This window comes from Delphinus delphis, chromosome 3 (genome assembly GCF_949987515.2).
Source record: "Delphinus delphis chromosome 3, mDelDel1.2, whole genome shotgun sequence".
Lineage (NCBI taxonomy): Eukaryota > Metazoa > Chordata > Mammalia > Artiodactyla > Delphinidae > Delphinus > Delphinus delphis.
The window spans coordinates 7415216-7467319 of NC_082685.1; the positions used below are offsets into that span (position 1 = coordinate 7415216).

Below are 52104 nucleotides of genomic sequence, written 5' to 3' on the forward strand. Positions count from 1 at the left end.
AAAGAAAGAAAGAAAGGAGGAGGGGGACTTCCCTGGCAATCTAGTGGTTAAGACTCCGTGCTTCCCATGCAGGGGGCGAGGGTTCGATCCCTGGTCAGGGAAGTAGATCCCACATGCCGCCTGCCCAGCACGGCCAAAAAAATAAAAGAAGAAGAAGGAAAAAAAAGAAAGGAGGAGGGAAAGAACTTTTATCGGGCATCTGTTTGGTGCCAAGAGACCCGACTTTTCTCATGACAGCCCTGTGCAGTGGGTTTGTATCATCGACGGGATGTTTGTGTCCCACTCGGCCACATTCCTATCTTGAAACCTAATCCCTAAGGGGATGATATTCTGAAGTGGGCATTTGGGAAGTGATTACCTCGTGAATGGCATTAGTGCTCTTATAAAAGAGACCCCAGAGACGTCTCTCACCCCTTCTGCCATGTGAAGACACAGCCAGAAGATGGTCTTCTGTGAATCAGGAGGCGGGTCCTCACCAGACACCAAATCTCCACACACGTTGATCTTAGACTTCCAGCCTCCAGAACTGTGAGAAATAAATGTTGGTTGTTTAAGCCCCCCTGTCTATGGCATTGCGTTATCGCAGCCTGAAAGGACTAAGACGCTCTGTGTCCCCATTTCACATATGGGGAAAACTGAGGCTCAGGGGTTGATGAGACACGCTCACGGCCTCACAACTGGAGGCAGATCTGGGGAGGTGGTGGCTTTCCCACCTCCAGAGACACATCAACAGAGCTGGAACACCAACCCCTCAGGAAGATGAAACAAGATACTTTCTCTTGGATGGGCTGTTCCTACTACTGTTCTTTATAAACCCCTCCGCCTGGTGTTCAATACTTCATGGTTGGATCCTGGACCGGCCATCCCATTTTTCCTCCTGGGGCTCTAAAGTCCTGCTGAAAAACTTTCAGTTCCTCTAGGAAGGAAGCCACATTCTCTTTCACTTCCTGACCTTTGCACGTGTGGATCACTTGAACTGAAAGCACCCTTTCTCCTACCACCCTGTTCCATCTCCTCTCAAACAACTCATCCTTCAGCACGTAACCTTTCCCCTAGAATGTGACCGTCAGAAAGCTCTGGAGTATTTTCCAACATCACCAAGCCACTCTCTCAGTCTCACCCGACTCTGACCGGATGTCCTACAGATTGAACGCAGTCCTGACACTATCCACCTGGAGACAGCATCAGATCTGTTAAAAAAAAAAAAAAAAAAAAAAAGCAACTGTGTACATGTTAAAGATCTTATTGGCTTTATTCAATGATTCAAGAATTGGGCAGCATCCAGTCTAGCAGATAGAAAGGAGCCCTGAAGAGCTGTACAAAGCTAGAGGTTTCTTGGTTTGGGGTTTTTTTGTTTTTTATTTTCTATCTTTTGGCCGCACCACACGGCATGCAGGATCTTAGTTCCCCAATCAGGGATCGAACCCATGCCCCCTGCAATGGAAGCGCATGCGGTCTCTTAACCACTGCACCGCCAGGGAAGTCCCAAGCTAGAGGTTTTATATAGGCAGAAGGGAGTAGGATCAAGGAAGTGGTACCGGCAAAAAAGTGGCTGGGTCATTGTAAGATTATTTTCCTGCAGGGGATGGCAGGGGTCTATCAGACGATTCCTTATTGGCTGGTTTAAGATTCCATTTCTGAGAGAGCTCTAACTGTCGTTAAGCCTGAGTTTGGTGATGTGAGACTCACTATAAGTGACTCCATTTTGGCTCTGTTTTCTTGCTTTTAACAGATCCCACAGGTTAAGGGGTCAGTCCCACAAAACTGTCCTCAACTTCAGACACCAAGTGTAGATCCAGGCCATGTGTACTTCTGACCCACCCACTACAAATCAGGGTTTCCCATGACTCCTTCCTCAAGTCTGATAATTTGTTAGAACTCACAAATCTTAGGGAAACATTTACTTACCAAAACATTTACTGGTTTGTTATAAAGGATATTATAAAGGAGACAGATGAGCAACCAGATGGAGTACATAAGGCAAGGTCCAGAAGAATCCTGCATGGAGGAGCTTCTGTCCCGGTGGAACTGGTGTGCGCCACCCTTACCAACCACGAAGCTCATCAGATCTCAACAAATGTCTGGTAAACAGATGAGATGAGTGAGGAAATACTGTCTCACTCCATTGCCTAGTTCATCTTCTGTACCACACAGACATATGTAGCTGCCCAGTCCTACATTCCCGCCTGGATTCTCATCTCTCTCTTCCACCGACAAATCGCATCATCTTTTAATACCACCTCCCCCAGGAAGTCTTCCTTGCCTACCCACGTGGAGCCCCCTCCCAAACGAGTTGAGCTGCACAGACTCTGTCTACCTTATAAACTTTGATCTGACAGCAGAAGGATTTCCCCAAAGATCTGCCCCAGGTTATACCCCACCTTCCTCCCTGATTCTCAGACAAGTGCCACCTGCTGCTTTAGAGGTGTCATTGAAATGGGACCCAGGCTGGGCTGGCCTCACAGAAACCTGCCAGCACCAGAATTCCAGAACCTCAGCTAACATACACAGACCAGGAGGAGACCACTGTGGGCTGTGGGCAGGAATCAGGCAATGGACAGCCTACTGTGTTTCTCACCAGGCTGGACAGCACCACCCAGTGGTCAAGGAGGCTTCAACACAGGTTTACAGAACAGATACCTTCCTGCCTCCTTGCCTTTGCATTAGCTGGTCCCTCTGCCTGGCATGCTGCCCTTCCTCCTTCTCTCAAGATTTTACCTATTCTTGAGAGTGACTTCACAGTCCTCTGGGTTTGCTCATTTCCTCACCTTGAGCCTTAGCCCCTCCTAGGCACTGCTGCCCTCCAGAGCCCCAGGAAGGAAGGTGTGCCCCATCACACATTCTGCCCTGCAGTAAAGGGTCCTGGGTCAGCTGTTGCTCCAGCCTCATAGACTCCATTCCTGGTGATGTGGATGAGTTGTGCCTCACGTCTTGGAGCAGGAAGACTTCCAGGAACAGAGGCATGCTTCATCCATCTTTGTGGAAAAACCTCTAGGTGTCACCACACTTCTTAGAAAAGGGCTGTTCTCACTCCTGCCTTCACCCCTCCCAAAACCACCAATGGCAGTATCTACTTTTCCTTTGAGAACAGCAGCAGACCCATTACTGTCTTGGCCTCACCCTTGATAAAGGTGGCCACTCCCCACTTCCTGCTTGAACCCCGCTTTCCTGGGACTCCCCTGATGGCTTCACCTGCTGGGTCTCCTCCTTCCTCCCAGCCCGCTATTGCTCCATCTCCTTCCTCTTCTTTTGCCTGACCTTGCAATTTGCCTGTCATTTATGAACCTTTGCAATCCAAATCCCCTTCTGCTGTTGGAAGGACAAGAAAGGAAGAGAACCAGGGATGGACTGATTGTCCAATTTCTCCAGGATTGCAGCCAGCCTGAGGTTGCAGAGGGCAGCAAAGTCAGAGGGAGACACCGAGACCAGAACTGAGTGAGAAACCACCCAAGATCCAACAGGTCAAAAGTGAAAGCCCAAAGTGGTTATAAATACCAAATGGCCACAAGCTAGGGTATAGGGAGACAAGGGTGAGGCTATAAAACAGTCTTGTTCTGATGTTGTTTTAGGTACTAGATCTTGAATTACTTTCCTTTCTAGTGTCTTGTATGATATTTAGTCTGCTCAGGTTTTTGTTTGTTTATTTAGTCTGCGCTGGGTCTTTTTTTTGATATAAATTTATTTATTTTATTTTTGACTCTGTTAGGTCTTCATTTCTGCGTACAGGCTTTCTCCAGTTGCGGTGAGCAGGGGCTACTCTTCATTGCGGTGTGCGGGCTTCTCATTTCGGTGGCTTCTCTTGTTGTGGAGCACGGGCTCTAGGCGTGCGGGTTTCAGTAGTTATGGCACGCAGGCTCAGTAGTTGTGGCGCATGGGCTTAGTTGCTCCGTGGCATGTGGGATCTTCCCGGATCAGGGCTCGAACCCGTGTCCCCTGCATTAGCAGGCATATTCTTAAACACTGCGCCACCAGGGAAGCCCCTGCGCTGGGTCTTAGTTGCAGCGTGCTGGATCTTTTAATTGCAGCATGCAGACTCTTAGTTGCAGCATGCATGCAGGATCTAGTTCCCCAACCAAGGACTGAACACGGGTCCCCTGCATTGGGAGCACGGAGTCTTACCCACTGGACTTCCATGGAAGCCCCAGTTGGCTCGGATTTCAAGCTTCTTCTTGGGTCCCTTTGGATATCTTGTATCGCTCTGTGATCTATCTCCAAATTGTTCACTGATTTGCTTGTTTCACCTCTGGCTCCCCTACATAGAAGTTATCTGTTTCTATATAACAAATTGCCACAAACTGAATGGATTAAAACAACACACATTTGTTATCCCAGGTTTTTGCAGGTCAGGAATCTAGCCATGACTTAGTGGATCGTTTGCCTGGGATCTCTCTTGAGGCTGCAATTAGGGGGATGGCCAGGAGGACTAGGGTTTCATCTGAAAGTTGGATAGGGGAAGGATTCACTTCTAACCTCACTCATGTGGGTTTGGGTCAGATTTGCTTCCTGTGGGATGTTGGACTGAGTCTCAGTTCCTAGCTATCTGTTGGTCAAAGGATGCCTTTAGTTATTTACCACATGAGTTTCTCCAACAAGGCAACTTCATCAAAGCCAGCAAGGAAGAGAGTGCCAGCAAGACAGGAGTCAGAATCTTTTGTAACCTAGTTTCCGAATTGGCATTTCTTCATGATGAGATATTCTACTGGAAGTAATTAGAAGCAAATTACTCTTTAGTAGAGGATTACACAAGGCCATGAATACCAAGAGGTAGGGACCATTTTAGAAACGGCTTACCATATCCCACCAGATTATAATTCTGTTAGTGCTGGGACCCTTTTGTTCACATTAACTATCATGTCTCCAGTGTTTTCGAGTGAATGGCATATAGTAGATGCTCAATTAATATCTGTAAAATGAGAGACTAAATGGAGTAAGCTGTATAGTCTAAGAGTAGAATAGCTAAGGAGTGCTTCAATATTTCTTTTATTATGTTCACGGGTTGTTGAAACTAATCAAGGAGCAGTGGGATGGGTGGAATTGTCATGGCAGGTAAAACCAAGGGCAGTGGACTGTAGGGTGAACACAGACAGGGAGAAGTCATTGCACTACAGAAGCCATGGGTCTTCTCATTTACATCACCTTGCAGGGCTCCAGGAAGTGATCAGCAGATATTAGGCTTGGTGAGTGCTATGTACCTGCCAAGATGTATCAGTTAGCATTTGCTGCATAACAAACTTCCCCTCTCCACAAATTAATGATTCAAAATAAAAACTAGGGCTTCCCTGGTGGTGCAGTGGTTGAGAGTCCGCCTGGTGATGCAGGGGACATGGGTTCATGCCCCGGTTAGGGAAGATCCCACATGCCGTGGAGCAGCTGGGCCCGTGAGCCATCGCCGCTGAGCCTGTGCGTCCGGAGCCTGTGCTCCGCAACAGGAGAGGCCACAACAGTAAGAGGCCCACGTACCACAAAATAAATAAATAAAAAGAAAAGCTATTTAGTTCATAATTGTGTGGTTCAGAAATTTGAGTCTGGCTCTGTTGTAAAGTTCTGCTGAGCACAGGTGAGCTCATTCACGAATCTGTGGTCAGCTGGTGGGTCGATTAAGTCTGGCTACTTAGCCAGTGCAGTTTTACAAGATAAGTGAAAATACTTTGACAATGCTCGCATCAAGAGAGGAGGTCTTGATCCCCCTGAATCTGGGTGGGCTTGGACTGCTTCAACGAACAGAGTATAGCAGAAACAATATTATATGAGCTCCAACACTAGATCATAAAAGACCATGCAAGCTGCTTCCTTGTTTGCTGGAAGACTCACTCCCAGAGACTTGAGACGTCATGTAAGGAGTCCAACTACCCTGAAGCTGCCATGCTAGAGATGCCATGTGGAGGGACTACATGGAGACACCCTGAGACTACAGAAAAAAAGAGGGATTTCCCCGCCCCCAAGAGACCCCAATCATTTGAGTGATCCAGCCCAGAAACCAGACATGTGAATAGAAATGCCAGCTCCCAGCCACTCTAGGCACCCCCCAGCCCTTCAAGTCTTCTCAGCTTAAGTCCTAGATGCCATGGAGCAGAACAAGCCATCCTGTTGTGCCCTGTCCAGGCTCCTGACCCACAGAACCCATGAATATATTTTAAATGGTTGCTATTTTATGTTACACAGCAATAGAAAATGGGAACAGATGGACTTACTCATGGCTGGAGGTTGATTGGTTGGTGATTGAGGCCGCAGGGGTGACTGAGTCACGTGCCTCTCATCACCCAGGTTACTGGGCTAAATGGCAGGGTAGGCAGCTCTCTCATCAACCCCCAACAGAAACATCAAAAAACAAGCAGAGGGGCTTCCCTGGTGGCTCAGTGGTTAAGAATCCGCCTGCCAATGCAGGGGACACGGGTTCGATCCCTGGTCCGGGAAGATCCCACATGGCATGGAGCAACTAAGCCCGTGCGCCACAACTACTGAGCCTGCGCTCTAGAGCCCATGAGCCACAACTACTAATGCCCACGTGCCACAACTACTGAAGCTGCGTGCCTAGAGCCCGTGCTCCGCAACAAGAGAAGCCACCACAATGAGAAGCCTGCGCACCGCGATGAAGAGTAGCCCCCGCTCGCCGCAACTAGAGAAAAGCCCACGCGTGGCAACAAAGACCGAATGCAGCCAAAAATAAAATAAATATTTAAAAAAAAAAAAAAAAAAAAACAAGCAGAAACTGTCATAACCAAATTTCTCAACAGTCAAAGGTTTATAGCAACCCTACCCAGTAAAGAGTTTAAGGTATGATCGCAATGGTGTTCAAAGAACTAAGGAGGAAAATGGATGAACAGAGTGAGAAGTTAGGCTTTTTTTTTTTTTTAAGCTGTGCCACACAGCTTACAGGATCTTAGTTCCCTGACCAGGGATTGAACCTGAGCCTTCAGCAGTGAAAGCGCAGAGTCCTAACCACTGGACTGCCAGGGAATTCCCAGAAGTTAGGTATTAAAAAAACAAAAGTTGGAAAATATAAAGAAAAAACAAAGAGAGCTGAAGAGTACAATAACTGAAATTAAAAATACACTTGAGGGGCCTTCCCTGGTGGCGCAGTGGTTGAGAGTCCGCCTGCCGATGCAGGGGACACGGGTTCGTGCCCCGGTCCAGGAAGATCCCACATGCCGCGGAGCGGCTGGGCCCGTGAGCCATGGCCACTGAGCCTGCGCGTCTGGAGCCTGTGCTCCGCAACGTGAGAGGCCACAACAGTGAGAGGCCCACGTACCGCAAAAAAAAAAAAAAAAAAAATACACTTGAGGGACTTCCCTGGTGGTCCAAGGGTTAAGACTCCGCACTCCTAATGCAGGGGGTCGGGGTTCGATCTCTGGTCATGGAACTAGATCCCATATGCCACAACCAAAAGATCCTGCACACCGCAACGAAGATCCTGCGTGCCGCAAATAAGACCCAGGGCAGCCAAATAAATAAATATTTTTTTAAATACACTTGAAGGAATCAACAGTAGATTAGACGATACAGAAGAATGGATCGGTGAACTGGAAGAAAGAATAGCGGAAATCACTCAAGCTGAACAGAAAAAAAGAAAAAAGAATTTTTAAAAATGAGGACAGTTTAAGAGACCTCTGGAACAACATCAAGCATGCTGACATTCACATTATAGGGGTCCCAGAAGGAGATGAGAGAGAGAGAAAGGGGCGGAGAACATATTCGAAGACATAATAGCTGAAAACTTCCCTAACCTGGGAAAGGAAACAAACATCCAGGTCCAGGAATCACAGAGAGTCCCAATCAGGATCAACCCAAAGAGGACCATAACAAGACATGTTGTAATTAAGATGGCAAAGATTAAAGATAAAGGGAGAATATTAAAAGCAGCAATAGAAAAGCAAGATGTTATGTACAAGAGAACTCCCATAAGGCTATCAGCTGACTCTTCAGCAGAAACTCTGCAGGTCAGAAGAGAGTGGCATGATATATTGTAAGCGATGAAATGGAAAAACCTACAACCAAGAATACTCTACCCGGCAAGGTTCTCATTCACATTTGAAGGACAGATCAAAAGTTTTACAGACAAGCAAAACTAAAAAGACTTCAGCACCACCAAACCAGCTTTACAAGAAATGTTAAAGGGACTTCTCTAAGCAGAAAAGACCATAACTAAAACTGTGAAATTATGAAAGGAAAAATCTCATTGTTAAAGGCAAATATACAGTAAAGGTAGTAGATCAACCATTTAGAAAGCTAGTAGGGGGTTTCCCTGGTGGCGCAGTGGTTAAGAATCCGCCTGCCAATGCAGGGGACACGGGTTCAAGCCCTGGCCCGGGAAGATCCCACATGCCGCGGAGAAACTAAGCTGGTGCACCGCAAAAAAAAAAAAAAAAAAGGCAAATGTTAGGTTCTATATATTTTACCACAATTAAAAATTCTCCAAAAAAAAAAAAAAAAAGAGCAGAAGCTGCTAAGCCTCTTAAGATCTGGGCTCAGAACTAGCCCAGCATCACTTCTGATGCATTTTGTTGGTCAGAATAAGTGATAAAGCCAGCTCAAATTCAAGTGATGGGGAAACAGACTCTACTTCTTTATAGGAGGAGCTACATATATTGTCCCCTTTTTCGCTCTTTATAAGACAGTATCAAGTCTGAGACCATATTAGTCAATATTCCCAACAAACAAATTTTGAGTCCAAAGCTTAGTCCAGAAAAAAAATTTTGATTGTGCGAAAACTTATCTGCTAAATACTGAGAAGAGTCTTTTAATAAATTTAAATATGCAAAATCTGACTCTGAAGAAATGACAACCACCCCCCCCAAAAAAAAATCACAGAGGTAGAATTGACAGCTGGTAAAAACTGGACAAAAGGAGTCCAATTAATGAATCAAATGTTTACTGCAAAAATCACATGGAAAAAAATGTTCCTGATAAAAATGATTTCAATCAAGTAAAAATGAACACTGAAAAAAAATTGGGAACGGTTTAAGTGCACTGAATAGCAAAGTGATCCAGCAATCTAATTGGCTAGATTCAGCTTAGGATTCAAAAGTCTTTTCCAACAGAAATGTGTTGGATTTTTTTTTCCCACTGTGCTTATAAAAATGGAATCAAAGCATCCCCAGAATAAAACCATCCTTTGTGTGAATACGGCAGAGTAAGGATGAGAGGGTCAGATGCCCTGTGCATCTTCCTAGTGTTTAACTTTATTCCCCAGACACCAGATGCCACTTATCTCCTAGGCAAGGTCCCAGAAACGATCTGGTCATGACCTCTATCTGGGTGGCCTTGGACCCCACCCAGGTTTGTGCCTCTGCAGACCCCTCTGTCCCCCACCTCCTGTACCAGTCCAGGTTCTCCTGTTCCTTGGAAATTGTGGGTCACACCAAACTGTTCTTTTCTGAAGGCAAACTCCAAGATTTGTCCTTTATGACGGCTCCTCACTCCTCCGCATGAGGGACCATGGGCAGCCAGCTCAGAGATTGTCCTTTGGTGACTACTTGACCCTCACCACATCCTGGTGTCACTCTTGCCCTCCTGACTTCCTGCATCCTATCTCTAACATGCCCATAGGGGTCCTCCCCCCGCCTCCCAAGTCCACCCAGGAATCAGAGGACAATGTCTAAGATTCTCTTCAGCTTCATACTCTGCAAATCCAAGGTCACCTTGGATTTGTCAAGGACTATGAAATGGCCAGTACATAAGCTTTAAAAGAAAGAAGGCAAATAGGGACTTCCCTGGTGGTCCAGTGGTTAAGACTCCACCCTTCCACTGCAATAGGGCATGGGTTCGATCCCTGGCCTGGGAACTAAGATCCCACCAAAAAAAAAAAAAGGGAGGGGGAGGCAAAGATATGCTTTTCTTTTCTTTATTTTTGGCCCTGCGGCACGTGGGATCTTAGTTCCCCAACCAGGAATGGAACCTGGGCCCTCGGCAGTGAAAGCATGGAGTCCTAACCACTGGACAGCCAGGGAATCAAAGTTATGTTCTTTTTTATATATATATAATTTCATTTTTTTATTTTTGGCTGCATTGGGTCTTTGTTGCTGTGCGTGGGCTTTCTCTAGTTGCGGCGAGCAGGGGCTACTCTTCCTTACGGTGCACGTGCTTCTCATTGCAGTGGCTTCTCTAGTTGCAGAGCATGGGCTTTAGGCACGTGGGCTTCAGCAGTTGTGGCACACAGGCTTAGTTGCTCCGCGGCATGTGGGATCTTCCCGGACCAGGGCTCAAACCCATGTCCCCTGCACTGACAGGCAGATTCTTAACCACTGCACCACCAGGAAAGTCACAAAGATACGTTCTTTTTTAAAGAATGGGGTATGGGGGTATATGGGCGTGTGGGGGAGAAGGAATTCATTATAACTATTTTTACCACAGAGTTTTTAGAAATACGCTTGGAAGCTTTTCTTAACAGTTCCAAAATTTTAATAGATGCAATGTACAATAGATAGTAAGAGAGAGGGAAGACACAGAGAAGGATTATAGACAGCGGCAGAGAGGGTGTAGACAGATTCAGAGTAGAGACAGAGACAAAGAGAGAACAGACAGAGGCAAAATGTAGATGGGACAGAGTGTAGACAGGCAGAGACGGATGGACAGGGGCAGAAAGCGTGGCTGTATGGCATTCACCACTCCCAAAACCAGAAGGAGCCCCCTACCTACTATTTAGAAGGTGGAGATCTCAAACCTCAGAAGGTCCTGACACTCCCCACTCTGGGTGCCAGCCTTCCCCGTTTCCATTTCTGTCTCTCCATTTTGAACTTACGATGTCACCCACTCTTCTGTGACAGGGTCCTTCCCTGCCCCACTCCCCTCCAGGGCCCACCCCTGCATCTTGGGGCGGAAACTTGTCCTTTTCTCTAAGTCTTGCCCCCTATCCATAACTGCCTCTACATCTCCCTCCCCAGCCTGAGCGATACCCCCACCCTTCCCTTCCCTGTTAATAACCTTGGGCCCGCCATTCATTCACTCATCAAACATTTATAAGCAGTTCCCATGTGCTGGGCCCCTGCTCAGCAATGCCGGGGAACCCTTGACCTAGGCCCTGCCTTCCCCCGCCCCCATCTATTTAGGAGGGGTGGGGGATGGGAGGGCCATGTAAGCAGTGATAACAGCGTGCTCTGAGTTTGATGGGGGAACATAAGACACTGTCAGCCTCAGACAAGATACCTAACCCGGCCTAGACTAGAGAATGCGACAGGCCTGAGTCTCCGGTGTGACACCCCGACCACCCAAAGCCCCGCCCTCAGCACAGAGCCGGGCTCAGAGAAGACGTGGTTCCGCAGCCTAAGGGATTTCTGGCAACGCCCCTTCTCAGACCCAACCCATTAGCCTCTACCTGATCTGCCCCCGCCCCATCACTGATCTAGGCCACGCCCTTCTCAGCCCCTCCCGTACTTCATTCACTCCACCAGGCCTCAAGCCCCACCGCCCGGGAGGCTAACCTCACATGATCTCGTTGGCCAGAGAGCGTCACTTCACCGCCCTCCTTCAGTGTCATTGGCTCTCTAGGTGTCAATCTTCTTTATAGAGGCCCAAGAGTTACCATGGCCGAGGTTTGAGGGGCAGATAATAATGGCCGTCCCAGGAAGTCTCGTTATTGGGCAAAAAGCCCGGCTCTGGGCGGGGCTTAGAGCCAAACGCTGGCCTGCCTCTGTCTGGGGTTCCTCAGGGACGCAGCCTTCCCTCAGAGACACACCCCCTCTCTCCTTCCTATTGGTCCTTCCAAGTGTTGATCAACAGGATTCCACATTCCGATAGGCAAAACACCCCGTCCTTCACTGCTTCCCTAATTTCAATTCGCTTCTCTCCTTAAAGGCGGCAACCTTCTGGCCGTAGCCAGGGCCCTCGCCCTCCTTACGGAGTGACCATGGATTGGCCAGACACCCCGTCACTCCTGGCCAGTGGGCGGAGCCATAGCGCCTGGGGGCGGTGAATTGGCTGACTGGGCCTCGGGGGCGGGGCAGCGGCTCCTGTCAGCGGGTGAAATGGCAGCGACAGAGCCGGCGGCGGCCGCGGTCCCGGGGGGCGGCTGAGGGGGCCGGGCCGGGCTGCGGGGCGAGCGACGCGGCGGGGCCCGGGACGGCGGCGCGGCCCGGGACGGCGAGGCTCGGCATGGCTATGGCAGCGCGCTCTTCGCAGGTAGGTAGGCGGTGCGGGCCGGGCCTCCCGGGCGCCTTCTCAGGCCCGCGACTCCGCGCTGCGGCCCACGGGGGCCGGGCAAGACTGGGACTCGGGCCCCCTCGCCCCGGACCCCGCGCCGGGAGCCCTCGGCACTCCCAGCACGGACCCTGGCCGTCAGCCTCGGGCCCTGGCCCCTGCCCATCCTCGTTCCGACGCTTCCCGACCCCTCAGGGCCCCTCCCACGACTCCTCCGGGCGCCCTCCGCCCCCACGCCGCCCCCTCCCCGGGAGGGCCCCTCAGGCCCGTGACCCCCGCTCACCCTCTTTACTGACCCTCAGGACCCCTTCCCGGACCCTTCAGGGCTCCCCCAGTCCCCACCCCGCAGACCCGGCCCCTACGAGCGCCCCCGCAAGCCCAGGACGTCCGCCCTCTCTCTGTCCCGATCCCTCAAGACCCCTTTCATCTGTAGACCCCTTGCCACACCATCCCTCCCCTCACTTCACATCCTATCTCTGGGCCCAGACCTGCCCCCGCCCCCAAGGATACCCGTCTTAGAGCCATACCCCTCCCTTCTGACCGCACAGGACCCCTCCCCAGCCTCTGTAAATCCGGATTCCTGCCCGCAGGCCTCACCTCGGCCTGCTGGGCCATCTCCCACCCCCAGCAGCCCCATGCCCAAGGGCACCCCTGAAAGCCACTCCTCAGGGTCATCATCGCACACACTCCCTGATCCTGACCCGTCTTGATCCCTACTTCCTGAAAATCCACCCTCACCTCATGCTCAGGACCTCCCAACAGATGTTCTGAACCCCACTCCTCACCTAAGGGACACCCACCTCTGTGAGGGCCCCACTCACATGCACACACACACACACATCCGGGAGGCAACAGAGCAAAACCCATGAACCCCCAACAACTCATACTGATAGACACCCTGGGCCCCTCACACACATTCAGGAGCCCTTCACACACGCACGGACAGACACTTGGATCCCCAGCACACGCAGAAAAACTTAAGACCTCCAACACAGGGCCAGGCAGTTGGGACCTGCCCCCGTCAACGCGCGCGCACGCGCGCACACACACACACACACACACACACACACACACACACATACAGGGCTCCTCAGCACTTTGGCACCCCTCCTTGGAATTCACCTGCCCAGGTCCTCCTGGAGGACCCTGCAGCTCCCAGCTCAGGCAGAGACTCAGAGACATGAGCTACCTGCCCGGCCCCAGGCAGCCAGCCTTCCCATCCACACCAGCCTCCCTGAGCCTGTGCCCCTATTGGGGCCCTGGAGGTGGCGGGGTGACCCAGAATCTCCCAGCACCCCTTGGACACCTGCCCCAGGCCTCTTCCCCTTTATTCATCTCCCTCGCTTTACCCTTCTTCAAAGGGAAGGATGCTCCCTCTCTCGCCTACACCAGTCTCCCCAAAAGAACCACTGGCTGCCCCCTGATTTCTGCCACCCCTGGCAGAGGGGTAGGGGTACCGCCTGCTCCTGGCCCTGGTCCTGAAGCCTGACCAGACTGGTAGGACCAGCATCCTGACCCCACCACGCCCGCTGGCCTCAGATGGCAGGAGCAGCCCCTGACAGCCCCGAGAACTCTTTCACCCACGACCGGCATGTCATGCCAAAATGAAACAGCTTCCTTCGATCCTGGCATTTGAGACCCAGTGGGGCTGGGTTTGGGCCTGCCAGAAGCAGACAGCTCTTTGTTAAGGAATATTTTCAGAAGGGAAAAATGTGCTGAAGAGGCTCGGGTGGAACACGAGTGAGGAGTCGGCTTGGTTTTTTTCCCCTCAGCCGGGCTGGGATGGATCTGGGGGACCCATGTCATCGTGTCTTTCCAGGTGTACTGGCTCTTCCCGCCCTACAGCCCACATCCTCGGGTCCAACCTGTGTGTTCCCTTGGGCTTCTGTGGTCGACTGCAGGTGGTTTGGTTTGACTGCAGGTTGGGATGAGGCAAGTCAAAGAGGAGGGCAGATCACAGAACTGGCGAGACAGGGCAGCCAGGACCGCAGGGACTGCGAAGGAGCCCCAGGTCCTGCCTGAGGGGAATCCAGATCAGGCCGGCGCTGCCTGTCTGACATAAGCACGCCTGGAAAGCCCCAGAGGAGCAAGCCCAGGCTTCCTTGTGGATATTTACCAGCGGATTCTGGATGGCTCTGGGGAAAAGCGCATCTAGCCTTGGGGCCTCGACTTACCCATCTAGAAAATGGGGAGAGAAATCCCGAAACCAGGACTTTGTACTGCAGGGGAGCCAGAGGGGTTAGGATGTGGCCCTGAATGTCCCCTGGGCACCAGGTGGAAGGGGTCAGTGGGGTCCAGGAGGGCAGTCACCCACCTGTGGGTGCTGGCAGAGTCACTGGGCATCCTGGGCCCCTGGTTGGAATTAGCTGATGCCTCAGTGGATAATGACTGTCTTTCCATGGCTGAGCCAGTTTACATCAGGGCTAAGAGACAGTTGGTTGTGGGATTTGTGGCCCCACAGGGACCTCCTGGGGGGCAGAGGGCAGTCGGGTGCCTGCTTGCTGGCAGTGCCCACACCCCACGTAGACCTCTGACGCAGGGCGGGGAGAGGTTTGTTCTGCCCACGTGCTGAAGGGAGGACTGAACGAGGAGACTTCTGAAGGTCACGAGGCACACAGGAAACAAACTCCACGGCCTCCCCAGGGGGGACTTTGTGCAGATGCAGTGGGCTCAGAAGCCTCCCCGGGATAGACTGTGGACTCCTTAGGAAAACACGGGAAGGTTCCCGGGAAGGGCTGGTGAAAGACATCAGTGCCCTTTACCCTAGACTGGGGGGCGGGGGCCGGGTCTTTGTGCATGTGCTTTTGATGGGTGCAGGGGGAACGGAGGATTGTGCTCTAGTTTCCTCTTGCAGAATATGGGTGCTGGTTGTTCCGGATGAGGCCTCCACCACGTACTGGGAATCGAGTCAGGGGCTGGGGTGTGAAGGAGCGTCAGGGGTGGCTCCTGCCCTGCATCTAAAGACCCTCTCCACGTCAGCAGGCAAGAGCTGAAACCAGGAACGCACACTGATCAGGCCGTGCTGCGCACCAGGCCCTGTATCAAGCCCCATTGATATACTATCTCATTTAATCCCCCCAAACCACCCGGAGGAACCAGCATTCCAGCCCGTGCCCGTACCATCCCATCCTGTGTGGAAGCAGGAGACAGATTAACGGACAGCATGCTGTGGAGCAGAGAAAAGGGCCCGGTGCATCCCCAGGGCATCAGGGAAGGTGGAGCAGAGATGATATACGAGTTGGGAGAGGAGCTCTCTGGGCAGGCATGGCACGGAGGGGTGTTCCAGGCAGCCTAAGTGCTTGGAAGAGGCCCAGGCGGCAGGAGCAAGCATGGTGCACGCAGGGGAGCGTGCCTTGTTTGGTGGGTTTCATCCTATAGGCCTTTGTGTCCCAAATGCCATCCAAGGGGCACACACCATGGGACACTCCCTGGTCAAAGGGACCAGTATTTGAGGGCTTCCCTGGTGGCGCAGTGGTTGAGAGTCTGCCTGCCGATGTAGGGGACACGGGTTCGTGCCCCGGTCCAGGAGGATCCCACATGCCACGGAGCGGCTGGGCCTGTGAGCCATGGCCGCTGAGCCTGCGCGTTTGGAGCCTGTGCTCCGCAACGGGAGAGGCCACGACAGTGAGAGGCCCGCGTACCGCAAAAAAAAAAGAGACCAGTATTTGGAATTGAACTTGGAAAGGCAGCAAACCACCCCACCCCACCCCTCCCCGCCCAGGGACGTCTGCTGCACACATGTTCTAGAAGCCAAACAGAGGGCAAGAGGGAGGTTACTTAGGAGAACTAACAACTCACCGGGGCTGGGGAAGAGATTGATCCCTTCCAGGGAAATTTCAAGAGCCCCACTGGCACTTTTCTTTGATTTCTCAGCGCACCGTGATGTGTTTGTGAGATTGTTCTTTGTTGTTGTTGTTGTTTTTTATCTTTTGGCCACGCCACGCGGCCTGTGGGATCTTAGTTCCCCAACCGAGGACGGAACCCGTGCCCCCTGCATTGGAAGCATGGAGTCTTAACCACTGGATCGCCAGGGAAGTCCCTGTGAGATTGTTTCATTGAGGGCTATCTCCCAGCCCAAGAGTCCCACGAGGGCAGGGCACGTCTCTGTCTATTCATGGTTGAGTCCTAGGCGAGAACAGGGCACATAGCAGATGCTCAGTAGACACTTGGTTGATTTTAGGAGCTGACAGCCCTCCCTACTCACCCACTTCTGAAAGAGGGCCTGGATCTCTTCTGTAGAAAGAGGTCAGATCCATCTGCTTGGAGAGCCCCCAAAGGCAGGGCCTACCCACCTCACCCTGGGCCCTGGCCCAGCCAGCCTTTGCAGCAGGAAAGATACCATCTTGGCTTTGAAGAGCCGAGATCCTTTACAAGATGCCACTTCTCTTATCCACCTGTCCCTGGAAGGCTTATGAGGGCTTTAAATTGTTTCCTTTGTCATTCTCAGGGATACTGAAATATAGAGAAATCAGGGATTTGCCAGGAAGGAACCTGTGATGGTGGCAGAAAGTAGCTGCTGACATGCAAGGTAGTAAACTTTTTTTTTAGGTCAGAAGGGATTCCACAGGTCCTAGGTCAGAAGGGATTCCACAGGTCCTAAGGGATTCCACAGGTCCTTCCACAGCTGATTTTAGCCTGAAGGTACTTGCTGCTGCTGCTGTTACTACCAATAACAATGATTTTAGTTTTATTGCGTTTAATATTTAAACAGGGCCGCCACATAAGGGGTGGGCCTGCTGAGGAGGGGAAGTTTGTTTATTCAGTCCACAAATACCAGATGCCTAATGGTACACTAGACTCTGGGGATCCACTAGTGGGCTAGCCAGCCCCTGCCCTCATGGAACTTTCTACCCAGGGGGAGATAATTATCATGGGCCAGCTCCTGAACTAAGTACTTGACAGGCTTTAGCTCATCTACTCCTCCCAACAAAACCTGTGAGGTCGGTACTATCATCAGCCCTGTTTTCAGATGAGGAAACTGAGACAAAGCACATTGTACCCAGATCAGAAAGATAGAAAAGTAGGTGAGGAGGGATTTGAACCCAGGCTGCTGGCCCTGAAGTCCTCCCGGGAGGCCAAGAGATCTGGGATCATTTATCCACACATACAGCCATGGAGGAAGGTACCTGGATGTGGAAACATCACAAGTGGCACGGAGGGGCGGCTAGAACTGGGGACAAGAGGAGGGCCGGCAGTGACTGCTGAATTCCAGCAGTCGTTCTTGTTACCTGAGGGGCAGCTCGCCCATCAAATGCCCACCCCATGGCCAAGGAAAAGACCCGGAGACGTCAGGCCGTCTCCCCAGGAGTCGGGGTGGTCTGAGTGGCCCAGCTGATAGTCTGTCTGGGCAGATGGGGTCACGTGGCATCTTTCAAGGCTTCAGATTTAGAAATGACTCTGGGTCCCCATAATCATTAGAGGTAGAGGATCAGAAGCTGGGCTGGTAGGGGGTGGGGTATGGAGGCGGGGTAGGTAGGAAAGCAAAATTAAAGGAGTCTTGGGGTCTTCTGCCTGCCTCTGAAAGATGGCACACACACACTCACTCACTCTCCCTGTTGAAAAAGAGTAAGTCATTTACTGAGCGCTCACTGCATTCGGTGTTTTACATAGGTTGTTTCTAAAGTCATTGAATGCAGAGTGACAGCTCAGCTGATCAACTTGGGGCAAAGGCTCTGGAGTCAGAAATCCAAGTGCAGGGAATTCCCTGATGGTCCAGTGATTAGGACTCTGCACTTTCACTGCTGAGGGCGCGGGTTCAGTCCCTGGTCGGGGAACTAAGATCCCGCAAGCCGCTCAGTGAAAATAAAATGAAATGATTTTTTTAAAATACTTTGGTCAGTACTTAAAGAAAAAAAGAAAGAGAAAAGAAATCCAAATGCAAACCTTTCTTCCTCTACGGCCTCGTCAGGAGACCCAGTGAGCAACTCTCTACTCGCTAGGGTACCTCTCACATGTTATAAAACTGTCCTTTACTTTTCTGTCTACCCTGGTACAGAATCTTTTTTTTTTTTAATTTTAAAAATAGACTTTAGTTTTCAAAACAGTTTTAGCTTTACAGAAAAATTGAGAAGATCAGGACTTCCCTGGTGGCGCAGTGGTTAAGAATCTGCCTGCCAGTGTAGGGGACACGGGTTCAAGCCTTGGTCCAGGAAGATCCCACATGCCACAGAGCAACTAAGCCTATGCTCCACAACTACTGAGCCTGCGCTCTAGAGCCTGCGAGCCACAACTACTGAGCCTGCATGCCAAGAACCTGGTCTCTGCAGCAAGAAAAGCCACCGCAATGAGAAGCCTGCACACCGCCATGAAGGGTAGCCCCCGCTCGCCGCAACTAAAGAAAGCCCACGCGCAGCAATGAAGACCCAATGCAGCCAAAAATAAATAAATAAATAGATGTAATCTCTCATCATTTCTTAAAAAAAAAAAAGAAAAATTGAGAAGATAGTACAAAGCATTCCCACAGACCCCACCCTCACAGACTAACAGCCAGTTTCCCCATATGTGTAACATCATCTGGTGAGTTTGTTATAATTAATGGACCAATATTGATACATTATTATTAACTAAAGTCCATACTTTATGCAGATCTCCTTAGTTTTTCCCTAATTTCCTTTTTCTTTCCCAGGGCCCCTTCCTGGATCCCGTAGGACATTTTGTCAAGTCTCCTGAGGCTCCTCTTATCTGGGACAGTTTTCTTAGGCTTTCCTTGTTTTTGATGACGTTGACAGTTTTGAGGAGGACTAGTCAGGGATTTTCTAAAGTGTCTCCTAATCTGGATTGGTCACATGTTTTTCTCATAGTCTTGGGGAGAAAGGCCCAGAGATGAAGTGCCCTTCTCATGTCAGCGTATCACGTGCACATGCTCTCAACATGACTTACCACTGATGGTGTTGACCTTGATCACCTGGCTGAGCAGCACAGGGGTTTTTCTCTTCCTTCATCCAGCAGACATTGATTGAGCACCTACTATTGGCCAGATGCTGCATTAGGGGCTTGGAGTAGAAAATTAAGAAGATAGGCCTTTGCCCCCAGAAGGTTCATGACCCAGTAGGGCAGGCAGGTGTGTATGGTAGGAATTGCCATAGAATGTGCCTTGGGCTGGGGTATAGGGGTAGGTATTTTTGGGGAGAGGGGAGAGAAGTGAGCCAGAACCCTGGAGGTGGTCGGGGGCAGGGTGGTTTGCCAGGAAAGAGTTCACTGAAAAAAATCATTTTCCTTCTTTTTGATGGTTGAATACCATTCCATTGTCTGGATGGACCACATTTCATTTATCCATTCATCCATCGACGTCTGGGTTGCTTCCACTTTCTGGCTATTGTGAATCGTGCTGCTGTGAACCATCATGTACAGGTGGGACTTCCCTGCAGGTCCAGTGGTTAAGACTCCATGCTTCCAATGCAGGGCGCGCTGGTTCTATCCCTGGTTGAGGAACTAAGATCCCATGTGCCGTGCAGCCCGGCCAGGAAAAGAATTTAAAAAAGAATTGTGTACAGGTTTTCCTGTGAATGTACGTTTTCCATTCTCTCAGGTAGATAACCTAGAAGCGGAATTGCTGGGTCATATTGGCAACTCTTTGTCTACCTTTTTGAGGAACTGCCAGACTGTTTTCCTCTCTACCTCATCTTTTATTCCATGTGTTTCTCTCAATCTGTAATAGAAATCACAGGTGATCATCTCTTGGTCTCTGCCCGCCCCCCACCCCTGTATGCTCTGGGTGTGCAGGGGCTGCTTCTGTCTTTGCCCAGCAGTGTTCAGCCCTCATCATGGTGCCCAGGACCTGACTGGCACTAAGGAAATACCGGTGGGTGGGCAGGCAGGTTCTATTCCTCCAATATTTCTCGACTCTCAGGTTGTACCAGGCTCAGTGCAGGTCGCAGAAGTAGCAGGGACCCAGACAGTCGTGATTCCTACCCCGGTGGTGGATCTGATTGAGCCATTCTGGAGCCAGCTGGCAATCTTGGCTGGTGCTCAGGAGAAAGGAAAAGCTGCGGACGAGGGTGTCACAATCACCGACGTGTATCTGGTCATTTAAGTCCTGAAAGTGAACTCACCGAGGGCATGAAGGGATAAGGACCAAAGCAGGGCCTGTGGAGGAAGGGGTGCCAGGCTGGGCCGAGGCAGGAGGAGCCTCAGGACCCTGGCCTCTTGGCAACTAGATGGGAGAGTACTTCAAGAAGGAGGAAGCATGACCGGCAGTGTCCAAACGCCCCTGCGAGGGAGAGGAAAAGGGAGGTGGAGGGTCCCCAGCATCTGGACCTTTCTGCCCCCCAACCCCACCCCCAGCTCACCGGCAGTCTTCTCCCACCCCTCTGGCTTGACTGGGCTTCCGAAGCCATGGGCCACCTTATAAGGGCGTGGCGGGCGGTGGTGCCAGCAGGGACGGCATTAGGTGACCCACTGCCCACTCCGCAGGAGCCAGGAACCCCCTTCGGGTGGCTGCAGTGAAGCAGAAACAAAGGGCATTCAAATGGGGCCGTTGAGAGGCTGGGACCCCAGACCTGGAGGGCCTGTGTGTGGATCTCAGAGGCCAGTGGCCCCTCAGCACTCGAGGGGACCTGGCTTGTCTCTGCGTCTCTGTGCCCATCCAGCAAGGGTAGGGCGGCCGCGTGCCCTGGGAGATGGGGGCTCATTCGCCTCGTTCCACTCCACATCCCTGTCCTTAGAACAGTACCCGGCCCTCAGATGACCCCCAGTAAGCGCCAGGGAAGGAGGGACTGAGGCAGTAAGAGTCCGGGCGCTCTGGAGAAGGGACAGGGCTGCTCACAGAGCTAGGAGGGCAGTGAGCCCATGTCCATCCGTATGTACTCGGTTCCAGGCGTGGCGAGACCTGGTCAGTGCAGGAAGCGTGCGTGTGTGTGTGTACATGTGCACGTATGGTCAAAGGGGTGTGTGGGTGTGAGATAGTGTGTGATTGTGTATCTGAGCGCGTAGGTCTGCGACTGTGTGTGAGTGTATGTCAGAGCGTGTGTGCATGTGCACGCAAGACTGTGTGAGGTGGTTTGTGAGTGTGAATGTATCTGAGTGTGTGGGGTGTAAGGTTGTGGGTAAGTGTGAGTGTGTGAGTGTGAATGTATCTGAGTGTGTGGGATGTGAGGTTGTGGGTAAGTGTGTGTGTGGATGTATCTGAGTGTGTGGGGTGTGAGGTTGTGGGTAAGTGTGAGTGTGTGAGTGTGAAGGAGTATGTGTCTCTGTGCGTGCACCAGGAGGATGGCTTCTGGGGCTGTGCAGCATTTAGAGAGTATGGGGATGAGTCAAGAGAAAGTTCCTGAGGGACCAGAAGGTTCTGCCTCTCAGACTGCAAATTTAAGCCCTGGGTATTGAATACATTTTATTTCTTGTATGAAATACACATTAATTTGTGATAAGTATCTGAGCAAACTCTGCTAGTGGATTGCCCTAGTAGTTTCTTTTAATCGGAAACCCAGAGCTGAACCATTCTCTTGGGCTCTTTGCAGGCCAGGGTTGGGGTTGGCGGGGGAAGGCAATGTGCTTCTGAGGCTGGGGTCCCCTGGGCTCAGCACAGAGACAGTGGACCCCAGCCCCAGCCCTGGCCACATGTGGTCTTTTTCTCTGAGGCCCCCACTACTCCCCAAATCCAGCTGTGCTTATGGGGCTCCAATCCTCGCCTCCACCACCTACTCCCCTCTCCCAGCTCTGAAGTTGGGAAACCTACGCAGCCTTCCCAGCCCCTCCCTGCCCAGAGAGATCCTTCCAAGTCAGCACTCCTTGTCCATGGCCCGTCTCCGCCCCAGGCCAGCCACAGACTTTACGGGACGCCCCAGAGTGGCCCCCACTGTCCCTCTCTCAGGAATGATTAACTCCTGGCTTGGTGGCGCACCGTGGCTTGGTCTTTGGGGCAGGTTGTCCCTGGCCAGCTGGGCAACAGGAGGAAAAGGTCTTCTGCTTCTGATGGGAGCCATCGTCTAGAGTTTGTACCACTCACCAAAAGCTAGAGCCCTCAGTGCCTGACAAACTCGGGGGCCCTCAGGGGCCAGAAGCAGAACCAGTAGCCTTGGGGAGCCACAGAGTCCTGGGGTGGGAGGGTTATGAGCCCCCCATGAGGTGAAAGAAAAATGGGGAGCACAAGGGAAGGAGACTAGAATCAAGTGCATGGCCAGGATCAAGTCCAGCTGACCTGTGGACCCTCAGGTGCTGGTTGGGGGCTGAGCTTGGGCTGTGGGAAGGTGCTCAGTGACCTGAGGGTGCCAGGCAGGTGCAAAATGGGCTGCTTTTGTCCTGTGACTGTCCTCCTGCTGCCTGGAGACCAGATGCCCCCTCTCCAGGAACTGGGCGAGGGCCCCTCTGTGGCTGAGCTGTCAGAGCCAGGTCAGGTGAGGTCCAAGGAGAGCCACACTTCAGACGCTGTTCCATTTGAGACCAGAGCCTTTGCTTTCGGCACAGTGCTGAGCTGGAGCCAGTGTCCCTGAGGCTCCCAGGAGGGTGGGCCTGGACCATCCCCAGGAGGAGTAGGAGAGATGGGCCGGCACCCACCTGGCACATGACAGGCCAAGAGCAGGATACTGATCAGAGCCTGTAGCTCTCACTCTGACGCCATCAGAGCACAGATTCCTAGCACTTTGACATGTCCCTGGCTTCCCAGCCCAAGGGGAGTTGACTCTTCTGGCCATTGGCAGCACCAGACAATTAACAGTAGAGAATAATTGCTTCTGGCTGTGCCAGCAGCCCACTTTGGTTGATGAGACAGGGAAGGTCAGATGCTGAGGCAGGACTCCCAGGACAGGCCACAGCTGGGGACAGGGACCAAAGCTGTCAGGAACAGCCACAAAAGCAGGGGCATCGGCACCCCCAGGGTTGCAGCAGGGACCCTGAGTGTGACGGGGAGCCTTGGCCCCTGGCCCTGCTGAAGACTCAAGGGTGTCAGCTGAGACTTGGTGTTCATGCGCAGGGACAGCAGGACAGCTCAGGCGCTGGCCGTTGCCCTCCTGATTCCATCCAGGCGCTGGACTACAAAGGCAGGGATCCCAGTAGCCAGCCCCCGGGGCAGAAGGAGCCGGCCAGGCTGTCAGCTAGACTGGGGTGCATGGGGATGAGGAGTGACCAAGTGGACAGACCAGAGATGGGAAGCCCGGGGCGAGGAACTGTCTCTGGGTGACCAGCAGGCTCACTGGTCCAGAGCCGGCAGGACAGGGTGGGCACCCTGCCCAAAGCTGACCACACGTTTCTGGTCCCCAGACAGAGCTGTGACCTGGCCCTGCTCGCAGCTGAGGAGCCTGCCCACCATGGCGAGCCCCACTCTGAGCCCCGACTCCTCGTCCCAGGAGGCCTTGTCGGCCCCCACCTGCTCCCCCACCTCTGACTCCGAGAACCTCAGCCCCGATGAGCTAGAGCTACTGGCCAAACTCGAAGAGCAGAACAGGTGAGTTGGGACCTGAGGGAAAGGGAGAGGCCCCAGGGGTATAGCCTGGGCCCCAAACAGAAGCTGCTGGTGCCACCTCACTCTCAGAGCTAGACCTGGCCCTGGGCCAAGTGACAGCTCCAACAGAGGCTTGACAAGGATGTTTGCCGTCACCTCCCACCAGACGGTTCTCCCATTCAGATGAGGAGGCCACAGTATCAGGGGGCCCAGTGGACCTGGCCTTCACTTCTCTAGCCTTTGTTGAAGGGAAGAGTAAATCCTCTGACTCTGGCGTTGGCCCTTCCCACTTCTCCTCTGGCCCACCCCCTGTTTTAAAGTGTAGGTTTTATTATTATGCCAGTATGGCGAGGCCAGCAGATCAGGAGATGACTGCCATTAAAAAGACAGTTTGGGGAATTCCCTGGTGGTCCAGTGGTTAAGACTCCATGCTTCCACTGCAGGGGGCACGGGTTCGATCCCTGGTCAGGGAACTAAGATCCCACATGGCGCGTGGCATGGCCAAAAAAAAAAAAAAACCCACAGTTTGTTACGCACAGATTCCAAGAGGAGGGGCACAACACACCATGCACCATGCAGGACCACCCGGGGAAGTACCAGGGTCAGTCAGGAGGCAGAGGGAATGAGAAAAATGTGGGCAAGAGCCTTTATTGTGGTTTCTGCCAGAAGGAATGGTGAGGCAATGTAATCAGGCTTAGGACTGGCTAGTCTGAATACCTTCAGCAAGCTGGGGGCATAGGGGCTGGGCCTATTTGTCTAGTACCCGGCCCTGGGGTGATTAGGGCAGAGGGATAGTGGCCCTGAGTGCAAGAGCCTAACAGAGGTGGGTGGTTTGTGGGTTCTGGGTTGGTTGGTTTGCATATGAAAAGTGCACTAGCAGGCAAGTCGTTAATTATCTCTAGGAATCTGCTAGGCCTGGGAGGGGCAGTCCCTCCTGCGTCAGGGAGGCCCCAGATGTCAAAGGCTCAGAAATAGGTGGTTCATGCAACCCCTTGCTAGTTGGGTGCCCCCAGCCAGCATCTCACCCTCTCTGTACCTCGTCTGTAAACAAATCTTTACAAAACCCGCCCCACAGGGTTGGTACGAGGCTAAATGAGCTACTCCCCATGCTTCTCAGCCCAGGGCCGGGCACAGAATGGGACACATGAATGGCAGCCTCTCCAGGGCTCCCGGGATCAGGACCAGGGCTCAGAGAGGTTAGGGCACTGGCGAAAGTCACTCAGCAAGTGCCGCTCAGGAAAAACAACTTAGACCCAATCCCTGGTATCCTCTGGGACCCCAGGGAGGGGGGGCCAGGCTCTTTGGGACCCAGGGGCCAGGGTGGGAAGCTCCTGCAGCCTCCACCCTCCCCCCCTGCCATACCCAGGCTCCTGGAAGCCGACTCCAAGTCCATGCGCTCCATGAATGGCTCCCGGCGGAACAGCGGCTCCTCGCTGGTGTCCAGCTCCTCAGCCTCCTCCAACCTGAGCCACCTGGAGGAGGACACATGGATCCTGTGGGGCCGGATCGCCAACGAGTGGGAGGAGTGGCGGCGCAGGAAGGAGAAGCTGCTCAAGGTGGCCCAGGCGGCGGGGCTGGCCAGGCGGCCGGGGGGTGGGGAACGTCTGCCAGGGGCCCCAGCACGAGCAAAGGGCAGGACTGGAGGTGTGTGGGCACTTTCGGGGTGCCTTGCCAGGGCCGGGGGGATGGGTGTGGAGATCAGGGCTGGCACCCCAGGCACCCTCCTGCTTCCCGCCTGTGAGTTCCGTGATGGGCTGGGGCAGCACATTCAGCCTCATGGACGCCGCGTGCCGTGCAGTGGCTCGGCCGAGCTCTGGGCCCCGGGTGAGGCGTGGGTGGACCCGATCTCAGAGGCCGGGCTGGGTGGCCATGGGGAGGCTGCTCTGGGATGGGGTCCAGCCCAGCCTCCCGATCCCACCCCCCAACCCCCCCACCCCCATTCTGACCCTGTCGCCAGGAGCTGATCCGCAAGGGCATCCCACACCATTTCCGGGCCATCGTGTGGCAGCTCCTGTGCAGCGCCACGGACATGCCAGTCAAGAACCAGTACTCGGAGCTGCTCAAGATGTCCTCACCTTGCGAGAAGCTGATCCGCAGGGACATTGCCCGCACCTACCCGGAGCACGAGTTCTTCAAGGGCCAGGACAGCCTGGGCCAGGAAGTGCTCTTCAACGTCATGAAGGTGAGGCCCCCTGGCCCCACGGAGAACCGCTGTGGTCATCAGGCCTGGCAGGACCCTGCCCTGACTCGCATGTGTTCCCTCGCAGGCCTACTCCCTGGTGGACCGGGAGGTGGGCTACTGCCAGGGCAGCGCCTTCATCGTGGGCCTGCTCCTCATGCAGGTAGGTGGCCTGGGCCCGGCCCATCCCGGCTCTGTCTGCCCCCAGGAGGTAGACAGAAGGAGAGTGTTCCCTCCATCAGGTGTCCTCCTAGGTCAGAACCTCCCTCTGTGTCCACCTGTGACCTCTGACAGTCTCCCAGCCAGGCCCCCAGGGGGTGAGCACAGAAGGCTGGCCACCTGTTCTGTCCCCTATCCCTTCCTAAGATTGGAGGGAGGGGTACGCCGTCCTACTCAGTCACCCCCCAGGGTTGGGTGGGACATTCAGGCTTAGGTCAGCCAGTGTGATGTTTATGGGGCTCGGGGTTTCCTCCAGAGAATCCAGCAGGCTTAGGAGGGGGAGAATGGAGATGGCTGGGAATGGACCAGAGGATGCCTCTACCGTGGGCTCTGGAGGTGGCCAGACCTGGGGTTCAAGTCCCAGCTCCACTGTTTCCTGCCAGGAGGCCTTGGGCAGGTGACTTCAGCCTCAGGAGGCTTCCTGTCATTGAAACAGGGTGATGATATTTACCAGAGAGGTTTGCTGTGTGGGTCCGGGCAGCCCGGCACTGTCCACGTTCAATAAAAGTAAATGGAGCAGAGACAAGCGAAGCCATAAGAAGAGCAGTGGGCGCCCCCGCCCCCCCACCCCCACTCACAGCCCCCTGCCCGCCCACCCCCAGATGCCCGAGGAGGAGGCCTTCTGTGTGTTCGTGCGGCTGATGCAGGAGTACCGCCTGCGGGAGCTCTTCAAGCCCAGCATGGCAGAGCTGGGGCTCTGCATCTACCAGTTCGAGTACATGCTACAGGTGAGTGGGCCCAGGGGCGGTCCCGCCTGCCCCCTCCTCTCCACCAGCCCACACCTACGGGTGCTAACGTCGGCCGTCCCGGCGAGTCTCTTTGACTGAAAATTCCACGCCTGAGAAATCACATCCAGACGTTCCAGCTCAGAGGGGGGCTCTACTCCCCAAGGGGCTGTAAAGCACTGCCCTGAAGTATGCTTTGAGGGACCAGGTAGGGGCCAGCCCTTTCCAGTGGGGGCTTCTCAGAGCTCGGGGCTCCCAGAGCCATTACGGCCAGGGTGGAGGGGTCAGCCTGGCTCAGACACACACACGGCGCCCTCCTGTCTGCTCCCTGGTGTGGCAGAAGGAGGGAAGGTGTCGTCTGCCTGCCTTTGCTGATTACTGGAGAACCGCAGCCGCCTTTGTTTATAAATAGCAGCCCCACAGGGCCCGCTCCTGGCTGGCAGAGAGAGCCGGTGTATGTGTGTACACACACACACACACACACACACACACACACGCACACGCACACGCACGCACGCCTGCCTGCTCTGCCACAGTGGGCAGGATGCACCCAGTAGTGAAAGCCCCCTTCCTCAGGCCCAGAGGATGGAGAGGTGCTGTCGGTCAAGGGGACCGGTAGTGCCAGCAAGCAGGTGTTCCAGGGCCACAGAGAAGGAGCAATCCCACCCCAGGCTGGGGAGCTGAGAGCTCCCGTGGTGAAGGAGCTGGCCGCCACCAAAGAGCTCCTGAGTCAGGAAGCCCAGGGCAGGCCGGGGGACAGCCCGAGGGTGTGTTCTCCCAGTGAAGGACCTCCAGGGGGTCCTACAACCTTCTCCAGCCTCAGTTCCCCCAGTTTCTGTCGCTTTCCAGCAGTCTGAAGTTCAGACCAGTCAGACAGGCATCCCTTGAGCGTTGCTGGGCGCAAAGCACAGAGCATTGTAGGAGGCGGTGGTGAGCGTCCCACAGGCAGCTGGGCCTCCTGCCATCCCTGTCCATGTCCCCACCTAGTGCTACTCAGAGCTCTGGGGTACTGCCGCCCCACCCAGAGACAGTGCGGGGTGCTGCCCAGGGCAGGTCAAGGAAGGCTCCCTGGAGGTGCAGGCACTGAGGCCTAGCACTTCCGGGTGGAGGGAGCCTGTGGTGCCGACAGCTGTGCCCAACACCCTCCTCATGGCGCCTGGCCTCCTCCCCCCACCCCAGGAGCAGCTCCCGGACCTGAACACCCACTTCCGCTCCCAGAGCTTCCACACGTCCATGTATGCCTCCTCCTGGTTCCTCACGCTCTTCCTGACCACCTTCCCACTGCCCGTTGCCACGCGTGTCTTTGACATCTTCATGTACGAGGTGAGGACCACATGCCCCTTCCTCTCCTGGCCACTCTGGATGGAGTGGAAACGATTGCAGGGCTCAGGGAGGGGTCGGAGGGCTCCCAGGAGAGCATGACCAGAGATGCACTACCCCCGCCTCCTTCGCAGGGCCTGGAGATCGTGTTCCGGGTGGGCCTTGCCCTGCTGCAGGTGAACCAGATGGAGCTGATGCAGCTGGACATGGAGGGGATGTCCCAGGTGGGCCAGGAGGGCCAGGGCGGGCAGGCTTGCCCCCCAGCAGGGGCACCTGGGCAGGTGGAGCCCTTCTGAGAGATGGGGAGGCCCTGGACTTCCCGAGCACCCTGATCCTTTCCCATCACCTCTGCGCCCCCCCAGGTCTCCATGGAGGACCGGGGTGGGGGGGTGCCTGAGGAGACCCAGGCTCTGCCAGACACATCCCAGGGCCAGCAGCCTGGCAGCAGGGAGAGAGGAAGGCCCAGGCCGAGCCCTGGGAGTCCCTCCGCTTCACCTGCCCCCAGCTCTGTGTCCCCAGAGCCTAACATGGCAAATAGTAATACTGGCCAAACCAGGAGGCCTTGGGTGTGGTTTTGGCCCCAGCAACCAGGCCGGGCGAGGGCACAGGAGGGAGTGAGGGGTCTGGGGCAGACTCTCGCCCTGCCTCACCACAGCCTACCCCAGCTGCCCTGCCTGCTGAGAAGAGGCCGGCCTGCATCTCACCGCCATGTCCGCATCATGCAGGCCCCCGCCCCCTCCCAGCGTCCTCCAGCTGGTGCTTCAGGGAAGAATGCACAAAGGCCACAGTTGTGTCCACGAACACGGGCATCCATTGTCCGCAGCTGCCAGAGGGGCCAGCTGGGCTAGGGCGCGGGAGCCAGCCTGGCCCCGAACTTCAGCAAGCTGTGTCCACCCGGCAGCTTGCACTTAACTCTTTGCGGAGGTTCCCGGGGCCCCAGGCGAGCAGGCAGACCACTGACGGGTCCTCCCTCTGGCTTCCTCCACACCACCCCAATCCTTCAGCCTCTTCCGTCTCCTCTCACTGCCCCTGGGGCAGCGGCATGTCTCCCCCTTCCTCCGTGAAGGTCCTCTGTGCTCGGACCCCACCCACACCCACACCTGGCCTTCGCCCTCAGGAGCTCCCGAAGCCGCTTTCCCTGCACACAGAGGTCCTGGCTGCAGGCAGCTCCTTCTCATGATTCCTGCTTCTCACACTCACTCACTCAACCCACACAACAGGCCAGGTGATGGCGAGGGCCCAGGCCGACCGGCTCTGGCCGTCCCTCCTGGTGTACCCAGGCCCTCCTCCAGGGGAGCAGGGTGCCGCAGGGGCTCAGGTGGCCCCAGGTGGTCAGGGCCCGTGTGTCCGTGACCGCCCGTGTCCCCACAGTACTTCCAGAGGGTAATCCCCCATCAGTTCGACAGCTGCCCAGACAAGCTGATCCTCAAGGCTTACCAGGTCAAGTACAACCCCAAGAAGATGAAGAGGTCAGTACCGGGAGGCCAGGGTGCTGGCAGAAGCGGGGTCCCCGAGGGTGGGACAGTGAGCATGTCGGCCCTCTCCTCTGCAGGCTGGAGAAGGAGTACGCAGCCATGAAAAGCAAGGAGATGGAGGAGCAGATCGAGATCAAAGTGAGTCCCTGGTTGGCCTGGGCAGTGTTGGCGGGAAAGGGGGGGATGGTGGTGGTGGTGGTGGATATGCCCTTGGGAGCCCCCTCGATGGCCGCTAGAGGGCAGCCCACCCAGCGCGGGCCACACAGCAGGGGGTCCTTAGGCTGTGAGAGGTGGTCCCTCGGCCTGCCTGTCCTTTCACTCACCACCAGGCCGGCATGGGAGCAAGGCCCGCACCCCCCCACCAGCAATGGGGACACGGTGGTGAACAGGGCCACTGAGATTCAACCTCCAGCCCTTTCCCCTCCCGGTGGTCTCAGGCTGGGACTGAAAGGTCCAACCCTCTCATCACAGGACTGGGTCCCCTGGCAAGCAGCACCATCCTTAGGGCGGGTGGGGGTGGGGCTTTCCAAAAGTCGTCTCATTAACATAACAAAGACACCTTTATTCCTCTCCTCACTTAGGAAATTCCCAGGGTTTTAGGAGCCTGTGCCAGGACCAGGGACAAAGACCAAGTATATATTCCTTGTAAATCACAATATCGTAGAGGGTTTTCTGGGTGTGCAGAGCCTCTGAACCCAGACGTCCCTCCATCTCTCCTTCCCTCTGCTGTCATCCCGCCAGACGTGATTTTGGTTATTCCCTCAAGAGGCGTTTAGTGAGAACTGTGTGTCAGAGTCACAGCAGGACTGAGGGCCCCCAGTCCAGTGGAGGTGGGGGACAGACACAAACACAAACACCAGCACAGCCTGGCTCTGTCCTCTTCAGGGGCAGAGTCCCACAGTGGCTGGGACTGGAGTTCCACAGACCAGAGTTCAAATCCCAGCTCTCCTACAGAGCAGCTGTGTGACCTGCAAGGAAGGTGAATTCACCTCTCTGAGCCTAAGTGTTCCCTTCTGCAAAATAGGGATGACGCTCTCCTGTTCAAATAATTATTATTATTAACCACCACCATCATCGTCATCCCTACCTCCTCTAGAAAGGCAGAGACAGAACCTAGGTTAGAATCCAGGTCACCTGCCACCCATACCTGAGTGGCGAAAGAGGGCATCATTGTCCTGGCCCCGTTTGTAAGTTTTTGAGAAATAGTCTTGTGTCCTGAATTTTTAAGCATCTCCCTTTCTCAGGAATGGCAGCTTTACTGATGCACCAGTCCAAACGTGTATGTGTGTTTTGCTCATGCACGGACAAGGGCCTGCTGCCATATGGTGACCATATGGCTCAGCAGTAGGGAGGGACACAGCGGATCCTTAAACCACATTCCCAGCCTGGAATATTATCACTAGAGGAGACTGCGTGCCCCAAGGGCAGGGCAGATGCCTTCTCCCCTGACCCTGCCCTGTGCCCTTTCACCTTTCGCCTGTTTAAAAATGTACCTGGGATTTGTTTTAATCAGGTATGGTGAGGTGACAGACACAGAGACAACTGCCTTCAAAAGAAGAGTTTATTACTCACAGGAGGGGGCACACTTCTGCATGCAGGGCCACATGAGGAAGCACCAGGGTGGGTCAGGAGGCAGAAGGAGAAAAGCATGGGCCAGAGCCCTTATTGTGGTTTTCACAGGAAGGGATGGGCGAGGCAGGGTAGGCAAGTTCAAGAGAGTTCAGGATTGGCTAGTTTGAATAATTTCCAGGCTCTGGGCTATAGGGGTGGTCCCTAGCTGTCCTGGAACAATTGAGAGCAGGGGAAATACTAGCTTGGTGTGCGAGAGTTAGATAAGGGAGGTGGGTGGGGGCATGGGCTCTGGATTGGCAGGTTTGCCTGTGGAAGGCAAGCTAGCAGGCAGGTTGTCTACTCTCCCTAGGAATTAGCTAGCCCTGGGAGGGGCAGTGCCTCCAGGATTAGCAAGGCCACAGGATGTCAAAACATCAAAAATACAGAAAAAAAGGGACTTCCCCGGCAGTCCAGTGGTTAAGACTCTGCGCCCCCACTGCAGGGGCCACAGGTTCAATCCCTGGTTGGGGAACTAAGATCCCGCATGCCGCATGGCAAAAAAAAGAAAAAATAAATTTAATAGTGTGATTAGTACATAGGCCCCCATAGTCCTTGTTCACTCCCTGTCTGGTTTTCCCTTGGGAGGAAGAGGAGAGAGGCGAGTTGTTGGTCGGTACATCCAGCTCTTCCAGGGATGGCTGAGCTTGTGGCATCAATGCATTGAGGCCAGAAAGGGGGCAGACATTCCAGGGGTCAGGGGTCAGGACTCTGGTTCTGGATCCCTATGAGCAACAGAGACCTGTGCCGGCAACAGCTCTGACCCCAGCGAGCCGGGAGGCTCGGGCAAGACACTGCCTGCCTCTGACTCAGTTTCCCCTCCCATGACATGAGTCAGTGCCTGCCCATCAGTCAAGTCTGCAATCCTCTCTGACCAGAGTTGCTTCCTGGGAGTGCTCTGGGTGTTTCCATCGCCTGTTTCTCCCCGGTAGAAACCAGGCAGTGTTCTGTGTGATCCACAGGGAAGCAGGACCCTCACTAATCCGCCGATCAAAACTATTTCTGTACCCACTGCTTAAGGGGTACGTAGTTAGAAACTAGGTGCAAGGCAGATGTGAACCTCCCCTGCTTCCCAAGAGGCTGTGAGGGAACCTAAAACCACAAATATGTAACCAAGACTACCAGCACAGGATGGAAGGCGGAAGCAAGGAGACCATCTCCAGAACCCCAGCCGGGGGAAACTGACCACTCTTGGGTACAGCTGGCTCTCAGTGGGTTGCGGAAATGTAGTTGTCAAACTGAAAGAAGCATGTGTTCAGCAAGACCTCTTCCCCTGGACCCAGACTCTGAGTTTGTCCTCTGAGAATTCAACCCTGGCGCTCCAAGTGAAGCAGTGAGGGAGTGGGGCCTGTCTGCGAGCAGCTTCCCCCAAAACACAGAGGCCTTTGCCCTGTGGGAGGCGTCACATTGGCCCTTGACAGGCTCAAGCGTTGGGTAGAAACAGACTCCGGAGGAGGGACCACCCCCCCCAACGCCCCCCACCCCCTGCACACACAGTGCATAGCCATCAAAGTGATCACATTATTTTTACTGAACCAGAGTTTGTTTTTAAAAATAACACCTGGTGGACCATTCCAAACGGGAATTGGCCTTGACTGGTTTCTGGAATCACTGACCCAGAGCGAGAGACACTGGCGCTGTCCTCCCGGGAGGTGGCCTAGCCCTGCAGGGACAGCTGTCTGTGTGTACAGAAGCAGGCGGCGGGCTCTGACGTGCTCTCCCCTCTCCCCGCATAGAGGCTTCGGACAGAAAACCGGCTCCTCAAGCAGCGGATTGAGACCCTGGAGAAGGTGAGGGGTGTGGCCACCAGCCTGTGGCACCGAACCCTCCCAGTCCCGAGCAGGACCCAGCAGCCAGAGGGCCAGCCAGCCTCCTGCCCCGGGCGCCGCGCCCCACCCCCCCCGAAGCCTGTGGCGTAAATCCCAGAGACCCCACCACAAGCCTCACTGAGATTTGGGCCGCTGTATAAATTTGGGACTGTGGCGAAACTTTGCTTGAGGAGGGATTGAGTTATAACCCTGCTAACTGCAAACACGGAAATCCATTTGTGCCCGGTGCCCTCCCGGGCTGCCTGGGTGCGGGCTGCTTGGACAAAAGAAAGGAGACAGGGTGGGGGAGAAGGGGGCGGCCTTGCACTGTTGAGGGGCTGCCATAGCCTTGACCCTGGCCCCCAACCTGTTTTTAAAGATGGGAGTAGAGACGGGGATCCTCTACTTCCAGCTCCCCACTCAGTCTTGCTTGACCCTCCACTGACCACACGGAGTAGGTGGAATTTGTTGCCCTTGCCCCAAAGCCTTGATTCTTGCTTTGCCTCCAAATTAAAATGCACCTACCGGGCCCAGTGCTTCCCTCCCCTGCCCCCTCCCCGGACGGCACCTCCTCACTCACGAGTGAGGCCCCCGCCTGGCGGCCCCCATGAGTGGCACCGCCCTCCCCACTCACACGCAGACCCCTCTCCAGGACGGAGCTGGCTCTGGCTTTGGTCTTCCTCTGGGTCCTCTCCTGCTGGTTCTCTGGTTCTCTGGTCTCACTCCTTTCTCCCTGCTTCTAGAGACAGTCCACTGCGTTAGTGACAAGTGGTTCTTGTCTGTCTCTCCCTCTCTCCTGTCCCCGCGCCTTCTGCTCTGCCTCTTCCCCCTGTCGCTCGGAACCCCTCCACCGGGTAGGAGAGCGCTGCTCTGGCTGATAGGCTAATCCAGGTACTGTAGCTTTTCGTCTCCCGTTCCCACTTCTTCCTGGTCCCCACACATGACCACCACACCACCTCTTCCCTGGCCGCTGCCATCCCCCGGGGGGTGACGGGGGCAGGCCTGGAGCTGCGCATGGGGGTGACTGGGGACCGCTTCTCCTGGGAGACAGAGGCTTCCCTCTGGGGGAGGGGGCGTGCGTGTGAACGCGTGGTGCGTGTGGGCGCATCTGTGAGTGTACCCACACGCACATGCACAGGCTTCCTCCCTCCAGGGGACACAGGTGGGGACCCAGGAGGGCTCGGGGACCCTGAGGCTGCATCAGCAACAGGCCCTGGTGTGTGCACGGCTGAGCCTCCCCAATACACACACACACACACACACACACACACACACACACACACACCTTCCGGCCCCTCACGCTCTTCTCTGCTCCCACCTGCAAGGCCTGCCATCTTCTTTCACTCACCTGCTTCTGCTGCTGCCTCATCTTGAATGGCTTTATCTGGAAGCTTCTGCCCACTACCTAGTGGCTCTGAGCCTGGAACGGGGGGCCTAAATTGGGTGGGCTGAAGGGATGAGGCTGGGGGGGGCCTTGGGCAGGTGGAAGTCCCGGGCTCCAGGACTGGAGAAGGCCCCGCGAGAGCTGTATCCCACCCCCCGACCTGGCCCTAAGGAGCCAGCCTCTGGGCCCTTGGCTACCCCCACATCCTCAGCGTCACCAGCAGAGCCCAGCCTCTGCTGTGCCATGTGCCCTGGATAAGGACTTCTTTCTCCTCACCTGGGACAGAGGCTGAGAGCCAGAGCCTGGGCCCCGGGCGGCTGTGTTCCTCCAGGTTCCTCCCAGAGTGTCCTGTTCCTGCCGGTCCCCCCATCCCCAGGCCCCGTGGGGCGCCCCATCCCAGGCTCTGAGTGTGGGAGGCCTCACCCCTCTCCCTTCCGCCTCACCTCCACCCTCTCTGGGCTTCGCCTGGGGTGTGAGCAGAGGGTCACGGCCCCCTGTCCTCGCTGTGCTCAGGGGCAGGTGACACGAGCGCAGGAGGCTGAGGAGAATTACGTCATCAAGCGGGAGCTGGCAGTGGTGCGGCAGCAGTGCAGCTCAGCGGCCCAGGACCTGCAGAAGGCACAGAGCACCATCAGGCAATTGCAGGAGCAGCAGGTAGCAGGCTGGGTGGGCGGGGCCACCAGGGCCAGGCCATGCCCCATGCCCAGCTGCCTGCGGGGCTCTTGAGCAAATGGCTCCAAATCAGCCCTGCCTCAGTCCCTGGCCCGCCTGTTCCTTGCTGGGGGGCAGGGGACCCACAGCAGAGTGCAGATTCTTCCCCATCCTCAGCAGCGAACAGCCCCACACCCAGGGGTATCCCGTGTTTTCCGTTTCCCAGCCCCCAATAGGGTGTCTGGCCTTCCACACTGAGAGCAAGGCAGTCACCCTCCCCGGGCCCCAGCCTCAGCACAAGAGCCCCTGGGAACCAGCTGTCCCTGCTGGGACCCCTCCTTCCACCGATGGGGCTGTGATTCCTTGGGGGAGCCCTGGTGTCTCCCCAGGGTCTGAAGGGCTGTTGGGCTGTCATCGAACTAAACCCGGGTCTGCTCACCTGACATGTAGCAAAGCCAATCTACCAACACTGGGTTGTGGCGAAGGAAAGTAAAGCATCTATTGCAAACAAGGAGAACAGGCAGCTCATGCTCAAAAGAACCCATAAAGTCCCCAGTGGCTTTTAGGCAGGGGTTTGTAAAGATGGTGTTAGGGGAGAGGGTCCTAGGATGCATGACCAGCTCATGGACCTCCTTCTGGCTGGTTGGTGGGGAGGTAACAGGATGATGTTTCAGGAATCTCCGTCACCAGCCTTCTGGTTCCAACCAGGCGGGGCTGTGCGTGCTTGTGTTCAGCATGTAGTCACCATCCTCCACCTGGCTGGGGGTCCCAGTTCCTGCAGAACAGCTCAGAGATCCATGTCAGATGGTTATATCTGTGTCCCTTCAGGAGGACCTAGGCGTCCTGTGACCTGCTGTCCTCATTAACTGCTTGCTGCGTTCTGGAACTCAGGGAAGGCCTAGGAGACTAAAGCCTTTTTCTACAAACAAGCAATGGGGACACCAAAGGGTTTTTGTACTTGGGAAGGCCCCACAGGGTCCTGCTCGGTTTCAATCCCCCCTTTTCTTCGAAACTTGCCAATCCTGATGGGGGGAGGGGTGGCACAGAAAGGCAGTAAAGTTTTGGATGGAGAGGTTAATCCTAAGCTTGGCAGGGGAACTCAGCTTTAGGGGGACTCAGTTTCAGGGCTTCCCCGGCAGGGCCAGCCATGCAGGGCAGGACCTGGGACAAGGGAGAGGGTAACTCCTTCCAGCGCCCAGCACTTTGCCCTCGGAAGAGGGTCTGGCCTGTGCCCACCAGTCTGAGCCGGTGAGATGGGGGTGAGGGGGCAGCCCAAGTCTGTTGTGGGGTCATGAACTTCGGATGGGTAGTGGGAGGACCCATGGGCTGGAGCACTGCAGAGAGTCTGCTTCTCCCAGAGAGGGCTTTCAGAACTTTCCTCCAGCCGTACCCAGCAGGCTTCCTGCCTCATGTGGCAACCCACCAGCAGCTGCAGCCTGCAAACTCAGCATGCGTGCCCCAGCGCAGGTCCCAGAGGGGCAGGGAAGGATGCTGTAGGCTCCCTGCGATCCAGGGCTGAACCCAGCAGGGCCTGGCAGTGAGCTGGGGGCAGGGGTGTTGGGGGGGGTCCCTGATTTGGAGAAACCACAGGGTGCTCAAGAAACAGTGGGTGGAGACAGAAGGGTCATTCGCTGAGGAGGGCCCCCTCACCCAGGCCTGGAGACCTGGCCTGAGGGGTGCAAGCTGATTCTTCACTCCCAGGTCCAGGGGGGTGGAACTTCACCTTTGTTGCTCACCTGCATCCACCTCCTGCCCCACAACTTCGAGTGCTGTAGCCCCACCTGGCTCTGAAGCAGCCAGGCCAGTGGGGAAACTGAGGCTGGGCTAACCCCACCCATGGCATGATGCCCCCTCTCAGGCCAGTCAGAGAGGCATTCACCTGCCACCTCTGAGCTCTGGCCTTTAGGGCCTGATCAGAGCTGGGTGAGGCAGGGAGGCCGCTGCAGGCAGAGGGAGGGAGTGCGGGAGGTGCCAGTGCAGCCCCTGAGCACCGTCTCCAGAGGCTCCTGGAGGAGGTGCAGCCTGGCAAGAGGTTGGCATGGGGCCCGGAGCCCATCTGAGCCAAGGGAGAGCCACTGGTACCCATGGGCCTCAGAGACCCCCAGTGGTCAAGGGCAGCGAGCAGACCTGAGCAGCTAGACAGGTGGGGGAAGAGGGTGGCAGCTGCCCTGCCAGGCTCCCCGGGCAGCAAGATGCAGGCCCCGCTCTGACCCCAGGGGCTGCCCTCCCCCACTGGCCAGGTTGGTTTTGTTTTGGCCATGCCACGCGGCATGCGGGATCCTATTTCCCCAACCAGGGATCGAACCTGTGCCCCCTGCAGTGGAAGTGCGGAGTCCTAACCACAGGACCGCCAGGGAAGTCCCACGGCCAGGTCTTCTTTATTGGGCCCACCCATCACCCCTGGGACTCCTAGGGTACCTTTGAGAAGCCCCTGGGCACTGACCAAGAAAGGAGTCTCAGCAAACTCTTTCCCCATCTGCCCCATGCCACCCTCACCCTGTGGTTAGGCCACGGGCCACACACAGGAAGGGGTCCCCGGAGAACTCACCCTCCGTCCTCATCCCAGTGATCCTGGGAACCAGTCACTGGTGTCCCTTTCCATGGCATCCTGAGGCCATGGAAAGTCCCCTCTGTTTCCAGGACCCCTAGACACAGAGCATCAGGGCCCCCATGGCATCCGGCCCCTCCGGCAGATCCGGAGTTTCTCCTCACCCCCCTCTCCACCCACAGCCCGGCCCTGGAGGTGGACGGGGTGGGGCCAGGCCTGGGCCCACAGCCGGCTGGCAGGAAGGCTGCCCCCCTCTGGCCACAGCCTGGGGCCCAACGCAGCCCTCTGCCCGCCCCCAGGATAACCCGCGCCTCACCGAGGACTTTGTGGCCCACCTGGAGACAGAGCTGGAGCAGTCACGGCTGCGGGAGACCGAGACCCTGGGGGCCCTGCGGGAGATGCAGGACAAGGTTCTAGACATGGAGAAGGTGCGACTGGGCAGGTGCTGGGGGAACCCTGGGGAAGGGGAGATGACAAGAGGCCCTAGCCAAGGAGAAGGGGCCGCCAGGGGGACCAGTGGGACAGGCCCTGGAGTCAGAGCCCCCTGCCCCAGCAGCCCCCAAGGAGCTCAGGGCACCTCCCTCGGCCCCTGCCTCCTTCTCCTTGGTCTCCACACCAGGGTCAGGGCAGATGGGAAGTTGGGCCCCTCACCCTCAGACCCTCTCAAGCCCTGGAGGTACATACGTGCGTGCACGCGCGCGCGCGCGCACACACACACACACACACACACACACACACACACACACACGAGCATACAAAAAGCAACACGACTCCACAAGGGGTGCGCCCACCCTCATGTGCCAGGCACCAGGCCACCAGTGTGGTGGCCTTCATGGGCTCCCTGGGCTGTATGTGTCCCCTTCAGGCCCTGGGTTCCAAGATGGAGAGGGGGAAGGGAAGGCCAAGGCCCAGGCCCATCAGGGCTGCTCCCCTCCGTGGAGACACCACCCAGGCGGCCATCCTCTCCCACCTGCAGCCCTGCAGGGGGCACCAGGCCTCTTGGTCCTTTCCCAGCTCCTTCCACACTGGTTGTCTCAATTCCCAAGGCGCTGCCAGAAGGGAGGTGCCCCGGCCACCAGAGGGCAGCACTCACCCACTGGCAGGAGCCATGCCCCCCACCTCCAAGCTGCGCTATTTTGGGTGCCCTCCCAGGTGGGAGGCCCCAGGTGGGAGGCTCCCAGGTGGGATGGCCCCATGCTACAGCCTTGCATGGGGCCATCGGCCTCTCGGTCCCCAACTTCCCGCCTGCCCAGAGCTGGGCTTTCCACCCCCTCCCTCCACATCAGAGGGAAATGTGGGCCCAGTAGGTCTGCCACCCCCCGCCACCCCAACTCCCAGACTCAAACGAGGGTCAGGGAGAACATCATGCAGCAAGTTGGCTTTTGGTCCAAGAGCCTGGAGCACGAATCTCTCATCACTGAGCCCTTGGGAGGCCAGGATAGGGCCTAAGCCGGCCCTCAGTCCATCCCCAGGGAGACGGTGCTGAAATCCACGGTCTTCTCTGCTCCAGCTGGGCCAGGTCCCGGGTCTGGGCCCGGAGGGTGTGGATCTCAGATTCCCAGGCAGGTAGCACCCGTCCTGTCCCAGCTAGTGTTACTAGCAGTCACATGTTGTAAGGGGGTTGCCCTAGGCCAGTTGTGCCAGAGAGCAGGTGCTGTTATTACACTGATTTTACAGACCACGATGTCCAGCTGGGGCGGCAAGGGCGGGGTCTCCCCGCCTCGGGCCTGGTCCTTGTTCCCCCGGCGCATCCTGGGGTCCAGGGTGCACCCTCTCGCAGCCGGGCCGCCCAAGGCGGAGCGCAGAGGAGAGGAGAGCGGGGGCGTGGGGCCTACGGGAAGGGCCGCGTGGCCGCGCAGCTCCCCTGGGCTCTGACTGCTCCTCTCCCGGCAGAGGAACAGCTCGCTGCCCGACGAGAACAACGTGGCGCAGCTGCAGGAGGAGCTGAAGGCGCTCAAAGTGCGGGAGGGTGAGGCCGTGGCCTCGGCGCGGGAACTGAAAATGCAGCTGCAGGAGCTCTCGGACACCTGGCAGGTGAGCGAGGGCCTCGCCCGACGCGCACGAAGCGGCTTCGGGGCTCCCAGGCGGAGGACGACCGCCGACCTCTCCCCGCAGGCCCATCTGTCCCGCGGCGGCCGCTGGAAGGAGTCCCCGCGGAAGCTGGTCCTGGGCGAGCTGCAGGACGAGCTGATGAGCGTGCGGCTGCGCGAGGCCCAGGCTGTGGCCGAGGGCCGCGAGCTGCGGCAGCGCGTGGTGGAGCTCGAGACGCAGGTGGGCCGCTGCCCGCCTGGGGAGGGGACCCGGAGCCCGGGGTCGGCCCCGCGACGAGGCCGTGACCCCCGCCTGTCCGCCCCCAGGACCACATCCACCGCAACCTGCTGAACCGCGTGGAGGCGGAGCGAGCGGCGCTGCAGGAGAAGCTGCAGTACCTGGCGGCGCAGAACAAGGGGCTGCAGACGCAGCTCAGCGAGAGCCGCCGCAAGCAGGCCGAGGCCGAGTGCAAGGTGCCGCACCCCCACACACACCGTGCCCGCGCCCCCGCCCGTCCCGCAGCGCCCCTTGACCGCTTGTTCCCCCGCCCCCAGAGCAAGGAGGAGGTGATGGCCGTGCGCCTGAGGGAGGCGGACAGCATGGCGGCGGTGGCCGAGATGCGGCAGCGCATCGCTGAGCTGGAAATCCAGGTAAGCGGCGGGGCCGGGGCTGGGGCCGGGCTGCGGGGCGGGACCCCGCGCTGAAGTCCGGCGACCTGGCCCGCCCGCAGAGGGAGGAGGGCCGCATCCAGGGCCAGCTGAACCACTCGGACTCGTCGCAGTACATCCGCGAGCTCAAGGACCAGATCGAGGAGCTGAAAGCCGAGGTGAGCGCGGGAGGGGCGTAAAAGCCCCGGTGTCCTCGGCCGGTGACGGGCCGGGAGTCGGCGCCTCGGGGAGCGGGAGAGGAGGGGGCCAGGCGGCCGGACTCCGTCCGTGGGTACGTCGGTCCACGCCTCCAGCGCGCGGGTCCCCCGCCCCAGGTGCGGCTTCTGAAGGGCCCGCCGCCCTTCGAGGACCCACTGGCCTTCGACGGGCTCGGCCTGGCACGGCACCTGGATGAAGACTCGCTGCCGTCGTCGGACGAGGAGCTGCTCAGCGTGGGCGTGGGCGCGGCGCTGCAGGACGCGCTCTACCCGCTGTCCCCGCGCGACGCGCGCTTCTTCCGCCGTCTGGAGCGGCCGGCCAAGGACAGTGAAGGCAGCTCAGACAGCGATGCCGACGAGCTGGCCGCGCCCTACAGCCAGGGCCTGGACAACTAAGGCAGTGCCCCGCGTGCTCGGAGCCCGGGGCCGCCGCCTGCCCTCTCCTTGGCCGCCGCCCGCACTTAACAAACTCCAGGCCCTCGGTGGTCCCGCCCAGCCCGAGGGCCAGGACCAGCGCGGCAGGGCGCGGAGGGTAGGACCGAAGTCTGGGGATCCTGAGTCCCCTGGCAGGCCCACTCTCCCCAGCAGTGTTTACCCATCTTGGTCCGTAGCGCTCTGGGCCCAGTAACCTGGAGGGTCTGTCCCTCTTAACAGCCAGGGCAGGGGCGGACCCAGGGGTCCCAGGACTGGAGGAGCAGGAACCTCCCCCCTCCTAGCTGGCCTCCTTCTGGGACAAGGGTGGCCCGGCTGGGAAGGACCCAGGAGCTAGAGGAGGCCTGAGGAAGAAGAGGCCGCTCTAGACCTGTCGTTACAACCCCGTGCCACCCTCGGGACCCTTGGCCTCTGGGGACAGATGGCCAGGCTGGGTTTTCCTGCCTGGGGCAGGCATTGTGGCCCCTGCGACAGAAACCAAAGCCCCCCCTACTGTGTGCAGGGCCGCGCAGGGTGTGGTGGCCAGCCGGAACCAGCCAGGGCCTGGGTAGTGTCTGTCCCTGCTTCTTGGGGGCCAGAGCAGCTGTAAGGAAGTGAAGAGACCCCTCTCTCCCCAGCACACCACGTCTCCCTCTGTGACAGTCCCATCACCCCAGCCTGGCCAGTGATGAAGGGGCTCCCCGACCCAGGCTAGCCTCCTCTCCAGGGGGTCCCCAGCCTCCACTTCCGTTCCTTCTCAGTATCCCCGGCCCCACTCTCTGGCCAGAGCCAGGCCCCAGGGGAGGAGGCCTCCCAGTTGAGTTGCCTCCCAGCGCCTGCTCATGGTGGTCCCGTGGTCTCTGCTGAGTCAGAACCAAGAACGGTGCCAAAATCCAACGATGCCCCCAGACCCCTGCCCCCTGGGGCCTCTCGACCCTCAGGCTGACCCTCTCGGTGCTCCTGGAGCCTAGAGCAGCATCACAAGCAGTCTCCCCGGCACTTCCTGGGGTGGGGATCCATGCTCAGTACCCCCTTCCCGGTCGCCCACTCCTCAGTGTTACAAAGCCTGGGGACCAGGGTGGGCATCCGAGGGGCTCTCCCACGTGCCCCCCACACTGCCCCCCACCATTTTGCACACTGCCTGTTCACACTCCACATGTCGCCCAGGCGGGAAAGATGGAAAATAAAGTGTATTTACACAGTAACGGACAAGGGATGCTGAGTGGGGCAGGCCTTGGGGTAGGGGAATCACCAGCAGCCATGGGTCCCTGGCCCCTTGTCCAGTGAAGCAGCGGGGAAGGGAGCAGGCTGTCCTTGCCCTTGGGAGCCTCCCACCATCTAAGAGAACCAGAGGTGGAGGTCATAGCACGCCAGTGCGGGCGGGGGTGGGGGGGCAAAGAGGCTGTCCAGGTCGGGTGCATCATGGAAGAGGAAAGGACATTCACATGTACAGTGTGAGCATAAGTGTGGGCATCAGAAGAGATGGTTAGTATTGTAGGAACGAGTCACCAAGGACCTGGGACGTCAGGCGTAGGGACAGACCCTTAGAGCAGGGCATTTTCAGGAGGGTGTCTCTGGAGATGGGGAGGGAGGATGGGCCATGATTTCCCATCATGGGTGACTGGGTGACTCAGCTGGGGCCTCCCCTGAGAGACACAGAGGAATGAAGGGTCTTAGGGCCTCAGGAAGATTCAGTATCTGGTTTATTCAGCACCCACTTCCCAAGGCCTTCCGGGTACTCCACTGTGCCTGGTTCTGAGGGGTCCCAAGTGTAGTGGAGCAGACAGACATTGGGGTGGGGGCGGGGACTTAGCCTGCACAGTAGTGTGGCAAGTGCCTAGACGAATGTGTAAGGAGATCAGGGAAGGCTTCCTGGAGTGGGGGGATCTGCAAGGGCATAAGCATAACGGTGAGACGTGGCAGGGACCAGCAGGAGGCACATGAGGTCTGTGAAGAAGGAACAGGAGAGAGTGGGCATGGCCAGAGCGGGAAGGGGTTTTTCTAGTCAGGAGAAAGAGTTTGCACTGTGAACTAAGGGCGCTGGGGAGCCATGGAGGGCTTAGGTGAGAGGGGCACCATCAGGTAGACTACAGTGTTGGGGGGCAGTGCAGAGGCAAAACAGCCAGGCAGTGGGGGTTCCCCTGGGGGAAGAAGGCCCGGAGAGGCAGCATCCTTTGTGGGGTTGCCCATGGAGCTGAGACGGAGTCCCAGTTAGCGGGTAACACAGCCAGGAGCAAAGGAAGACTTCCTAGGAGGAGACATTTAATTGGGTCCAGGTAGGTGCCAGCCAGGCCCTACCCTCTACACCCAGTGTGGACCCACCAAGTGTCCCCCACTCTGCTGCCTGATACCTGCCAAGCGGCAGGGCAGGACACTGGTTATGCACCAGGACAGCCGAACCCCAGCTCTATTCCCTCCCACGACAGCTCCTGTGGGCCCATGCATCATTCCCATCACACAGATTTAACACTGAGACCCTGACAGTTGCTGTCTGCCTCTCCTGTTGCCGCCGGGTAGCTGGTGGCTCCAGCTGGCTGGCTCCCAGGAGGCGGCACGGCCTTGGGGGAAGTGTCTGAGGTTCTGCCCTGCTCCCTCACAGGGGGCCTTGGAGCCCTGGCTGCCCAGCATGTCAAGAGTCAGCCCCTACCCTTGGGCTTGTCTCAGCATCTGGAAACAAGGACACCTGGGTTCTCACCAGGGCCCAGCTTAAAAAAGAGACCTCTGTGGACTTCCCTGGCAGTCCAGTGGTTAAGACTCTGCACTTCCAATGCAGGGTGCATGGGTTCGATCCCTGGTCAGGAGAACTAAGATCCCACATGCCACTAGGTGTGGCAAAAAAAAAAAAAAAAAAAAGGAACTTCTGTAGTTTGCCACCTAACTGATTGGCTCCCAGGGGTGGAGATGGCAGTGTCCCACTGCGACAGCGCCAATGTCTCTTCAGACCCCAGGTTGGGAGGCAGCCGCTTCTGGGGTGGGGGACAGGCAGGACTTGGTGATTCCTGTCTGACAGGAACCTGGCTTCAGGGACTGGGTCTAGGAGCAGAGATAGGGCTGAGGGCCCAACACAGGGTCCCACTCTGTCCTTCTACCTGCCCTGGGGATTGTGGTTCCCCTCGGGCCTCCATCATTCTTGGTATGAAGCAGGACACCCTCAGGGAGGGAAGGCGTAAGGGGTGCATTTCCGGCAGGGGCACTTGGAAAGGAGAGCCTGGGCTGGGGTTTAAAGGGTCCAAGGTCAGGGTGACTGGACTGTGGGAGAGCAAGGAATTCTGACTGGGGGAGACAAGTGAAGACATTGGTTGGCTCTGGTGAGGACCCTTGACTCTGGAACACAGGCAAGAATGCCTGGCTGGAGGGGCTTGGGGAGGACGCCCGAAGTTGGGATGAAAGGCGAGGCCCATGGTTGGGAGGCACAGAGGGGCATGATGAGGGCACCTGGAGAGGAGTGGGCATTGTGAGGACTCCCTGATCTCCCACCCAGCCTTGGGAGAGGCTGCTCCTTCCCTGCAGGCCCTCCTAGTGCGGTCCACCCAGGAGGCAGGGAATGCCCTTCACGAGCCCTGGACCCAGCTGCAGGCCCGCCTTTTGCACTGCAGCCTCCTCGGTGAGCAGAGGGCAGTGTGTGCGCTTGAGAGGCCCTGGAGGGAACCGAGATGACCATGGGTCTCAGGCCACCCGTCCCCCTCCTACACCCCAGGGTGTACAAAGTAGGGCGGTGCACACTGTGAGGAGGGACCTCAGGAAGGGCCCCCCCCCTCGTTGGATCCAAGCAAGACTTTCCCACGTCTTTCCCCTCCCCCCAGGAGTGCGCGCTCCCCTGGCCGAGCGTGGGAAGAGCTTGGTCAACTGGCCACACGGCCCACGCCTTGCTCACTCGGTCGCGCGGCCCCACCTGGGCCCCTCCTGCACCTAATTTTTCCATGAGAAATTTGGCATGAGAAAACCTACGTTCACGAACGCGGGTGGGTGCGCGGCGCTGGACCACGGGGACTCGGCATCGCCTGGTCCCACCCCAGCCCCTCCTTGCGCGACCCTATCCTCAGTGGAGAAGACGCAAGGCCGGGGAGTGTTCGGGAAAGCGTTCAACCAGAGCTACAACCTGCTGTGCACAGCTGCCAGCACAGCCCGGCCCGGACCCTCTCGCCCCCTGCGGTCAGCTGCGCCGCTGAAGGGCCCCAGCCCGCGACCGCAAAGGCGAAAGTGAACAGGCTTCAGTGTCCCGGCTTTATTGCAAACTCGGGCTGCGCGCGGTAGACGATACACTGGACTCCAGGCAGGGCCTAGGCCGAGGGAGGGACGAGGCTCGAGGGGAGCGGGAGCTTGTCCTAAGCCAAAGGGGCGGGGCTCAAGGGTGAGCCTTGGCCAAAGGTGTGGGTGGGTCGCAAGCCTGGGCCAAAATTCTAGGGCTCTAAGGGGTCTGAGACCAATCCACAGGGAGCCGGACTCCAGGAGGAGGGGAGGGGGAGATCTAAGACAAAGATGTACAACCTGAGGGACGGATCCTAAGGCAGGGGTGGGGCGGGTGGGCAGGGCTAGGGTCTAGCTCAGTGGAAGGTCTCCACCTCTACCACGGTCCAGTCACCCTGCGGGGAAGTCACGTCATCCGGGGAGAAGCTAGTGACTGAGGTGATGCTGGCGCGGGACTCGTCCAGGGGAGACAATAGTTCGGCCCAGCGGCCCAGTTCGGCGTCGCTGAGCGCAGTGCGGGCTCCCCCCGCGCTGCCGGCACCCCCCGCGTCCCCTGAGCCACCGGTGCCGCCCGCGGCACCCTCGGCCGCAGCTAGCAGCAGCGTCCGGCTCAGCAGGTGCTGCACGACGCTCGCCTGCAGCGCCCCCAGCGGCAGCTCGCCCAGACGCGCCGGCTTCGCTCCCCGCGAAGCCGCTCCAGCCCCAGCCCCAGCCCCAGCCGCCGCCTTCCCACCGCCCGCGCCAGACCCGGGCCCCGGATCCAGCGCGCCTGTGGCGGGAGTTGCCGACTCGGGCCCTTCAGCCTCGTAGATGGTGCACAAGCCGTCAGCAGAGCCCGACCCGGCAGCAGGAGACCAAGGCAGGGGCGCTCCTGCGGGGAGAGGAGCCAGACTGGGCAAAGGGAGCGGGAAGCCCCGCCCCTGACACAAGACCCCGCCCCTTCCGTCAACTCCGCCCTCAGACCCAACTGTCCTGCCCCCGAGTTGCAAAGCCTCGCCTCCAACCTCGCCCCTCCTACTGGTCCGCAGTGTCCGGAGGGCTGCTTACCTGAGGTGCCGCGAATGGCCAGCGGCGGAGCGGAACCTCGGCTCCAGGCGGCCGGGTGGCAGGCGGCGAGCTCCGCATCGGCGGGCGGGGAGGTTGCGGCGCCGCCCTCGGGCCCACTGTCGTAGCCGCGCAGCTCTTCGGGCGTGCTCGTGGCGCTGCTGCTGTGGCCCGCCAGGTCCGGGCCGCTCAGCGTACTGGACGGGCTGCGCGAGGGTGGCGGCGGTGGGCCCGGGGCCAGCGCCAGGGTCAGCCGTGGGCCCGAGATTGGGGCATCGGGACCCGGGGTTGGGGGGCGGCGTGGGGCTTGCAGAGGGGGTGAGGCAGGGGGAGAGGGAGGGGGCTGCAAAGCGGGCAAGGCCAGGGAAGGTGGAGCCCGCGGAGGGGGCGAGGCCAGGGGAAGGGGAGGATCTTGCAGAGGGGGTGAAGCAGGGGGAGAGGGAGGAACTTGCAGAGGGGGTGAAGAGGGGGGCGAGGGAGGGGCCTGCAGAAGAGGTGAGGCCAGAGAAGGTGGAGCCCGAGGAGGGGGCGTGGCCAGGGGAGAGGGAGGGTCTTGCAGAGGGGGTGAAGCAGGGGGAGAGAGAGGGGCCTGCAGAGGGAGCGAGGCCAGAGGAGGTGGAGCCTGCAGAGGAGGCAAGCTCTGAGGAGAGGCAGCGGCCTGAAAGGGAGGCGTGGCCAGAGAAGGTGGAGTGTGTGTGAGGGGCACGGCCAGTGGAGGAGGGGCCTGCCCAGGCTGTGAGGCCAGAGATAGTGTCTGTATAGGAGGAGTGGCCTGTAGAGGGGGAGTGGCCAGAGGCGTGGCCAGGGGAGAGGGTGAGCCTAGAGGAGGAGCACCTGGCAGAGAGAGTGTGGTCAGACGAGAGGAAGGGGGAGAGGTCTGTGGAGGGGATGTGGCCAGAGAAGGGTCCTGTGTGGGAGGCGTGGCCAGCGTATAAGGCGTGGCCTGAAAAGGTGGAGACAGAGAAGGACCGGCCTGCGGAGGGGGCGTGGGCAGAGCAGAAGGAGCCTGGAGAGGGGGTGTGGTTAGGGAAGAAGACGGGTTCCTCAGAGATGTTGCTTGAGATAGAGGGGCTTGTAGAGGGGCAGTGGCTGGTGGCAGAGGACCCGACAAAGGAGGTGTGGCCAAGGGAGAGGGGAGAGCTGGAAAAGGGGGTAAAGCCAAAGACGCCTCGGTGGGGGGCATACTCTGCAGAGCGGGTGAAACTGATGGAGGGACTGAAGTCAGAAAAGTGGCCGTGGCCAAGGAAGAGGCGGATACCTCCGGAAAAGATGTACCCAGATGTGCGGGGGGAGCTTGCAAAGGAGGTGTGGCCGGTGGAGAAGGGAGGGTCGGCAGAGAAGGTGGAGCAGAGGGAGGAGGGGCTAGTGGAGGGGGCGTGGCCAATGGGTGGCTATGGGCCTGGGGAGGGGGCGTGGTCGGTGGAGATGGTGGGAGCGAGCCCCTCAAGGGAGTGTCTGTGATATGGGAAGGCGGTGCAATAGGACAGGGTAGGGAGGAGGTGGCCAAAGGAGAAGAAAAGCCCTGTGCGGGGACTGCGCCCTTCCTTGGGGGTGTGGCCTGCGGGGGGCGTAGAGCCTGCAGTCCTCTGGACTTGGGCTGCGAGGGATGCCCCAGAGCCCGGGGTGTTCCAGCCGGGGAAGCCCCGGAGCGGGCTGGGGAGGACAGAGGAGTGGCGCTGGAGGCCAGGGGGCGCAAGGTTGGCCTCTGGAGGCCCCCGCCGGCGCTGGGTCGCCTCCTGGTGGCAGGGCTCGGCTCCGCGGCGCTGCGCTCTGGGGCGCTGCTCACTGATTTCCTGGAAGCCTCGGTCGGGGGCCGGGGCCGGGCACTCGGAGCTGCCCGGGGGACACCCAACTCAGCGCCCGCAGCCCGGGATCGACGGGAGATGGCCGAGGAGGAGACGGCTGGAGTGGACCCAGAAGAGTCTGGGGACAAAGCAGAAAACCGAAGGGTCGCCGATCCTTCTAGGCTGGTCCCCCTCACATCCGAGGAACCCCCTTCCTCCCCAGATCACATACCTCTCCGTGCCCCAGCGCTCAGGGCGCTCCTTCTGGGCCCTTCAGGGGCTTTTCCTCTGGCCACAGGTTCCTCAGCTGGGGGCCGGAGCCCCTTCTGCCCAAGAGGGCCTGGCCTGGGGACAAAAGGGTCTGCGCTCAGGACAGCGCTCCAGCTCCTTGTTTCGTCTCCCAAGTCTACATTTCCCCGTGGGTGAGGACATATGCCCTCTCTGCCAACCAATAATAGCTTTCACCAATTTGCACCCAGTGATGAGCAAGTACTCCCACACACTTTAATTAAAAGCTTCCAGATGGAGACACTAACCCTTGCCCAAGGCAACAGGGGAGAGGGGGCTTGTTACCTGGTGGGCCCGCTGGCATGCCCCGAGCTAGAGATACAGCCTGGGCCTGGGGTCTTCGCAGGGGCCCGCTCCCCTCTCCCAGCTGCTGGGGGCCTGGAGGCTGTGGGGGGAAGGCCGAGTCAACGCAGGTGCCCCGGAAAGGAAGGGGAGGCTGGTGCCTCAGAGGAGAGGGGGGCAAGAAGATGGGGTCCGAATCAGGGAAAGAGGCTGGAGTACCTGGGCTCCGGGGGCCTGTCCCAGCACTCCGCGGTGGTCCCCCCCGGGGAGTAGCCTCCGGGAGAGCGGCTCCCCGGCTGCCCCCCGCTCGCTCTGCCAGAGGCCCTCGCCCTGAAGCTCCCGCTGCTCCCAGAACTCGAAGAGCCGCGCTGGTTACGGGGGGAAGGGGTCGCGGAGACCCTGGGGGCTTGGGGGTCGGAAGGTTGGGAGGGCGAGAAGAGGGCGTCCGACCGGCGGCCCCTGCCCTGGACTTGTCCCTCTTGTCCATCTCGCACCTGATGAGGAGACAGACCGATCAGCATCCCAGGTCCTGGACAGCTACGCTGCCTGCAGGGATCTGGGTCCTGGCACCTCTCGGCTCTTTCCCCAGCGTCGCCACCCATGCGCGCCCAAACCTCTGCCTGGATCCACTTCCTTCCCACCCACCCACCACTCACCAGCGCAGCTGCTCATGGTTGTCCCCAAGTCCCACCCTCACCGCCTTCCTCCAGGCCATGCCAGCCTCAGCCAACCCCCTGCTCCCTCTCAGGACCGGAGATCCACCCCCCTACCCCTCGCCCCCTCAGGGACCCTGACCACCAGCGTCGGGACAGGGGGCTGCCACAGGTTCCAGATGAAGGGGACGGGAGCACACGCCCAGGTCCCCCTCGCCAGCCACCAGCGCCGTCCCGGAGGGATGTCGGCACCTGCCGGGAGGAGGAGCGGCCCTGGCTGCCCGCGCACGGGCTCGGGGAGACAAAGAGCCGCGTCCCGAGCCCTTCCCCTCCCCCAGCTGGGCCCTGGTCCGCGCCACCCTTCCACCTGCTCGAGCCGAGCTCACCTTGGGCTCCGGCCTCCCGCCGCTCCACGCTGGGTCGCCTGGGGTGGGGCAGGGTGGGAGCGCCGCGGCGGCCGCGAGCAGAGGGCAGGCGAGGGGAGGGGGCGGCGGGCGGCGGCGCGGGGAGGCCGAACGGCCCCTCGGCGGCGGGCGGGGGAGCAGGGGCCGCGCGCGCTGGATGCAGACCCGGCAGGCAGAGGCGGGAGCGCGCCGAGTAGGGCGGCCGGGAGCGCGTAGGAGGGAGGGGCTGCTTCTCCGCGGCTGCGCCTGAGGACCCCAGACACCCAACCGGTCGGGCTTCGGGGGGAATCCCTTGGGGTCCCGAACTCAACCTAACCTCCTCTCCCCACCCCCTGCCATACACACCTGCCCCGGCCCCCACCCCAACTGCTTGGCGACCAAGGCCCGCCTGGACGCGGATAGGTTGGGCCCTGGCAACCAGGGGGCGGGACCATCGCGCCTCTTGCCCAATTGACCAATCCGGCCGCTCGGTGTCCCAGGCCCTGTCCTCGCTTTTGCGACCGCAGAGGCAGGCCCCCCAGGATTCTTGGGGCTTCCGCCCCTCTCATACCCAAAGGGTTTTCACAGACCCCAGGAAACCCCGTACCTGGTTGGGCTAGGGGGACTGGTGGGAGAATGCAGCCCTGGGAATGTAGGGGTAGACCCCAGATTTGGGGGAAGAGAGGAAGAAAGGACAAGAGCGAGAGACGGAGGATGGTGAGAGATGACCCAGCCTTCTGCAGGGCAGAGCACCCCCCCCCCACTCGCCACACCCTCCCAGGTCACACGAAGTCAAGTCAGCAAAGGCTTCCTGGCAGAGCCGGGATTTGTGGGGATGAGATTATGGGGGGCCTGGAGGTATAAAAACGGGTGCAAGAGGAGCCGAGAAGATCCCGTCTGAGGTTTCCCAGCCCAACCTGAGGGAGTAAGAGGTGTCATTTTGGTGACCCGCCAAACTGGTGCAGAGGCCTCATGGAGGACCTTGGTAGGGGACTGTGGCATTGAGGGGGTTGAAGCAAGAAGAGGAAGATGGCCATCCTCAGCTGCCCACAGCTGGCCAACAGTGCCAGGTGCCCTCTTGCACCTCTGCTTATACTCAAGGCCACATGGCTCCCCACACACACACTCACACACACTGTGCTCTCTGCCCCCAAGCCCCATCTCTTCAGACTCTTAGCCACTCACTACCCCATCCCAAAGAACCAGCTCCTTCTGCCTCACCCCTTCCCCCATCACATTTGTACATACATACACAAACACAGAGTATCCACCGTACGATTCCATTTATATAATGTTCTGGAAAACACAAGCTAATCTATAGTGACAGAAAGCGAATCAGTGGTTGTTGGGGACAACCGGGGGAGGGAAACTTTTGAACCACCAATTGAAGCCACTCTGATTGATTCCTGACCCTCAGAAACTATGTGAGACAATAAATTCTTGTTGTCTTAAGGTGCTAGGTTTGGGGGCAATTTGTTACACAGTACAGTAATATGTAACTATCTCAGGCTCAGAAAACCTTAAAAGCTGGGTATAAAATATCAAGTGTTGGTGAGAATGTGGAGAAATTGGAACAGTTGTACTGTTGGTGGGAATGTAAAATGGTGCAACCACTGTGATTCCACTTATATGGGGTCCCCAGAGGATTCAAACCCATAGAGATGGATGGTAGAATGGTGGGTGCCAGGAGCTAGGGAGAGGAATGAGGAATATGAGTTCAATGGGGACAGAGTTTCAGTTCTGCAAAACAAAAAACGTTCTGAAGATGGATGGTGGCAACGGTTGCCCAACACTGAATGTACTTAATGGCACTGAACTGTAAACTTAAAAATGGTTAGGATGACAAATTCTATGTTATGTGTGTGCTCTACCACAATTGTTTAAAACCTGGACAGTGTCCATGCGGGAAAACTCACAAACTACCTGTGGGAATGTAAAGGGGGCAGGCTTTCTGGAGGACAGCTGGAGAGCATTGTATGCGTGTCATATGACTGAGACATTCCACTCAAGCGTCTGTACCTGTGGCAGTGCCATACAGCTCCTTCCATATCTCCTGAGCACCCAGAGTCCCCACCTGCAGGAAAGTCAGAAGTGTCAGGGCCTTAACACTCCCTCCATCCCCCTCTCCAGAGCAGCCCTCAGCCACGACAGGCAGGAGCTGGTACATCAATGCTTCAACTCCCTCACTTCTTGGGTGGGAAAACTTGGAGGTGTGTCCTCCACCATCTCCCAGAGCTCCCCCGCACAATGGAACCCCAGTTGCCTATATTGGCAGCCTGCTCCTTCACCCTCATTAACACTACTGGCTTCCTTCCCTTCCCCACTGCCTCACCTTCCAGAGAAACTATTTGCATCTAATTCCTTGCCTCAGGATCTGCATCTAGAAGGGCCCGAACTAAGCATCCATCCGTCCATCATTTACTGAATGCCCACTGTGTGCCAGGCACCATCCCAAGTGCTGGGGACACAGTAGGGAACAGAAGAGACACGTGTCTGGGGATCACGGGGCTTCGATTCCAGTCACCACAGAGACTCTTGCACAAGTGCGCAAAGCGTCGTTTATGAAAACACTTATCCCAACATAAAGCCGGAAACAAACCGCCAGGGTATGGATCTCAAGGAGCTTCTCCCGAGGCTAGAGGAAAGGGAGAAACTACTCACCTCAAAAGGCCCCTGCCCCCTTGCTACCACCTCACCTCACCCTATTTTGTTATATACACAGCATTTGTCACAAGCTGACATTACCTTGTTC

General features: G+C 57.6%; 2 protein-coding genes across 6 annotated transcripts; one reads left to right on the plus strand and one right to left on the minus strand.

The window, feature by feature from the left end:
• The first annotated feature begins 11955 nt into the window (after positions 1-11955).
• EVI5L (ecotropic viral integration site 5 like) lies at positions 11956-41924 on the plus strand. 4 transcript variants are annotated; one of them, XM_060007615.1, is made up of 20 exons: positions 11956-12114; positions 23326-23509; positions 24873-25062; positions 25464-25688; positions 25774-25848; positions 26507-26632; positions 27809-27952; positions 28084-28173; positions 29321-29418; positions 29502-29562; positions 32769-32822; positions 33699-33731; positions 34738-34878; positions 37606-37851; positions 39317-39457; positions 39539-39694; positions 39781-39927; positions 40009-40104; positions 40185-40280; positions 40437-41924. In XM_060007615.1, exons 2-20 carry the CDS (start codon positions 23373-23375, stop codon positions 40713-40715), a joined length of 2535 nt encoding a protein of 844 aa, XP_059863598.1. In that variant the 5' UTR covers positions 11956-12114; positions 23326-23372; the 3' UTR covers positions 40716-41924. The 4 variants fall into 4 exon arrangements, with proteins under 4 accessions (XP_059863598.1, XP_059863600.1, XP_059863599.1 ...); XM_060007617.1 differs by having other exon boundaries at positions 37723-37851; XM_060007616.1 differs by having other exon boundaries at positions 23330-23509.
• A 3023-nt stretch (positions 41925-44947) lies between these two features.
• PRR36 (proline rich 36) lies at positions 44948-49648 on the minus strand. Of its 2 annotated transcripts, none has more exons than XM_060006579.1 (6): positions 49356-49648; positions 48536-48810; positions 48320-48419; positions 47979-48091; positions 45966-47885; positions 44948-45789 (listed from the first exon to the last, which is right to left on the minus strand). In XM_060006579.1, exons 2-6 carry the CDS (start codon positions 48801-48803, stop codon positions 45275-45277), a joined length of 2916 nt encoding a protein of 971 aa, XP_059862562.1. In that variant the 5' UTR covers positions 48804-48810; positions 49356-49648; the 3' UTR covers positions 44948-45274. The 2 variants fall into 2 exon arrangements, with proteins under 2 accessions (XP_059862562.1, XP_059862564.1); XM_060006581.1 differs by lacking the exon at positions 49356-49648 and adding an exon at positions 48973-48991.
• Positions 49649-52104: the final 2456 nt, after the last annotated feature.

What these genes read in the sequence shown, in the direction of transcription:
- EVI5L (XM_060007615.1), top strand. Translation starts at nt 23,373, where the DNA reads ATGGCGAGCCCCACTCTGAGCCCCGACTCCTCGTCCCAGGAGGCCTTG. An exon ending in TGGCTGATAGGCTAATCCAG is followed by an intron (nt 33,732 to 34,737) that starts GTACTGTAGCTT and finishes CGCTGTGCTCAG; the next exon opens with GGGCAGGTGACACGAGCGCA. An exon ending in GGCAATTGCAGGAGCAGCAG is followed by an intron (nt 34,879 to 37,605) that starts GTAGCAGGCTGG and finishes CTCCACCCACAG; the next exon opens with CCCGGCCCTGGAGGTGGACG.
- PRR36 (XM_060006579.1), bottom strand. Translation starts at nt 48,803, where the DNA reads ATGGACAAGAGGGACAAGTCCAGGGCAGGGGCCGCCGGTCGGACGCCC. An exon ending in CATGCCAGCGGGCCCACCAG is followed by an intron (nt 48,092 to 48,319) that starts GTAACAAGCCCC and finishes TTTTGTCCCCAG; the next exon opens with GCCAGGCCCTCTTGGGCAGA. An exon ending in GAGCGCTGGGGCACGGAGAG is followed by an intron (nt 47,886 to 47,978) that starts GTATGTGATCTG and finishes CTTTGTCCCCAG; the next exon opens with ACTCTTCTGGGTCCACTCCA.